This window comes from Balaenoptera musculus, chromosome 17 (assembly GCF_009873245.2).
Source record: "Balaenoptera musculus isolate JJ_BM4_2016_0621 chromosome 17, mBalMus1.pri.v3, whole genome shotgun sequence".
NCBI lineage: Eukaryota > Metazoa > Chordata > Mammalia > Artiodactyla > Balaenopteridae > Balaenoptera > Balaenoptera musculus.
In genome coordinates this window covers 57783454-57855542 of record NC_045801.1, presented here as the reverse complement: position 1 = coordinate 57855542, position 72089 = coordinate 57783454, and the positions used below count along the sequence as shown (strand labels likewise).

Sequence of the window (72089 nt, the reverse complement as noted above, 5' to 3'; positions counted from 1 at the left end):
GGATTAAAGGAATTCTTGTGTAAATGCATAAATGTGTGTAAATGTGTGTAAAGGTATATTCTAAATGTGTTTTTCCTCTCAGTATCTGCAGTGACTGCAGCTGTGGATACGAGTGCCCCCTGCTCACCCAAACCAAAGTGCCCTCAGAAGATGTTCCTTATGGAATACCCTATTATCAAGTACCAGTGCAGAAATAGAGACTTTACCTCTTGTGGTCTCCAAAGCCTCAGGTAGCAGAGCTCAGCCTTGTTCTTCATCCCTCTGCCTTTTGGTTTATTGATCATAACTCATCACAAAGAGTCTGACAAACTCAATATGTCATGGACAACTAGAGCTTTTCTTATTCCATCAGCAGCTGACTCAACTATTAGTCATCTCAGAGATCAAAAATCTATTTTCTCATTCTAGGCTTGTAAACCTGAGCCCAGACCTCTGCAGACATCTTAAAGCCTGCTGTCAATTGATATTTTTTCTTTTATATTCTGTAAATCTAACAATAAATAAATAATAATGTTCAAACATCCACTTTGCATTTGCTTTATTTGTCACATTTTTAGGCACATCTTTTGGTTTTCAAGTAACCTGAATATGCTCAAACATCAAGTAGGTTGCCATGGGAACTGAATGCAGCTGCACAAAGAGATTTACAGGCAGGTAATTTAAAAAGCCCTGGAGCAAAGAATGAGTGCTTGATAGTGTCCTAGAACCCCCCAGGGCATATCAAAATTAAATAAAGCACTAAGTCTTGAAGTAAGGGGTGGTTATTATACAGTAAACAGTAGCTGAAAGAAAAAAGCACTTTACCCTAAATATCTGGTTTTCAGAATATGCATTATGATATTAATTTATTTGAAGGGAAAAATCAGGTCTGGGTTCTCTATATTTACTCACTAGATCAAAAAACATAATAGTTTGAAAATCTTTGAGTATATGCTTTATTGATAATATTAGAGGTCCTCAAAAATGGATCAATAGTGAATATAGAGAGAGAGAACCACAGACTTAGAATTAAAAGAATCCTTAAAGCAACTCACAATTTAGGCTCCAGTGACCTCCTAATTCTGCGGAAGGGCCAAATCATGTATATCGTTAAAAGTCCCAGTTTGGAGACGACTGATATTGTCATTCTCCCTAAACAGCACAAGGCATCCATACCAAATCATGAAAAAGTGCTTTTCTGACCTCTTTATAAACACATCAAATGGCATGAAGTTCATAGCCTCAAAAAGAATAATAGTCGTAAACTGTGACTTTTGTAAGAGACCTAAACATTGAGAGGTTTGATCATCATTGCCATCGCTTCTGCAGATGAACAAAACCGAGGGAAAGGTGAATTTTATCCTCTCAACCTTCCTACCTACTTATTAGCATGGCCATTTTCATAGTATTAGCTTAAAACACCCTCATTGTCAAAGTCAAAATTCTTTATGATGGTGTAGCTTCTCATACTCTATGAAACGTTTCCTATAAGTTGTCCGATTTTCAAACGAAATAGTGTTCAATTTTAAAATGTTCCATTAGAACCCTGGTTCTATGAAAAATTTAATACTTTCTACAAGTAAATCCATAATTACATAGTATCCCAGAAAGAACACAGGATTTAGAGCCCAAAGAACTCACCTTTACTAGTGAGTTTGTTACGTACCAACTGTGTGGTATTGGAAAAGACATTTAACTTCTCTAACTCTAAATTTCTTTCTTTGTAAAGTGATGATGATAATCACGCCGAGCTCCCAGAGTTGTTGGTTAGATTTGAAATGATAATGTGTGTAAAAACATTTTAAAATCATAAAATAATAGACAATTACAATGTTCAATATTTTAAAGCTGAAAATTTGTCACATGTTCCCCCTCTTTCTTCACTAACAATGGACAGTAATCTTGGATAACATAATAGTTAGGCCGAATTATAGAAATAAGGATCGCTATTCAGTGATGAAGGAAGGTTGCACAGGTAACACAGCTCAAATGATAATAATGACTATCATTTATTGAGTGCCAATCAAATGCCAAGAAATCAACATTGTATCATTTATCAACACTATGAGGTAGAACTTAGCTCCGTTTTAGAGATATTAAAACCAGATGTCGTGAGCATATTGTTTTTATTCTCCAGCATCACGTCCTTGCGGGAACAGCTAGTCCCCATTTCATGACGCCTTAGTGAAACTTTCCATCACAGCTTCCTGACTTCCTCTGGCCATAGGAGTGAAAATATGCAAAATTGGACCAATAAGACATCTTTTTGTGGACTTCCACATGAACTTGGGGAAGAAATCCCTTTCTGAGTTGCTAAGAAAACATTAGAGTCTGAAGCTGCTGGTGGTCATCTCGCCTACTCTGCGTGACCAACCTGCGTGCAGAATAAAGTGGAGCAGAGAGGACCAGTACTAGGCGAGATGAAACCCCAGTAACATCAGGAACCTGATCCAATCAAACCCAAGCCTGGATGGACCATTCTCTCACACCCAAGTTATAAGAGCAACGAATTCCTTTTTGATTACACTTATTTGAATTACTGTGAAAGGGTCACAGAAGGAAATAGAATTTCCTGTGACAGAGTAACAGAGTTACTCATGCCTGAAGTTCTGCACAACTGATGAAGCAGCCACTGATCTCTGCTATCTAATACTTTACTGGCCTTTGCGATGTTCTATCATTCTGACTTCATCTTTGAAATGACACCATGCAGCTAATTGCCATAGTGAGTCAGTCTCCTGACAACACTTGATACAAGCGACAATTATATCATTCAATTCCACATTCCTTTGAGAGTGAAATGAAGGACCACTAAGTCCCCAAGTAGCTTGACATCTTTTGGGGACAAAAAGAGGAATGTGTATGCAATGTGGGCTGAAGAAACCTTTAAAGAGCTCATTGAATATCAGAATAAGATGGGAAATACAATTATAAAAGACTCAAACTGAATCCTGTGGCTGTGAAAATATATTTGAGTTTAAGATTGCTGGTGTAGAGCTTTAAAGTAAAGGATGCCTATTTTGAGCTGAAGCATTACAATGTCAACTTACAGGCAGGTGTAGGCTCTGTGGCTTTAGAGAAATCAAGTAGGGTCATAGTCATTCGTTTAATTAATACAACAAATATTTATTGAGCAAACATTATGCGCTAGGCTCTGTTCCAGGCAAATCTCAGACTTCATGAAGCTTACATTCTAGTGCGGAAGTCAGAACATAAACAAGATAAAGGTGCAAACTATATAGTATGTTAGATGCTGATACATGTTAAGGAGAAAATAAAAGCAAGGGAAGAGTTGGGAAAATCACCTCAATTTTAGAAACAATGACCAAGGAAGGTGTCACTAAAATGGTGACATTTAAACGAGATGTAGGTGAGAGAGTAAATTATGTGAATATTAGCAGGGAAAACACTTCAAGCAAAGCAACAATTGCAAACATTCAGAGCCAAGAAAAGACCCCTTCAGGCAACTTTTAGAAAAATCTTATGACTAAGTATATCCACAAAGTAGCAAATAATCTCAAACAATTATATACTGATACACACAGAATTCTGTATGTAATTTATTTGGAGAGGCTAAACAGTATTAATACCACCACCACCACACACACACACACACACACACACACACACACATAAATACTATTTGGAAATTGCACAAATGTATTTGGTTTTCATCCAGTAGGCAAGAAGAGCTCTATACATGTCAAATGGTAAAATTCATGTGTAAAAGGAGACCAAAGATTAATGTAGGACATGTGCTTCTGTCCTCATTATGGCACTTTGCAATTCAAAACAGTATAAACTAAGACACATCTTCTGAGGATTTGTGAGTCTTCATTCAAACCTTGTACAGACATCCACATGGGAATTCCATTTTCAGCAAGATGTCCTAGATGTACAGAGTGACAATAGTATAGAACATCAAAAAATACTGGATAACATGTTTTTTAAAAAAATCTTTAAATCACAGTTGAGCTAGTAGTTGAGAAAATAATTTGGGTTTAGAAAGAGAAAGCAATTCTATAAGTATAAGCTAGTCCTGGAAATGGCATTTGCCCTGGGGACATTGGATAACTCTTGTTGGCCTAGAGCCTGAATTTTAACAAAAAGTTGATGGCAGCAGATGAAGTAACAGCATGGAGGCAGATGTAAGGCCCCACATAAAGTTAAGATTGCTAAAGGGTGGCATGTCAGTGAGTGAATCAGAAAGCCCCATCCCACAGAGACTCACCTGTGGCCTTGATGGTACATGTCTAAGAGCAAGAAAAAGAAAAATGATTCTGTTCTGAAAATCTTTAACTACAATACTACAATCACACTATATATGTGACCCAGAAAACTTCAATCTAAAAACTGCTCAGAAGTGATTCTAGATTTTTGTACTCTTCCAACATGTGTAAAAAGTAAGAAACTTCATCTCTCAAGGAGGAATCTACCTTCAATTGCAAATCTCAAAGAATTCCCACATTATAAAGTTCAAAGTAATATAAGTTTACAATCAAAACTGAGCAAACCCACAAAAAGAACTTGTGAACAAGAGTCTGGAGGAATAGTAAACTGCAGATTCAGACCTGTAAAGACTACAGTTATTGGCCATATCAGATATGGAACCTAAATTAAGCATATTTAATATGTTTACAGAAATAAAAAGGGGAATTGAAAGTTTGATAAGGAAGCAACTATTAAAATTGATCAAGCAATTTGAAAAAGAACCACATAGAACATTTAAAAATGAAAAATACAATAATTGAAATTAAAAGTCCAATGGATCAGTTTAACAGTAGTTTAGAAGCTAAAGGTAGAATTTCTGAACTAGAAAATATTTCTGAAGACATTGCTCAGGATATAGTGCAGAGATACAAAAAGATATAAAATATAACAAGGATTAAAGACAGAAGACAGAGAAGGCCCAATTTATGTCTAATCAGATTTCAAGATGGAAGAGATAGAAAGAATAGTGGAGAGGTAATATTCAAAGAAATCACAGCTGTGAATATTCCAGAAATGATCAAAGAAATCAATCCTATAAGCCTAAAAGACCTAGGAATCATAAACAGTATAAAGGAAAAGTAGTCCACACCTAGACTTTTGTAGTACTAAATACGAAAGACAAGTGAAAGATATTTAGTACAGTCACAGAGAAAAGTTTCCTACAAAGCACCGATAGCTGACTTCTCATCATCAAAAATATGAGCCAGTAGATAATGGTGAAAACATGGTCCAAGAAAAAGAGAAAGTAAAGTAACTATCATCCAGAATTATACAAACAATACCATTTCAATAACAAAGGTAAAATATAGACATATTTAGAAAAACAAAATCTAAGAAATATAAAAGCATAGACCTGTAAAAAAGCAATTTCTAGATCTATAGAATGTTCCTCAAGAAGAAAAATGATGCCAGAAAGGTCTGAAAAGCAAGAAGGAATGGTGAGCAAAGAAAATTATATGCTGTTAGATAAAACCAAATAAATAGCAACACAGAAAGTAAAAATATTTTTCTGTTAGAATGGAAAGAGTGTCTAAAATTTTTTTTTAAATTTAAAATCCTGAATAACAGGAGTACATATGTTGGAATGATGGTGATGGGGTAAAAGTGATCTAAGAGTCTTGGCATTATTCTGAAGGAGGCAAATGTTGATTAACCTTAAGCGATGTCATTGAAATAGCAATGTTAAAACTTCTAGGGAAGTCACTAAAGCATAAGGAAAGAGAGTATATAATTTCAAACTAGTACACAGGCAGGCAGGAGGGAGAAATGAAGCAAAGAAACTCCATCAATTTAAAATAAAGAAGAAATGGAGGAGGAGCTTCAAGATGGCGGAAGAGTAAGACGTGGAGAACACCTTCCTCCCCACAAATACACCAGAAATACATCTACACGTGGAACAACTCCTACAGAACACCTACTGAACGCTGGCAGAAGACCTCAGACCTCCCAAAAGGCAAGAAACTCCCCACGTACTTGGGTAGGGCAAAAGAAAAAAGAAAAAACAGAGACAAAAGAATAGGGACGGGACCTGCACCAGTGGGAAGGAGCTGTGAAGGAGGAAAGGTTTCCACACACTAGGAAGCCCCTTCGTGGGCAGAGACTGCGGGTGGCAGAGGGGGGAGCTTCGGAGCCACGGAGGAGAGTGCAGCCACAGGGGTGCAGAGGGAAAAATGGAGATTCCCGCACAGAGGTTCGGCGCTGACCAGCACTCACCAGCCCGAGAAGCTTGTCTGCTCACCTGCCAGGGCGGGCGGGGCTGGGAGCTGAGGCTCGGGCTTCGGTCAGATCGCAGGGAGAGTACTGGGGTTGGCGGCGTGAACACAGCCTGAAGGGGCTAGTGCGCCACAGCTGGCCGGGAGGGAGTCCGGGAAAAGGTCTGGAGCTGCCTAAGAGGCAAGAGACTTTTTCTTGCCTCTTTGTTTCCTGGTGCGCGAGGAGAGGGGATTCAGAGCGCCGCTTAAAGGAGCTCAAGAGACGGGCGCGAGCCGCGGCTATCAGCGCGGACCCCAGAGACGGGCATGAGACGCTAAGGCTGCTGCTGCCGCCACCAAGAAGCCTGTGTGCGAGCACAGGTCACTCTCCACACCGCCCCTCCTGGGAGCCTGTGCAGCCCGTCACGGCCAGGCTCCCTTGATCCAGGGACAACTTCCCTGGGAGAACGCACGGCGTGCCTCAGGCTGGTGCACCGTCACACCGGCCTCTGCCCCGCATCCGTACCCCTCCCTCCCCCCGGCCTGAGTGAGCCAGAGCCCCCGAAGCAGCTGCTCCTTTAACCCCGTCCTGCATGAGCGAAGAACAGACGTCCTCAGAGGACCTACACACAGAGGCGGGGCCAAATCCAAAGCTGAACCCCAGGAGCTGTGTGAACAAAGAAGAGAAAGGGAAATTTCTCCCAGCAGCCTCAGGAGCAGCGGATTAAATCTCCACAGTCAACTTGATGTACCCTGCATCTGTGGAATACCTGAATAGACAACGAATCATCCCAAATGGAGGAGGTGGACTTTGGGAGCAACAATATATATATATATTTTTTTTTTTTTCCTTTTTTCTCTTTTGGTGAATGTGTATGTGTATGCTTCTGTGTGTGATTTTGTCTGTATAGCTTTGCTTTTACCATTTGTCCTAGGGTTCTCTCTGTCCTTTTTTTTTTTTCTTTTTAGTATAGTTTTTAGTGCCTGTTATCATTGGTGGATTTGTTTTTTAGTTTGGTTGCTCTCTTCTTTCTTTCTTTCTTTTTTTTTATGATTTTTTAAATTTTTTGAATAATTATTTTTTATTTTTTATTTTAATAAGAGTATTTTATTTTATTTTATTTTATCTTCTTTCTTTCTTTCTTTTTCTCCCTTTTACTCTGAGCCGTGTGGATGACAGGGTCTTGGTGCTCCAGCCAGACATCAGAGCTGTGCCTCAGAGGTGGGAGAGCCAAGTTCAGGACATTGGTCCACAAGAGACCTCCCAGCTCCACATAATATCAAACAGTGAAAATCTCCCAGAGATCTTCATCTCAACGCAAAGACCCAGCTCCACTCACCAACCAGCAAGCTACAGTGCTGGACAACCTATGCCAAACTAGCAACACAGGAACACAACCCCACCCATTAGCAGAGAGGCTGCCTAAAATCATAATAAGGCCACAGACACCCCAAACACACCACCAGATGTGGACCTGCCCACAAGAAAGACAAGATCCAGCCTCATCCACCAGAACACAGGCACTAGTCCCCTCCACCAGGAAGCCTACACAACCCACTGAACCAACCTTAGCCACTGGGGGCAGACACCAAAAACAATAGGAACTACGAACCTGTAGCCTGTAAAAGGAGACTCCAAACACAGTAAGTTAAGCAAAATGAGAAGACAGAGAAACTCACAGCAGATGAAGGAGCAAGGCAAAAACCCACCAGACCTAACAAATGAAGAGGAAATAGTCAGTCTACCTGAAAAAGAATTCACAATAATGATAGTAAAGATGATCCAAAATCTTGGAAATAGAATGAGAAAATACAAGAAACGTTTAACAAGGACCTAGAAGAACCAAAGAGCAAACAAACAGTGATGAACAACACAATAAATGAAATTAAAAATACTCTAGAAGGGATCAATAGCAGAATGACTGAGGCAGAAGAATGGATAAGTGACCTGGAAGATAAAATAGTGGAAATAACTACTGCAGAGCAGCATAAAGAAAAAAGAATGAAAAGAACAGAGGACATTCTCAGAGACCTCTGGGACAACATTAAATGCACCAACGTTCGAATTATAGGGGTCCCAGAAGAAGAAGAGAAAAAGAAAGGGACTGAGAAAATATTTGAAGAGATTATAGTTGAAAACTTCCCTAATATGGGAAAGGAAATAGTCAATCAAGGCCAGGAAGCACAGAGAGTGTCATACAGGATAAATCCAAGGAGAAACACTCCAAGACACATACGAGTCAACTATCAAAAATTAAATACAAGAAAAAATATTAAAAGCAGCAAGGGAAAAACAACTAATAACACACAAGGGAATCCCCATAAGGTTAACAGCCGATCTTTCAGCAGAAACTCTGCAAGCCAGAAGGGAGTGGCAGGACATATTTAAAGTGATGAAGGGGAAAAACCTACAACCAAGATTACTCTACCCAGCAAGGATCTCATTCAGATTATTCGATGGAGAAATTAAAACCTTTACAGACAAGCAAAAGCTAAGAGAATTCAGCACCACCAAACCAGCTTTACAACAAATGCTAAAGGAACTTCTCTAGGCAGGAAACACAAGAGAAGGAAAAGACCTACAATAACAAACCCAAAACATATAAGAAAATAGTAATAGGAACATACATATCGATAATAACCTTAAATGTAAATGGATTAAATGCTCCAACCGAAAGACATAGATTGGCTGAATGGATACAAAAACAGGATCTGTATATATGCTGTCTACAACAGACCCACTTCAGACCTAGGGACACATACAGACTGAAAGTGAGGGGATGGAACAAGATATTCCATGCAAATGGAAATGAAAAGAAAGCTGGAGTAGCAATTCTCATATCAGACAAAATGGACTTTAAAACAAAGACTATTACAAGAGACAAAGAAGGACACTACATAATGATCAAGGGATCAATCCAAGAAGAAGATATAACAAGTGTAAATATTTATGCACCCAACATAGGAGCACCTCAGTACATAAGGCAAAAACTAACAGCTATAAAAGGGGAAATCGACAGTAACACAATCACAGTAGGGGACTTTAACACCCCACTTTCACCAATGGATAGATCATCCAAAATGAAAACAATTACGGAAACACAAGCTTTAAATGACACATTAAACAAGATGGACTTAATTGATATTTATAGGACATTCCATCCAAAAACAACAGAATACACTTTCTTCTCAAGTGCTCATGGAACATTCTCCAGGATAGATCATATCTTGGGTCACAAATCAAGCCTTGGTAAATTTAAGAAAATTGAAATCTTATCAAGTATCTTTTCCAACCACAATGCTGTGAGACTAGATATCAATTGGAGGAAAAAATCTGTAAAAAATACAAACACATGGAGGCTAAATAATACACTACTTAATAACCAAGAGATCACTGAAGAAATCAAAGAGGAAATCAAAAATTACCTAGAAACAAATGACAATGAGAACAAGACAACCCATAACCTATGGGATGCAGCAAAAGCAGTTCTAAGAGGGAAGGTTATAGCAATACAATCTTACCTTAAGAAACAAGAAACATCTCAAATAAACAACCTAACCTTACACCTAAAGCAACTAGAGAAAGAAGAACAAAAAACCCCAAAGTTAGCAGAAGGAAAGAAATCATAAAGATCACATCAGAAATAAATGAAAAAGAAATGAAGGAAACAATAGCAAAGATCAATAAAACTAAAAGCTGGTTCTTTGAGAAGGTAAACAAAATTGATAAACCACTAGCCAGACTCGTTAAGAAAAAAAGGGAGAAGACTCAAATCAAGAGAATTAGAAATGAAAAAGGAGAAGTAACAAGTGACACTGCGGAAGTACAAAGGACCATGAGAGATTACTACAAGCAACTATATGCCAATAAAATGGACAACCTGGAAGAAATGAACAAATTCTTAGAAAAGCACAACCTTCTGAGACTGAACAAGGAATAAACAGAAAATATAAACAGACCAATCACGAGCACTGAAATTGAAACTGTGATTAAAAATCTTCCAACAAACAAAAGCCCAGGACCAGATGGCTTCACAGGTGAATTCTATCAAACATTTAAAGAAGAGCTAACACCTATCCTTCTCAAACTCTTCCAAAATATAGCAGAGGGAGGAACACTCCCAAAGTCATTCTACGAGGCCACCATCACCCTGATACCAAAACCAGACATAGATGTCACAAAGAAAGAAAACTACAGGCCAATATCACTGATGAACATAGATGCAAAAATCCTCAACAAAATACTAGCAAACAGAATCCAACAGCACATTAAAAGGATCATACACCATGATCAAGTGGGGTTTATCCCAGGAATGCAAGGATTCTTCAATATATGCAAATCAATCAATGTGATACACCATATTAACAAATTGAAGGAGAAAAACCATATGATCATCTCAATAGATGCAGAGAAAGCTTTTGACAAAATTCAACACCCATTTATGATAAAAACCCTCCAGAAAGTAGGCATAGAGGGAACATAACTCAACTTAATAAAGGCCATATATGACAAGCCCACAGCCAACATCGTTCTCAATGGTGAAAAACTGAAACCATTTCCACTAAGATCAGGAACAAGACAAGGTTGCCCACTCTCACCGCTATTATTCAACATAGTTTTGGAAGTTTTAGCCACAACAATCAGAGAAGAAAAAGAAATAAAAGGAATCCAAATTGGAAAAGAAGTAAAGCTGTCACTGTTTGCAGATGACATGATACTATACATAGAGAATCCTAAAGATGCTACCAGAAAACTGCTAGAGCTAATCAATGAATTTGGTAGAGTAGCAGGATACAAAATAAATGCACAGAAATCTCTTGCATTCCTATACACTAATGATAAGAAATCTGGAAGAGAAATTAAGGAACCACTCCCATTTACCACTGCAAAAAAAAGAATAAAATACCTAGAAGACAAAAGACGTGTATGAAGAAAACTACAAGACACTGATGAAAGTAATTAAAGATGATACAAACAGATGGAGAGATATACCATGTTCTTGGTTTGGAAGAATCAACATTGTGAAAATGACTATACTACCCAAAGCAATCTACAGATTCAGTGCAATCCCTATCAAACGACCACTGGCACTTTTCACAGAACTAGAACAAAAAATTTCACAACTTGTATGGAAACACAAAAGACCCTGAATAGCCAAAGCAATCTTGAGAAAGAAAAACGGAGCTGGAGGAATCAGGGTTCTGGACTTCAGACACAACAAAGCTACAGTAATCAAGACAGTATGATACTGGCACAAAAACAGAAATATATATCAATGGAACAGGATAGAAAGCTCAGAGATAAACCCACGCACATATGGTCACCTTAACTGTGATAAAGGAGGCAAGAATATACAATGGAGAAAAGACAGCCTCTTCAATAAGTGGTGCAGGGAAAACTGGACAGCTACATGTAAAAGAATGAAATTGGAACACTCCCTAACACCATACACAAAAATAAACTCAAAATGGATTAGAGACCTAAATGTAAGACCAGACAGTATAAAACTCTTAGAGGAAAACATAGGAAGAACATTCTTTGACATAAATCACAGCAAGATCTTTTTTGATCCAACTCCTAGAGTAATGGAAATAAAAACAAAAATAAACAAATGAGACCTAATGAAACTTCAAAGCTTTTGAACAGCAAAGGAAACTATAAACAAGACGAAAAGACAACCCTCAGAATGCAAGAAAATATTTTCAAACAAATCGACGGACAAAGGATTAATTTCCAAAATATATAAACAGCTCATGCAGCTCAATATTAAAAAAACAAACAACCCAATCGAAAAATGGGCAGAAGACCTAAGTAGACATTTCTCCAAAGAAGACATACAGATGGCCAAGAGGCACATGAAAAGATGTTCAACATCACTAATTGTTAGAGAAATGCAAATCAAAACTACAACGAGGCATCACCTCACACCAGTCAGAATGGCCATTATCAAAAATTCTACAAACAATAAATGCTGGAGAGGGTGTGGAGAAAAGGGAACCCTCTTGCACTGTTGGTGGGAATGTAAATTGATACAGCCACTATGGAGAACAGTATGGAGGGTCCTTAAAAAACTAAAAATCGAACTACCATATGATCAAGCAATCCCACTACTGGGCATATACCCTGAGAAAACCATAATTCAAAAAGAGTCATGTACCACTATGTTCATTGCAGCTCTATTTACAATAGGCAGAACATGGAATCAACCTAAGTGTCCATCAACAGATGAATGGATAAAGATGTGGCACATATATACAATGGAATATTACTCAGCCATAAAAAGAAATGAAATTGAGTCATTTGTAGTGAGATGGATGGACCTAGAGTCTGTCATACAGAGTGAAGTAAGTAGAAAGAGAAAAACAAATACCGTATGCTAACACATATATATGGAATCTAAAAAACAAACAAAGAAATGGTCTTGAAGAACCTAGGGGCAAGATGAGAATAAAGACGCAGACCTACTAGAGAATGGACTTGAGGATACGGGGAGGGGGAAGGGTAAGCTGGGACAAAGTGAGAGAGTGGCATGGACATATATACACTACCGAATGTAAAATAGATAGCTAGTGGGAAGCAGTTGCATAGCACAGGGAGATCAGCTCGGTGCTTTGTGACCACCTAGAGGGGTGCAATAGGGTGGGTGGGAGGGAGGGAGACGCAAGAGGGAAGAAATATGGGGATATATGTATATGTATAACTGATTCACTTTGTTATAAAGCAGAAACTAACACACCATTGTAAAGCAATTATACTCCAATAAAGATGTTTTAAAAAAAAAAAGAAAAAAAAATGGAGTTTTAAAAATAGGAAATGTGGGACATAAAGTACGTAACATGATTTCTGACATTAATCCAAATATTTCAGGAATTCCATTAAACAAAAATAGATTAAATTTTCTCTTTCTAAAGACTATCAGGGTTTTTAAACACAATCCAGTTATATGCCAATTAGAAGAGATATAGCTAAAACGTAAGAATATAGAAAATTTGAAAGAAAGGGGATAGAAAAAAAATTGAAAATAAAGCTGGTTTAGCTATATAGCTAGTAAAAATGGACTCTTTCAAAAAAGATTAAGAGGCTTAATTCACAGGGAATAAATAAGAATATAAATTTGTAAATTAACATCTAACCCTACAAAGCAAAAACTCAGAGAATGACAAGAAAGGAATAAATCCATCAAAATAGTGAAGATTTTAATCCAGCCCTGCCAGTATTTGATAAACCATACAAACAAATAGCGGCAAAGATAATGAGGTTTAAAAAACTGAAAAAATTGTTCTCATAGACATATATAAGCATACCTCATTTTATTGCACTTTACTTGATTGCACTTTGCAGATAATGCAGTTTTTACAAGTTGAAGGTTTGTGGCAACCCTGTGTCAAGGAATTATATCAGTACAATTTTTTCAACAGCATTACTTTTAATTAAGAGTTGTACATTGTTTTTTTTTAAGTATAATGCTATTCCACACTTAATAGACTACAGTATAGTGTAAACATAACTTTAATATGCACTAGGAATCCAAAGCGTTCATGTGACTAGTTTTATTGCAGTGGTCTGGAACCAAATCCACAATGTATCTGAGGTATGCTTGTAGAAAATAATAGATTGAGTCATAGATTGCATAATATTTATACAACAAAATAATATATAGCCATGAAAAATTAATCATAACAACAATCTAAAGAAGAAAAAAGTATAATACGTAATTTAAAGATAGCAAATTCCAGGAGAATAGACATATTATGATGCAAAGTATATAAAGTGTAAAAATGGACAAACTTATTTAGAGACATAAATACATGTGGTAAAATAGAGAAAATGAATAGCATGTTTAACACAACTTCAGGAGAATGGCTCATTCTGGATGGGACAGACATGCATTCAGAAGGGAAACTGAAGGGCTTCAAAGGAACTGGTAATTTCCTTTTTAAAATAAATGTGTCCAAATATTCATTTTTTATTATTATTGCTGTTGCTGTTTAAACTGTGGTTGCACGTTACATATGTTCTTATGTCTAATATACAGCACATTAAGACATTGAAAAATATGTACATATAGAGTCTAATGGAAAAACTTTACTGAAAAGCATTAAGTGACTTTCTGGAAGCTACAAGCAAGTCTGTAGGACAGTTCTCACATCCAAATCAATGATTTTCTTGACTGTGCACAAATCTGCCTTATCCTACAGAAGATTACTCTTATCATGTCAGCCCTACATAAAATGAGGTCATTTTTGAAAAAGTTTGCCGATAAAATGACAATCCAAAACTCTAACGACTTTAAATGACTTTAAATTATTTCTCAAGTTTGACACAGGACATATTTCATGAATTTTATAAGCAGTTCTTACAACAGGCCATGCTTTGTCCTTATGTGGCAACATGTACCTAGACAAAAAGACTAGAAATGGAAACCCCATTGGAAAACCAGATTATACAAATGTTGGCATCTTCAAGAATTCTAGAAAAGACTTTCTTAAAAAAGATAAATTGGGAGATGTTCAAAGAGCATTAGAACCATGGCTGATCTGAGTAACCAAGGACAGAATCCATGAATAAACTTCAGAGCATAAGCAGGAACTTGGTGGGGGAAGGGAGAGTAGGCAGTAATTATTAAAATACGTAAGACTGTTCCAGTTTAAAAAACATTTTGATCCTCAAGTCTTCGCAAATCAGTATAAATTTAGCCTTATTTTACAGAAGAGAAAATTTGTATTAAAATATATTGAAAAATTCTTAAAGCTGTTCAATAAAATGTTTATCCTCCAATGTTTATCAGTACTAACATGGATAAGAGTCACTGAACTACAAACAGCTAGGTTTCAAGCATTAAACATTTACTATCCTATTTTTATGCACACCATTTTTGCCCTAATTTCTAGGTATAGTTGAGAAATTCATTTTAATTATCTCTGTTCTCCTTTCTGTTGTTCTCAGCCCCATGCTACTCTGTGGTGTGAAACTGATAATGAGCAGAAAGCTGATAAAACATGTGGGAGCAGAAGCTGAAGATGGTGAACTCAAGATGGTGAACTATTTTTGCAAATAAAATAACAATATAAATTTTAGCAAATTTGGGTTTGTGTTAAGATTTTTTAAAAATAAATTTCTGTTCACGTTAGAACCAAAACACAGAACCATATTGAGATAACAATCAAAGCTGAACCAACAAGAGTTGCAGTTCAATGGGAGTCAATAAATATGGCATCTTGCTGCCCCTACCTGGTTACCATGGCAGGTTGTGTCTAAAATTGCCTGGAAAGATGTGCTGTCTTACACAAATTTGAAACAAAATCTTCTAGACAACTTAACCCCCAAATATAAGCATCATCTTTACGTCAAGTTCACGATTTCTCTTGGGCACAGTTTTTTTCAGTTTTTATTTAAGCCCAGACCCTAGAAATTGATGAAACTAAGGGCTGGATTCCATCCCTGAGGCATATGATAAAAAGCTCTCCTGGAAAAGGAGAAAGGTTTAACATGAATTATTCTGGGGGTCCTCCAGAGTCTGCCACAGTAAACAATCCAAATATGTGTGTGGCAGGATCATTTTGTTTTTTAATATTAACATATCTTCCCAAGTATATTTCCCCTACTTGACTTTCAAACTATCCCACACACTCCACACACTTTCAAGCAGTTAGGTTACTTCCGCATGATGGTCTTAATCTGTCCAGGCCACTATAATAGAACACCATAGACTGGGTGGTTTGTAAACAACAATCTGTATTTCACAGCTCTGGAGGCTGAGAAGTTCAAGATCAAGGCACCAGCAGATTTGGTGTCTTGGGAGGGCCTGCTTCCTGGCTTACAGGTGGTCGTCTTCTCACTGTGTGCTCAAAGAGCAGAAGAGACAAGGGAACCCTTGGGGGTCCCTTTAATAAGGGCACTAATCCTATTCGTGAAGCCTCCATCCTCATGAGCTAATCACCTCCTAACAGCCCCACCTCTTAATACCATCACACTGGGGATTAGGGTTTCAACATATGAATTTTGGAGAGAGATAAACATTCAGTCCATTGCAATGATTGTCTCATAAGCAAAGTATGTCAAGGCAAAAAGTCTGAACAAGTCTTCCTGGTTTTGATTTCCAAAAGGAAAATGGAGAGAACTTGGGACTTAGGCCAAACTTTTGAGAAAAATTGAAGATTAGACAGAGTGAAACCTACATTTAAGTCTCCACAATATTTGCCCAGGCTGGGAAGGGAATTGGGGGAAAGCAATAGGGAGAGAGGTAATGGAAATAAATATATTAGAGAGATTGGAGGATGGAGAAATCACTAAAGTAAAGGAGTACTCAGAAAGGCATATTCAAGCAACCAGAAGTTGTGCAAGACAAGTAAGTCATCATATCCATACCTTCAGTTGCTACGTGACTGAGTGTGACTGTAACAGATAACTGACCTTCTCATTGGCCTTCTGATGGGAAGTCCCTCTGGTAACAGCCAGTATTTCACCAGCAGGAGCAACACCATCCATGCCTTGAGAGTCGCCCAGTTTCTATCCAACTTATTCCATATGAACTAAACACTAAATATGTGCTTTGATATAGACCAGGACAGAGTAAATCAGAGAGAAAGAAGGAGGGTGGTGTCCTAGATACATAATGATCTGGTGAAGGGACTGTTATAGAAAATACCATTAGATACTTGTCTGGTAGGAGCAGGGTCTAGAAAGAATAAGCTCCATTCTCCCTAGACTAGGATCCCTGACAACACTACTCCTCTCCAACCATTCCCATCCCCTCTCCCCTCCCTGCCCTTGCTTACCTGTTGTGCAAGAAAAAATGTTATAACAACAAACACTTATTATGCTTTATAGTATACAAAAGGCTCTCTCACACGTAACTTCATTCATCTTCAAACAATTCTGTGAGATTGGCAGGTCAATTCCCATTGTTATCCCCAATTTACTGATGAGTGAAACTGAGGCTCTGAGAGGTTATGTAAGTTACCCAAGAGCACACAGGCACTAGAAGGTGGCAATAGTCCCAGTCTGTTCATTATCTGTGGTTCTATTGTTCCTTCACTACCATTTTGGCCCTGCTCCAAGGTAGAGCAAGCTGTTCCCTACAATTTAAGAGGCCCTGAAGCCCTTCCCTCGTGAAATGTTTCTTCCCAGACCTTCTTAAGTTCCAGGATACCCTGCCTTAGAGACTTTACTCTAAGTTTAGGCAAGGTCTCCAGGAGGCCGTTGGTAAAATGAGACATTCAACCTGGGCTTCCTTAACTGAGACGTCTATGGGCCAGGACTACTGTTTAAGAAACTTAAATGAAAGAACAGACAAAGTGACTATCATGGAGTAAAGGTTCAATAAATAGTGGGTTTCTGTTTTCTGGTTAAAAAAATTTTCGGGAACTTTTTGACCCTCATGACATAATTCCTTTGCTTTCCAAGTAAATAAATAAATAACATAGCCATGAATAATATAACTTCATGTAATTCCAATGGTAAAATAAAATCTCAGAAAGTTTTTTTTTTAAATCTCAACAAATCTTTCTGAAAATAATGAGCCCCCCAAAATCAGCATCCCAAAGGAAAACAGTTTGCTTACCTTAACTGTACTCTGAGTAGTAAAATACTGAAAATTATTTTCACAAAAATTACTGAATTTATCAGTTCCCCTAGCTCTGTGGCATATGAGCATAAAGAATAATACACCCTGGGACGATGTAAAAGCCTAGATTAATATTGAATGAACAGCAAAGGATAAACAGGACTCTCTGCTCTGCTCTCACTGAAGACAGACACAAACAGAAAGCAGAGAATCAGGCATGGATCAAGCCCATGAATGCACGCATTGGTTACTGCAGTACCAACAGGGTTTTTAAAATGTCAAAGGAAAAATATACTTTAATAAAAATACATGAAAACTGTGTTGAAAAATTAATGTAGCACACTGTGTGCAAATAAACCCCTACATGAATAGAGAGTTGAGATTATCTCCATGCATCAGTAAACCTCAGGTGACAAATCACTGGTGACAATTTCTGCCCCCCTCTTTCAAATACGATTAGAGGTCTTTGGGGGATTGTCGATGCATAACTGGGGTCAAAGATTTTAACTCAAACAACCTGGATATGCAGAGAAAATGTTTTGTTGTTGTTGTTTATAGTTTTCCACATGAGCCCCCATCCTCTGGTTAGAGCTAAAATTTTTTAATGAATATCTAACCCAGTTTAGACCTAGACTGATTTGACAACTTAAATGGTCCCTTCAGGCAATAATCTCCCTAGGAGTGGGAAGGGAAGTCGCTCAGATTTCTTCTGCCTCTCTCTACTCATCTCTGAAAGAAGGCAGTTGGGTGTATACGTGGGGAGAGAAGGAGAGGAGTGTGAAATGGGGAGATGAGTGACCTTGAGGGTGGTGTTCTGGTCTTCTAGATGGTGTTGTCTTAGCCATCCGGTTGCTGTCTTGGCATTCATGGCTGGAGTCTGTAACTGATCTCATTCTCCCAATTTGTTCATAACCCAGTTCATTCTCTGGCCAATTCAGTCTCACTTGGGCACCTCCTGGCTCCAAAACCCCGAGGTTCCCTTCCAGCCTCCAAGGCCAACTCTGAGGTCAGCCCCCCATCTCCTCGGGAACTGATGGTGGTTCAGGAAAGCTAACCCAAGGAGGTTCCGGCTCCTTGACAATACTACACAACCAAAGGAATGGAGGTGTGTTCGGTGCTGGAAAAGTTAGAAAAAGTCTCTCTTCACAGAGCCCAAAAAGGGAGTCAGGACCTATAGCCTTCTCCCTTCACCTCCTCACAGCCCACACCCTGAATCTACCTCCACCATCCACCGAGGGGAAGCGGGGGCACACATCCTATCAACGTGCTCCTTCCTTCTCTTCCTCTCTGGCCTCTCCCAATCCTCCTCCTCCAGAGCTGGGAATGAGGTGGGCTTTGCTCTTTCTTCTACATTCTGTATCCATCAGGCACAGGGCTTTGCTGTCATGGATGGAGGGGTACCTTCTCTGCAGGGGATCTTCCCGGTTTAGTACCTGATACGTTAGACGGAAAAATAAAGACATCTGGAAAACGGTCTCTCAAGATCATAGTCTGGGTTATAATGCTTTTATTTCACTTTGTCCCTGTTTTTCATGTCAGAAGCTCTATATTATTCAGTTTTCCTCTTCATCATTCTTTACAATAAATTCTCTTCCCCTATCAGGCAGATGGTTGCTCAGATTGACTTGGGCAAAATCATGGACAAGAAAAGGTAAAGCCACATTAGTAATTTCTAAAATCTTACCACTCACTCCCTTGTGCATATATATATGGTCCACTGTTCCTATACATTATGTGTTTAAATCAATGTAGATGAGTGTGCAAAGCTATCCCTTCCTATAAACATTCTGTTATATGGCACTTATCAAAACACATTTTTTTTGTTATTTGCTTGTTTGTCTCTAACATGTAATATCTACTGGGGATTATTTCGAGGACCATTATTTCTGTGGCATTACCACATAGAAAGAAAAATTCCTAACTTTATGGCAAATGTGATAAATCATGTGTTAACAAACATTTGTTTTACAGATAATTGGAGTAAATAGAAACATTTATCCTGATGTAGCAAATGTTGGGGCTGGAAGAATATATATGAGGGAACAACATAGCTGCTGCCTTCAGATACATAGTGGTTTAGAAGTGGAAACCAAGTCTGATCCACATGACTCCAAGGGGCAAAGTTAAGATTAAGGAAAGAGTTAATGGGAAAAGTAATTTGGTTTAGCTTTCTAATAATCAAAGCTGTCTAAATATGGAGTGGGTTGACACCTCGAGATTCAATGATTATATCCTAACTGGGATTATTCAAGCTGGGCCACGTGACCACTTAATAAGGATGTCATGTCAATTATTTAAAGATGTTAAGCATGCTGAGTTTCTATACTTCTTAAAGTCTTTAAGCTGAAGGTTTCAGAAATTCAAGTACCTGATAAAAGATAGAGAACCATAGTAACATAATAGTGCTGGCAGGAAAATCGTCCATGGCCATTTTTTGATGTTGATCACTGAGCTATTAAATAGGAAAAATTCAAATTACCTATTTGTGATATAATCAGAGTTGAAAGTACAGTTTATGACAAAACTGGTGAAAATAAGGCCGTAGGAGGGAGACCAGAAAGTTTTGGCAAAGGATACTTCAAAGAATTAGAGGGAAATAAAGATCACTCTGGTTTGGTTAAATAAGAGAGAAAAGCATCATTAACAGTGAGTCTATAAATAGGAGAAAAAAGGATATAAGGTATAAGTGCTGAAATGGTGGTGGTGTTGTTGTTAAACTTAAGGTGATGACATTTTTGAAGATACAAATTATTTAGTGAGTCCCAAGCAACCTCAGATTATATCTTTATTGATTCTTTCCTTACCTTCTTTAGCATTTTACCAAGAGTGGTAACAGGAGACGGTATAGCTGGGTACTGATAACTGTTAACAGGCAATTAATAACAGGTATAGGAAAGAAAGGAGGAAGCAGAGGACAATTTGAAGGATGCAGATAGGGGCTGCATCACTGGTCATCCTTGTCATAATGTCATGACCCACAAACCCATATTCATTAAGGAGATGGCAGGGAAAGGGATAGAGTCAAACTAGACAAAAGTGGGTCTGCAGTGCCTGGAAAGTCAGTGCAGGATGAAGCAGACACGTCTGGGAGTGGAAGTCAGAAGAAAGGAGGTATATAGGTATTGAACGTGTACTAGGTGCCAGCCACTGCCATAAGCACTTTGTATCCTGTTAACTCATTCAGTCTTCACTTCTACCCTCATAGGAAAGTATTCATAATCTCTTTTCACATTTAATGAAAATGAAACTGAGACCCAGATAGATTACATATCCCAGGTCACACAGCCAGTTACAGGCTGCTGGGATTTTAAATCCCAAAGCTTATGGTCTTTCCACTACATCACACTAGCAAAATGTGCTCAGGTATGAGCAGATAAAGATAAGTGACAAGTGATGCCAGAGACTGGAGCCAGGTGGCAAAAATAAATCAAGCAGGAATGGATACATCAAGCAGATGGGGGAGGGGTTTGGGGAATGCATGGGGAAAGCTGGGGGTGTCTAAGATTCACAGCCAGACTGTCCTTTTGAATAAGCCAGAAATCCAGGAGCTAGAAAGATATCAAACACAGAAGAGGACAAGGGCATTCTCAAGAAAACACCCCAGACAAAATGCTCCAAAACCTTTGGGTGCTGTTACTACAATCTTGTCTTTTATTCTTCTTTCTTCTTTATTAGGGTTTTCCATCTCCTGAACAGAGGGGAAGAGGGAAATTTTGCCTTCCACATTTCATTCTTCATTCTTACTTCACCAATGCTGTAACCTGTGATTATGAGCCAGCCAAGGTAAAGCTGCATCAAGAGGTAAAGACTGAACTGAAAAGACTCAAGAGAGATTTTAGAAAGAAGTCACCACTCTGTTTCTTGTTGTCAAATTTTTCGGGATTCATTTTTCTGTAGAATCCATGAATCTCCTTTCCTGTGCGATCCACAAGTCATCAGTATCATCAGAACAAGTATAAAGGGAGAAAGAAGACAAGGTGAGCAAGAGGGCCAAGCCTGCCATTTTACAGACTGCAGCTTGCATGGTCAGATTTAGTAATTTTTAATCAACTGAAAGCCCATTTTGCATTTGGACAAAAGCCCTATTTTAGTAATTTTCTAAGTGAAAGCATGAAAAAAAAAATGTCTTGCAACTAAACAAGTGAAAGGATATACTATGTAAGACACTCTCAAAGAATACAGTAATTACCACAAATATAATGTACTATAATTGTGTTCTCAGAAATAGATCTATTCAAAGAAGGCTTTCATATATGTGATTATGCATGACAGCTAAATGAAGCAGACATTAGCAAGGTTTGTTAGTATGCAAATACTATTTCTACCAGAGGTTTATCAAATGGCATTAAACATCTCAAAAGAAACAGACTTCTCTTATTTCCCTAACACATAGCAAACACCTCTCTTTCCATACATGTGAAATAGTCTCTTCATCTATCGTAACACATTGCTCCCAGTAATTAGATTTATGTTCTTTGGATTTTGTTAAAGGTGAAATTTTTCATAGTTACTATATCTTATTATATTCTAGGTAAAACTCATTTAAATGATTTGTGTTACTGAGAGAGTAATATCATCCATTAGAAACTGTTTTACTTGCCCAGGGAGTTGAAATACGATATAGTCTCAGACGTGCAATCAACATGCTCCTTGCCTTTTTAAGGCCATACTAACTCCTGAAATGAACACATCTAGGTAAATGTGTATGTGCAAATACACACATACATCCACACCCACACATTTTCTCTCTCAGGAAATCCAGAGCATCTTTTACTAGGTTTCATTATAACTGAATGGCATATGATTGAAATATAAAGTTACCATTGCAAAGACCTCTCACAGACATCCTTCTAAGCTCCGGGATAAGGGCCCTGTGGCATATTTGTGCAGATTCACTCTGCTGGCTTTTCACAAATGGCTCTGTCAAAGCATAACATGTGACTTCCATAATTGAATGTTATTTACATCAGAATGAAAAGAGACTGCGTAACTATTAGTGTGAGGTTCATGATTTTGGCACTACAGACTGGAGAAATATCTTCTGTTTCGAGGAAAATCGTTTCCTAATTTGTCCTACATTTGGTTAGTAATCTCACTCAGAGGCGGGCAGAGTCAGAGAGCCTTCGCTGCACCCAGGCACACTCAGCACTTAGCAAGCCAGGGAAGAAAAAAGACTGGGGCCTGGGCCTTGGTGACTTCGGCATCCCACTCTCAACACGGAGGGGCAGGGACCGCGCTGAGAGAGCTCGCAAGGTGAGACCCCTGAACAGGGCCAGGAATAGGAGAATAGGATCTTTGAAGTAGCATGGCGTCATATAGTGACTGCTTGTCAACGGGCACAAAAGAAAATTTCATCTGGAGGCCCCCCTCCCAGATTTCCAGACTCAACTTGAGCACACAGGGCCAACACAAGAGGAAAGCACATTTAAAAAAAAAAAAAAGAAAGAAAACCAACCTGAAGAATCTTAAAGGAACAACTCCCTCAAGTTCACAGGGGACCCCAAGATCTTCTAGGGGGAGCTCAAGTTGCCCAGAATTTGGAATATTACTCAAAGACAGGAACTGCAGCTTCTTAGTAGCCATTAGTATGCCGCAGCAAATTGAAAAGTGTGTGTTTGTTTCAGAACCTCACTGAAGCATCTTCCTTTGCATTATCCACTATACCTCTCTCTGTCTGCCTCCCAGTTTAACTCAACAAGTGTTTGTGAAACACCTACTATGTTCATGTCTCTGTGCTTGTTATTACAAGAACATGCCAGATGAAAAAAAAAAAAATCTAGTCTCTGGCTTCGAAGAGTAGGTGGCCTGGTAAGAGAGACAGTCCTGTAAAGAACCTGTCTATCCAGTCTAGTAAAGGAGAGAGATTGTATAACTACTTATAGTAGAATAAGGAGCAGCTTGATTGATAGGCAATAGACAATGGAAATAGACTTCAGATTCTTGGCTCCATCACTGATGTGTTATTAGGGAAAATCACTAATATTTCTGGATTGTTTCTTCTTCTCTAAAATGGGAATGATAACACCTACCTTCCCCTTCCCAGTGTTGCCTTTAGAATCAAATGAAATGTATGGACAGAGCCTTTAGAGACTGGATGGTGATTCATAGGTCTAATAGCTAGTAAGAGCTAATATTAATTAAATAGTCTGTGCCAAGCACTGTGTTAAGTCATTTAAATATTTTCTTTTTTAATCCTCATAACAACCCTGGAAGGTTAGGGGACATGCCTGAGATCACAGACTGACTCCTCACCACACTGTCATACTGTTAATTCTCTGCCACTTACAAGCTCAGTGACTTTGGACAAGTCCTTTAATCCCTTTTGATCCTCAAGGTTTTCATCAGTAAAATTAAGATGGTCTCAATGAAATCTGTTTTAATTGTGGTAACATACAACACGAGATCTATTCCCTTGACACATTTTTAAGTGCAAGATACAGCATTGTTCACTAAAGACACAATGTGGTACAGCAGGTCTCTAGAACTTTTTCATCTGCCCGTTGATTATCAACTCCCCTTTGTCCCCTCTCTGCAGCCCCTGGCCACCACCATTCCACTCTGATTCTATGAATTTGACTATTTTAGAGACCTCATATAAGTGGAATCATGCAGTATTTGTCTTTCTGTGACTGGTTTATTTCACTTAGCATAAGGTTCACTCTTGTTGTGCATAGGGCAGGATTTCCTTTCTTAAGCCTGAATAATATTCCATTGTATATATATATAGCACATTTTCAATGAAATTTCTTGGACCAAACAGTCCAAAATGCTATAACAGAAGTATGAACTCTTTCGAGAGCACAGAGGAGAAGTCATTAATCCCTAGTAGTCAGGAATTTATTGATGGGGAATAAGCCCCAACACATTACCCAGCTTCCGGTGTGCCTGCTTCATCAGGTCATCTTTTTGCATTTTTATTCATACAAACTCTTAGTCCTACTGGCAACTGAGGCTTATTCATTTTTATCATCTTTCTGAGACCCTTACAAATGTTTGTAGAGATGGCTGGATGGATGAGTGGATGGATGGCTCTTATCTGATAACCTGGGCCAATTTGGGTCTTCATTATTTTCCATCTACTGTTCACTCTCTTAAGTCCCCAAACTTCTGGACCAGGTCAAATCTCAATCCTCTGTATCCCCATAACTTCCTCTACATTATTGTGATTGCCTGTGGATGTCTGCCTTCCCCATCAGATTTTAAGTTTACTGCAATGAACACTATTTGTCTTGTTCACCACTGTGGCTCCAATTCCTAGCTCATAGTAGGTGACCATTAAATATTTAAAGAACGGTGAATGACTGAATGAGTTTTCTAAAGCCTCTGTTTGTCAATGACCTAGTTTTGGGCCATCCAAAGATAAATTCTGCTCCTGAGAAACCTTACTGACCTGACATTGCTGCTCTATTTAAGTTAAAACACTCAGTGTATTTGACTCAATATTTGTAAATAACAAAACACTACGTATGTATTATCCTTTTAATATATATTCATAAGATAACAGACAAGCATACACACGCACACACACACAGCCTGATAAAAGGATGGTTTTTAAAAACTGTCTCAAAGTTGCCTCCAAAATAGAAATCATATTTAGTTATTCCATCTATAAATTCTGTTTTAATATCAAGGTCCTAGATACCCTGAGAAATACTACAAGAATCCAAAGCATCAAAAAGAGTAAACAAATTTAGTCTTACTACTGTAGGAGAAGAGAAAGAGATATTTCAGAAAACATTCTAAAGATTTGAGTGTTTTTCTGGTTACCCTTGAGTTAGGCGGAATGAATCTGAACATACTTCAGTATTCATCAAGCTTTATGCTTTGACTAAAGAAACCCAAGTAGCATTAAATATTTGAATCATACAACCAATTTCCCTTTATCTCATTCCCTGCCTGCTCTAGCATTCAAGATTCATCCAGGAAAACAGAAGACAGTACAAAGTACTTCATGGAAAAAATTGGTTATACAGATGTTGATGAGGCAAATACAGAGATTAGCAACATCAGGAAGCTACAAACACCACTGGGCTAGAAGGACAAGAGGAAGAGGAGTGTTACCGGAGCCTACGGGTCCAGGGCACTTGATGGAAACTAGAACTAGGCAGGTGACTCAGCCACCACCAAAGAAGTCATCTAAGGCAGAGATGGATGCGAAAACATACACCACCTTTTTTTCCTTCTGTCCTCAAATCTGAGGAGCACAGATGACAGGAATTAGCTCCCTTGTGATTCAGAGAAAATGAAGGGAAGGCAAGGAACCGATGTGAGGTGTGAGAGTACACAGGCCCAGCATCAGCGTACCTACCTACCAGCCTAGTGATCTGCCTACCCACGTAGCTTCAGGGTCACTGATGCAAGTATCTGACTGTTTTGAAAGAGTCACAGATGTAGAAAACAAACTTATGGTAACCAGGGGGGAAAGGGGAGGGGAGGGATAAATTGGGAGATTGAGATTGACATATGCACACTACTATATATAAAATAGATAACTAATAAGGACCTACTGTATAGCACAGGGAACTCTACTCGATACTCTGTAGTGGCCTATATGGGAAAAGAATCTAAAAAAGAGTAGTTATATGTGTATGTATAACTGATTCACTTTGCTGTACACCTGAAAATAACACAATATTGTAAATCAACTATACTGCAATAAAAATTTTTTTAAAAGTATCTGACTGTTTTGAAAGCTTATTTCTTATTGGATGTTAATAAATTGATGTTCTGATTTAAAATATTTTGTTGTTTTAAAAAACCTCTTCTAAAGTTGTTGTTCTTAGGTTCTACTATTTTATATTCATTTCACATTTAAAGTTTCTGTTTCAAAAGATAACCCTAACCAGTATGTTATTATTATGTAAAAGACATGTTATAAAAAAATAACTACTCAGTGTTAAGGATTATTCAAAATAATAGTTAACAGCCAAGGAATTAGTGTTGCTTGTCATTTTGCTTCTTCAAAGTGGGAAGTGTGGGCAAAACTAAGATCTAAGGGAAGAATAAACAAAGGAGATGCATAATAAGATTCAAATGGTAGAATGCTAAAAAAATTTCTGATAAATCTCTGATGTCAAATAAGAATCCTTTTGGAAAACAATTTTTTTTTCAGCATGCCTAAAATCACTGTTGTCAGAAAAGTCTTACAGGAATGTACATCACTTGATTTTTCAGAAAATATATCTTGGAATATACAACATGCACAGAACCTGCCCAGCTCTCATTAAATATTCATTTTGATTGACCAGCTCAGTCACTCCACTACAAAGCCCTGACTTGCCCATGGCATTATTTCTTTGGTCCGTGACCTCATCAGATGGTGTAGGCCAAATAACCTCCAGGTGTGACCATCATTGTTTGGATGGAGCCTTTTCTACCTGTGGTAAATAATGGCATAGGAATATGATACTACAGTAGGTGTGAGACAAACAGATGTGGTTTTCATGCTTTATCATTCCCCACTACAGCTTCCAATCTCAGGGGTCATTTTCTTTTCAAAACATCAGACAGCCTATGTTGTCATTAAAATCACCAAGAAGCCCTCTTAGGCATGCCTGGTACTGACTCTCTGCTGAGACAAGCCCAGTCTTGTGAGGCATGTGAAATTCAGAGTTCTAACCACTAGTGCTCATTAAGGAGCCTCCAGCAATTTTCATATGATTAGAAACAGCCCAAGTGTAATGGGGAAAATACATTCTTACGGCCTCCACACCCCCTGCAGTTTTAAATGCATTCGATCTCTCCTGCTTTTCCTGCTTTAAAAAGGTAAATTAAGTAGTGCAGTTGGGCACTACTAACCAGCTACTGTGTTCCTTCCCAGGAGGGCAGACTTGAGGGGCAAGAGTCTCATTAATTCAGCACAATCTTTAGACATGAATTGTCCCTAAACTAACCCAACAAACCAAGGAACAATGTTTACCTCCTTAGGAATATTTAACCCACTCTCCAGAAATTTTGAATACATAGATGAGGTCAGGGACAAATCAATTTTTCTCTAAAGTGTCTTATAATGCCCCTCACAGTCTTGCTACTTAGTATATTTTTAAAGAGAAGAAAAGGTGAGAAATAGATACTGTGGGATGGAAAGTACTCAAGTATAATAAAATTTCAACATTGAGACTGGTTTTAAAATGCCAACCCGGCCAGATGAGGAAGAGAAAATAGAATTGGGAGGAAGAATGAAATACTTTATTCTAGAAATAAATGTAGATGTGCCTATCAGACGTCTTTATCTCTACTAGTTTCTGAATAATCCCTAAAATTTTCCACAAAACTGCTCCCATTTTTCTACTTTGGAAAAAATAAGACTTAAAATTTGTACTTACTTCATGGTTACAAATGATATCTCATTTGTGGTATCAAACAACATTAAATTGCCTGCAACTAAGGTAGTTTCAAAAGAGCCAAAACTCAGGGTATAAAATTGAGAAACTCTCAGATCTCATACATTTTTAGTTCTTATGCTACCTGCAATGTCATTGACCAACAATTCTTTGCCCTAAGTTCTCGGTTAGAAATGTCCCAAATTGCATCATCATACATTTTTCTCTATTTTAAGTGTCAATTCTAACATTTCCTGACTTAGCTATATATATTTATAACTATGTCCTTAGACACATAAAGTTTTTTTAAATATTATGTTGATGCCATCCTTTGTATAAACCAAGCCATAGCACAATACAGACTTATGTTTAATTGTTTAAAATCTAAATGTACATTTATTAAAGGTTCCACTTCTCCTTAGGATGTAGAAAGCCACAAGACAGCATCACTCCTGACCTAAAACATAAAAAAGCTGAATAATCTACAAGATTATAACTTTTCCTAAACCCATTAGGTAGTTGAGGTTGAAAGGCAAATATAGTAAATTTATTCAATGGACTACATTAATAATTACAAAGAGGGGGAAAACACTGATATACATAACATGGAAAAATCTGAAAATCATTATGCTGAGTGAAAAAAGTCAAACATAGAAGAATACATGCAGTATTTTTTTTTTTTTACATTTACGTAACCTTTTAGAAAGTTGTGAACTAATCTAGAGAGACAAAAATAGATCAGTGTTTGCCTGGGGTCTGTGTGAAGGGAAAGACACACTGCAAAGGGGCACAGAAATCTAGAGTGATGGAAATGTTCTGTGTCGTAATTGCAACAATTACCTCACGTGTATATACATCTGTAAAAGCTCATCAAATTGTAAATTTGAAATGGATTTATTTTACATAAATTGTACCTCAATAAAATGACTTTTATGAAACCTAATTTTCATGGGAGGCTTAAGTCAATGCAATTAACCCAAAGTCTCCCAAGAAGTTTCTGAGCTTTCATTCTAATCAGATTTATCTTTCCTCAGTAGGGAAGACATCACAGGATCAACACCCCAAAAGCTAATAATCCAACTGCTATTTACATAAAGGATTCACTAACAAAGAGCAATAGCTCTTAATGAAAGCAATAGTCACTTCTGCTGGAGGAGGAGAACAAAAGCAGCAGGAAAGTCTAGCAGCATATCTTCTGACAGTCCTGGCAGGGCAGCAACCCTCAAGAACTCCCAGGAGCACCTGAAATTGTCCCTGAGTCCCTCAGCTCAGCATCGTTATATATTCTTCTTTAGATTCTCTTCCCTTGTAAGGTTATTACAAAATATTGAGTATAGTTCCCTACTGTGCTATACAATAGGTCCTTATTGGTTATCTGTTTTATATATAGTAGTGTGTATATGTTAATCCCAAGCTCCTAATTTATCCCTCCCCTCACTCTTTTTTGATACAGGACCATCTCTCAAACATACAAACAGGCCAGCCTAGAATTGCAGTATACTGCCATCATTTCACTTTGGAATGGTTTACATAGAAGAACCAGGAAAAGTCCAAAATTTGTCTTCTAAAATACCCACCAATTCAAGTCAATTCCTAGATATTTTCTTGGGCCTCACAGATTCACCATACTTATATTCAAATTAACTAATCTCTTTCTAGATGAAAAACCACAAAAGAAAATTTAGTGCAGAGGTATCCTCAAAGTTTTCTCTTTCACTGAAATTAGGACAACATTTTTTTAAAAACTGCTTTTATTTTTTTTTTACTTCTTTTAAAGTCATTTCATGTTTTATTTTTTTAATGAAACTGTTGGATTATATTGAAGTCTGTGTGTGCGTTGGGGGCTGTGGATGTATGTGGAGAGGGTGGTGTTTAAGTACACTGTTGTTTTATGGCTACCCTTTTGTGATATAGTTTGCTGATAGACTACAAAAAAGACCAAAAGAAATTCAACCTCACCTTGAAAAAAGTGCATGCTTCTTTTTCTCTAGAGAGTTTATGTTAGTATTATTTTGCTGTATCTGTTTGTCATTTAAAACATGATATTCATGTAAAGTTTTATTGCTAGTGGCCTACTGTCAGCTTTCACAAAACTGGATGTATTGTGCTATTGCAAGCTTTGTACAGGTGAGAACTTTACAAAAGTAATTAACAAAGCACATTGAGTATAATAATGCTAATAACCGTCATGTAGATAAAATTATTTGCATAAACAAAATATCCTAATCAGTATGAATTCTTTCTTGATGAAGCATGAGAACTATAGACGATAACCTTTTCAATATCTTTAATTCTCTGAAGCACTTCTAGTTCTGGTAATAGTTTCAGAAATGTCATAGCAACTACTTTGGTAGATTAACATCTCTAATGCCTTCTTTGTACTGGTAATATTAAGCTTTCAATAACCATCTTTTGGATGGTTGCCACTTTATACTGAATGTAAATTTTAGTCAATGTCTTTTAGATAGTTAATTCATTCAAAAAATATGAATGCATACTATATGTATCTACACATCAAAGATACAGCAGTTTTCTTTTTTTCTTACTGTGCATAGTTTATTTTTATATATGCATTAGCAATATTTTAAAAACTGCTTTTAAAAGTGAACTGCCCACCTTTGGAGAAGAAACTATGAAATTTGCTTTTTCATCTTCACGGTCTTTACAAAACCAAAACACCCTGATAGGGAATGAAGGAATTAGTTATTCAACTACTGACACAAAACTTCTAGATCTTTTTCCAAATATCCCAAATTCTGTTATCCTAAAAGAGGAAAAATCTTTTAAATGATTTATTTTCACTTTAAGAAAAAAGTGGTTTATTTTCCCTTTAAAAGCAGCTTTAGGATATTGTGGATATCATCATGTAGCAGGTTATTGCCTTAGTGAAATGCTCCATGTTTTAGAGCTTCTTCCTGCAGGATGTAACCTACAGTGTGGTTGGTTTTCCTAATTGCTCTGTCATAGTGATAACTCTCTCCTTCACTGCTTCCAAATGTGGTCACCAGCGTGGCTGAAATAACAATGTGTTTGAAACAGTCTATTGGATGCAGGAGCCCATTTTGAAAATTTCATAATTCGTCTAAATATTAGGTTAAATAAAAATGATTTAAGGGCTTCCCTGGTGGTGCAGTGGTTGAGAATCTGCCTACCAATGCAGAGGACACGGGTTCGAGCCCTGGTCTGGGAAGATCCCACATGCCGCGGAGCAACTAAGCCTGTGCACCACAACTACTGAGCCTGCACTCTAGAGCCCGCGAGCCACAACTACTGAGCCTGTGTGCCACAACTACTGAGCCCGTGTGCCTAGAGCCCGTGCTCCGCAACAAGAGAAGCCACCACAATGAGAAGCCCGCGCACCGCAACAAAGAGTAGCCCCTGCTCACCACAACTAGGGAAAGCTCGCACGCAGCAACAAAGACCCGACGCAGCCAAAAATAAATAAATAAATGAAATTGATTCTTTAAAAAAAAAAAAAGATTTAAACATTGAAATGGTTTTCTTCTTAACTGTTTGAGGCTCAAACTCTAATAGACCATAAAATAATTAAGGGAAAAAATGTTAAAGGAAGCACACATTTTCTAAGAGGGAGGAAGGTGGAGAGATTGGATTGTACACACCAACAGGATCAAGGAAGGATGATAAGTGATGGTGATGAATCTGCGTGCCTTATTCCTGTTTCCAAAGAAATTAAGTGTAAAAGGAAAGGGTTTCAATTAGAAATTCAAGTGATATCACCTAAGGAGACTTAAGACAAGGTATCCTTATCATACCAAAAAAATGGAAAAAAGAATATAAAAGGCTATTAAATGAAAATGATTTGACAGTCAGAGAGCAAGAAATGGTGCTTTTGCAATTCCAGAATGTTTGAATTATTCATCTTCTCCTTGAAAAATGTGTCAATTGTAATAAAGTTTGTCAGAGCTTTCCACACTAAAATAATTTATGGGGCATTACACTGAGAACAAAAAGCAAAATAATATCCTTTATACAAAAGTATTTTTCCTTTAACTTGCTTAAAAAAACCAAAAATTATGCTTTTAAAATCAATAATTCTAACTCCTTTAACAACTTAGGCGCCAACATAGCTAAGAATTATCACTCTATCTGCAGTTTTTTAATAAAACATGGAAGTGAACATGCTAATAACAAACTGATAAGAATCTAAGTGGAAAAGCATCAACTAGACTGCAAACGAATAGCATAAATCTAAACATGTCCCCCTGAAAAATTAGGAAACTGGCAAAACATCTGTTTGGCTCGCTGGCAGTCATCCTAAGTGATGATGCATGCCTTTTACTTCCTGGAGAAATAATTAAGCAGTAAGTTTAACAGTTTCTTCCAGCTCCTTCAAGAATTGGAAGTGCCAAGGACTCAGAAGTTTATTATCAAAAAAATTTTAACCTGGGACCTTGGGTATCCAGGCTGCTCAGGACCAAAGCAAGGCAGAGATGTGGGTGTGGTATAGAGCCCTGCCCAGTGAGTTAGGGCTCCCGTTTTGGTGTTTTGGTTGTCACAAAGCCACCCTGAGTCCTGCACAGTTGACCCAGCATGCCAGGCTTCTCTCCAGCCTCTCAACTTCTCTCCTCCAAAGGGACCCAGATGAAGCAGAGACCTGGATGGACCAGTCCTGACTCTGTGAGGTCCAGTTTCCTCTATGAGTACATGTATTCTTCTATGAATACAAAACATGTATTCAAACTACATGAGCTGAAGAAGTAAGAAGAGAACATTTGTCTCTTTTGCTTAGATTGCCCTAACTGACAAGACAAAGCACACCTAAATAGCTCTAGTTCATGAGGAAGGCAAAGGAAAGGAATGGCACTTTTCTGTGGTACCAAATCAAGTTTTTAGTGGATAAAGAGATAAAGTATCCTATCTCTGCTAGGCACTAATATATTGGGCAGGGGGGCACTCTATTAATGCACAATGTAAAAACAGAATTAAACCTATTAAGTGAAGGATTTATTCTACATTATCATTTAATTACCAACATGTCTCTATATTCAATTATAGTACTACGGTTTCATCAGGCACTTTCACTGAGATTTTCTAATTAAAACCCTCCCAGGTAACTGATGCTCAGTAGATTTGATTAGCATTTTTATCTTTCTTTTTCTCATTGAAAGTAAAATAACCTATCTTTGCACTTACGTAAAAATAGCAGCCTCCTGCCTAGGTCTCCTTTGCACAGACACTAGTCACAATTTCCTGCCAGATGCCTCAGGGGAGAATTTCACCTTGCACAATTCTACTGGAAGATGCTATGGCTTCCTATTGAACAGAATATCGAGTCTCCCTGCACTGATACAGTTTAGGAATTAAAAGGCTTTGGAGTCAGATTAACCTGGTTTCAAACTTCGGCTCCTGTACTAGCTAGTTGCGCCTCTGGCCAATTACTTGACTTCTGTGACTATTTCGCATTCGCAAAACGGGGACTGTTATGAGGCATAAATGACAAAATGAGTGAAGTGTTTAGCACAGCATCTGGCACGTAGTAAGTGGTAACTGTTATGGTCACTATTGTCATTTTTGCTGTTGCTGTTACAGGGTGTGGATAAGGAAAATATTCAGAGATTTTAATTAAGGTATGTGTTCCCAGGCAACTTAGTTACTGGAGGCTGTATCATAAGCACCTTGCTCCAGAGACCGGTTGGCATGCATCACTTAATATTAAGGTTTGAGCACGTTTCTTATTCTGTTTGCTCTCTGATTGTACTGCCCATCCTGTTCTCTGCCCTTCCAAGTTCAGTTTTGTGTCATGACAGACTGTCCCACACAGACTATCATCTGTGCTCTCCTGTTCTCTGGCTTCTGGTTGGACTTAGCCAATGGGAGGCACCACCAGGAAATCTGAGCATGAGAGAAGACAGGTCAGGAATGTCTCCCTCACTACCACCTGCTTTGAGGCCATAATTCTGGCAGTGGTCAGATGTCTCTGCAGCTACCCTGGAAGTCCCTTCACACCTCCAGTTTTCACTGGACTCTGTTAACAAATCTATTTTCTCCCCTCATCCCTTCAGGCCTAGGAGTGGCATTAGCTTCTTTTGCTGGTAGCTAGAGCCTGAACATCCTTCATTGGTGTGCTTATCCATACTTTGTAAATAGTTCCTTCTCTAACTACTCATCAGAATTTCATCTAAGTGCATCTCTGTTTCCCTTTGGGACCATGAGTAATGTACGCCTTCAGATCAATATGTTTCCCTGTAGCCAACTGGGTTAATGTTCATTTTACAATTTTTATTGAGTCCTTACTATGCACTAAACACCGGGCTAAGTGCAAAGTGCAAGGAAAAAATTATATATATATATATATATATATATATATATATATATATATATATATATATATATATATATATATATATATATATATTTAAATACATATACGTGCCCTTCTCTTCAAAGACGTCAGTCTTCCCAAGGAGTTACATCTATAAAACATAAATCATAATCCAGTGTAATAAATGTGCTATGTGTATGTGCAAAGTACACGAAGATTTATAGTCTAACTTATTTGTGGGGATGAAAGGCAGGATGGAAGGGAGGTCAGGAATAATCAGGAACATCTTTCAGTATGACCTCAAATAAGAGGAGAAAATTAAGAGGCAGAATTACAAGGAAGTGGCATTTCAAGCATAGAAGAGAATGTTTAAAAGTCATCATGACCTGAAGATACACAGTATATTTAGTGAACAGCAAAGTCATTCGAGGTAAGGAGAACATAGCGCTAAGATTAGAATGATGATGAGATGGGAGGACGCCATCATGAGGTATCTTTAAGTGGCTGGAGATTGGCCAGGTTTGGAAGGACATTACTGGAACTTGTGTAAAAGGGTTCATGCTGTGGAATGATTTTATACTAACTCAATTTTGACGGGTATTTCTGGCAGCAACAATATTAGGGTGACCAGTTCAATGGATTGCAAGAATACAGAAGAAATAAAAGAATCTAAACCAGAGCAGTGTTATTGGAGTTGAAAGCAGGGGACATACTCAACAAATATTTCACAGAGAATTATCAAGACTTCAAGACTTTTGAATATAGGAGTTGGAGGAGTATTAGCTATGGGTTCAATTTGAGGTGTCTGTTTAGACTACATCATAAATGGTGACTCTATTAACTGAAACAGGAAATAGAGGGAAGAGAGCAGATCGGGTAGGGGTAGATGAATTCCTTTTTGAAAAAAAAATCTGACCTGTTGGTGTTACAATAATTGGTTTAAAAAGAGACCTGATCATCATTTTGAGAAAAGAGGAAATAATTTCACAATTTAAAAAAGTAAAAGTCATGCTAGAACAGCGTCAGATGATTAAAGTTAGTGAGACCCCTTAAATGTAAGAAATTTCAAAAGTAAATGCTTCCGAAGTTTCAAGTTGGACATTCGTATCTACTTTGGTGTCCTCCCCATATCACCAAGCACAGTTAGTGTCTGCCTATACCGCATTTCCACAACATCACCTCCTTATAGTCTTGTTCAATACCTGTCTCTGTCTCCCTAACTTACTTTGACATACATCCATAATGACCTATGCAGTGCTTGGCATGTGATAAGTGTACCTAATAATCAGTTTTTAGTATCATAAAAGTGTGGTGAAATGCCAAAATTATGAGACCACTTCTGTGCTTCAACATTCGATTACAAAATAGTAGGAGATGTGTTACTTTTTTTCTCATCAAACGTTTTACTCATTGTTTTTTTTAACCTGCAATGATGCTTCCTCCCACTCATCACAAAAATAATTATATCTGACAGATACCGTACTCAAGTACAATCAAGCTTTTTTTTTTAACAGCTTTATTGGAGTATAATTGCTTTACAATGGTGTGTTATTTTCTGCTTTACAACAAATTGAATCAGCTATACATATACATATATCCCCATATCTCCTCCCTCTTGCATCTCCCTCCCACCCTCCCTATCCCACCCCTCTAGGTGGTCACAAAGCACCAAGCTGATCTCCCTGTGCTATGCAGCTGCTTCCCACTAGCTATCTATTTTACATTTGGTAGTGTATATATGTTCATGCCACTCTCTCACTTCGTCCCAGCTTACCCTTCCCCCTCCTCGTGTCCTCAAGCCCATTCATTCTCTACATCTGCGTCTTTATTCCTGTCCTGCCCCTAGGTTCTTCAGAACCTTTTTTTTTTTTTTTAGATTCCATATATATGTGTTAGCACGTGGTATTTGTGTTTATCTTTCTGACTTACTTCACTCTGTATGAAAGTCTCTAGGTCCAGCCACATCACTACAAATAACGCAATTTCATTTCTTTTTATGGCTGAGTAATATTCCATTGTATATATGTACCACATCTTCTTTATCCATTCATCTGTCAATGGACACTTAGGTTGCTTCCATGCCCTGGTTATTGTAAATAGTGCTGCAATGAACATTGTGCTACATGACTCTTTTTAAATTATAGTTTTCTCAGGGTATATGCCCAGTAGTGGGATTGCTGGATCGGATGGTAGTTCTATTTTTAGTTTTTTTAGGTACCTTCATACTGTTCTCCATAGTGGCTGTATCAATTTACATTCCCACCAACAGTGCAAGAGGGTTCCCTTTTCTCTTCACCCTCTCCAGCATTTATTGTTTGTAGATTTTTTGATGATGCCCCTTCTGACTGGTGTGAGGTGATACCTCACTGTAGTTTTGATTTGCATTTCTCTAATGATTAGTGATGTTGAGCATCCTTTCATGTGTTTGTTGGCAATCTGTATATCTTCCTTGGAGAAATGTCTATTTAGGTCTTCTGCCCATTTTTGGATTGGGTTCTTTGTTTTTTTTGATATTGAGCTGCATGAGCTGCTTGTATATTGTGGAGATTAATCCTTTGTCAGTTGCTTCGTTTGCAAATATATTCTCCCATTCTGAAGGGTGTATTTTCGTCTTGTTTTTGGTTTCCTTTGTTGTGCAAAAGCATTTAAGTTTCTTTAGGTCCCGTTTGTTTATTTTTGTTTTTATTTCCATTTCTCTAGGAGGTGGGTCAAAAAGGATCTTGCTGTGATTTATGTCACAGAATGTTCTGCCTATGTTTTCCTCTAAGAGTTTTATAGTGTCTGGTCTTACATTTAGGTCTTTAATCCATTTTGAGTTTATTTTTGTGTATGGTTTTAGGGAGTGTTCTAATTTCACTCTTTTACATGTAGGTGTCCAGTTTTCCCAACACTACTTATCGAAGAGGTTGTCTTTTCTTGATTGTATATTCTTGCCTCCTTTATCAAAGATAAGGTGACCATATGTGCGTGGGTTTATCTCTGGGCTTTCTATCCTGTTCCATTGATCTATATTTCTGTTGTTTGGGCCAGTACCATACTGTCTTGATTACTGTGGTGTTGTACTATAGTCTGAAGTCTGGGAGCCTGATTCCTCCAGCTCCGTTTTTTTTTCTCAAGATTGCTTTGGCTATTCAGGGACTTTTGTGTTTCCATAAAAATTGTGAAATTTTTGTTCTAGTTCTCTGAAAAATACCAGTGGTAGTTTGATAGGGATTGCATTGAATCTGTAGATTGCTTTGGGTAGTATAGTCATTTTCACAATGTTGATTCTTCCAAACCAAGAACATGGTATATCTCTCCACCTGTTTGTATCATCTTTAATTACTTTCATCAGTGTCTTGTAGTTTTCTTCATACACGTCTTTTGTCTCCTTAGGTAGGTTTATTCCTAGCTATTTTATTCTTTTTTTTGCAGTGGTAAATGGGAGTGGTTTCTTAATTTCTCTTCCAGATTTCTTATCATTAGTGTATAGGAATGCAAGAGATTTCTGTACATTAATTTTGTATCCTGCTACTTTACCAAATTCATTGATTAGCTCTAGTAGTTTTCTGGTAGTATCTTTAGGATTCTCTATGTATAGTATCATGTCATCTGCAAACAGTGACAGCTTTACTTCTTCTTTTCCAATTTGGATTCCTTTTATTTCTTTTTCTTCTCTGATTGTTGTGTTAAAACTTCCAAAACTACATTGAATAACAATGGTGAGAGTGGACAACCTTGTCTTGTACCTGATCTTAGTGGAAACGGTTTCAGTCTTTCACCGTTGAGAACAATGTTGGCTGTGGGTTTGTCATATATGGCCTTTATTATGTTGAGGTAATTTCCCTCTATGCCTACTTTCTGGAGAGTTTTTATCATAAATAGGTGTTGAATTTTGTCAAAAGCTTTTTCTGCATCTATTGAGATGATCATATGGTTTTTATCCTTCAGTTTGTTAATATGGTGTATCACATTGATTTATTTGTGTATATTGAAGAGTCCTTGCATTCCTGGGATAAACTCCACTGATTATGGTGTATGATCCTTTTAATATGCTGTTGGATTCTGTTTGCTAGTATCTTGTTGAGGATTTTTGCATCTTTGTTCATCAGTGATATTGGCCTATAGTTTTCTTTTTTTGTGACATCTTTGTCTGGTTTTGGTATCAGGGTGATGGTGGCCTCATAGAATGAGTTTTGGAGTGTTCCTCCCTGTGCTATATTTTGGAAGAGTTTGAGAAGGATAGGTGTTAGTTCTTCTCTAAATATTTGATAGCATTCGCTTGTGACCCTTCTGGTCCTAGGCTTTTTATGTTGGAAGATTTTTAATCACAGTTTCAATTTCAGTGCTTGTGATTGGTCTGTTTATATTCTATTTATTCCTTGTTCAGTCTTGAAAGGTTGTGCTTTTCTAAGAATTTGTCCATTTCTTCCAGGTTGTCCTTTTATTGGCATATACTTGCTTGTAGTAATCTCTCATGATCCTTTGTACTTCTGCAGTGTCAGCTGTTACTTCTCCTTTTTCATTTCTAATTCTCTTGATTTGAGTCTTCTCCCTTTTTTTCTTAATGAGTCTGGCTAGTGGTTTATCAATTTTATTTATCTTCTCAAAGAACCAGCTTTTAGTTTTATTGATCTTTGCTTTTGTTTCCTTCATTTCTTTTTCATTTATTTCTGATGTGATCTTTATGATTTCTTTCCTTCTGCTAACTTTGGGGTTTTTTGTTCTTCTTTCTCTAATTGTTTTAGATGTAAGGTTAGGTTGTTTATTTGAGATGTTTCTTGTTTCTTGCGATAGGATTGTATTGCTATAACCTTCCCTCTTAGAACTGCTTTTGCTGCATCCCATAGGTTTTGGATCGTCGTGTTTTCATTTTCATTTTTTTCTAGGTAATTTTTGATTTCCTCTTTGACTTCTTCAGTGATCTCTTGGTTATTAAGTAGTGTATTGTTTCGCCTCCATGTGTTTGTATTTTTTACAGATTTTTTCCTCCAATTGATATCTAGTCTCATAACAATGTAGTCGGAAAAGATACTTGATACGATTTCAATTTTCTTAAATTTACCAAGGCTTGATTTGTGACCCAAGATATGATCTAACCTGGAGAATGTTCCATGAGCACTTGAGAAGAAAGTTTAGTCTGTTGTTTTTGGATGGAATGTTCTATAAATAACAATTAAGTCCATCTTATTTAATGTAGCATTTAAGGCTTGTGTTTCCTTATTTGTTTTCATTTTGGATGATCTATCCATTGGGGAAAGTGGGGTGTTAAAGTCCTCTACTATGATTGTGTTACTGTCAATTTCCCCTTTTATGTCTGTTAGCATTTGCGTTATGAGTTGAGGTGCTCCTATGTTGGGTGCATAAATATTTACAATTATTATAACTTCTTCTTGGATTGATCCCTTGATCATTATGTAGTGTCCTTCTCTGTCTCTTATAATAGTCTATTTTAAAGTCTATTTTGTCTGATATGAGAATTGCTACTCCAGCTTTCTTTTCATTTCCATTTTCATGGAATCTCTTTTTCTATCCCATCACTTTCAGTCTGTATGTGTCCCTAGGTCTGAAGTGGGTCTCTTTTAAACAGCATATATACAGGTCCTGCTTTTGTATCCATTCAGCCAGTCTATGTCTTTTGGTTGGAGCATTTGATCCATTTACATTTAAGGTAGTTATCGATATGTATGTTCCTATAACCATTTTCTTAATTGTTTTGGGTTTGTTATTGTAGGTCTTTTCCTTCTCTTGTGTTTCCTACTTAGAGAAGTTCCTTTAGCATTTGTTGTAAAGCTGGTTTTGTGGTGCTGAATTCTCTTAGCTTTTGCTTGTCTGTAAAGGTTTTAATTTCTCCATCAAATAATCTGAATGAGGTCCTTGCTGGGTAGAGTAATCTTGGTTGTATGTTTTTCCCTTTCATCACTTTAAATATGTCCTGCCACTCCTTTCTGGCTTGCAGAGTTTCTGCTGAAAAATCAGCTGTTAACCTTATGGGGATTCCCTTGTATGTCATTTGTTGTTTTTCCCTTGCTGCTTTTAATATTTTTTCTTTGCATTTAATTTTTGATAGTTTGATTAATATGTGTCTTGGTGTGTTTCTCCTTGGATTTATCCTGTATGGGACTCTCTGTGCTTCCTGGACTTAATTAACTATTTCCTTTCCCATTTTATGGAAGTTTTCAACTATAATCTCTTCAAATATTTTCTCCGTCCTTTTCTTTTTTTCTTCTTCTTCTGGGACCCCTATAATTCGAATGTTGGTGCATTTAATGTTGCCCCAGAGGTCTCTGAGACTGTCCTCGATTCTTTTTATTCTTTTTTCTTTATTGTACTCTGAGGTAGTTGTTTCCACTATTTATCTTCCAAGTCACTTATCCGTTCTTCTGCCTCAGTTATTCTGCTATTGATTCCTTCTAGAGAATTTTTAATTTCATTTATTGTGTTGTTCATCATTGTTTGCTTGCTCTTTAGTTCTTCTAGGTCCTTTTTAAACGTTTCTTGTATTTTCTCCATTCTATTTCCAAGATTATTTTGGATCATCTTTTCTATCATTCTTTTTCAGGTAGACTGTCTATTTCCTCTTCATTTGTTTGGTCTGTTGGGTTTTTACCTTGCTCCTCCATCTGCTGTTTCTTCAGCAGCTTGCAGTTCTGCTTGTTGTGTTTGTCATGCAGGACCAGCTTCTCAAAGTACAAGTAGGCCATGGACACTGTCACAGGCTCCAAAACACACTCTGGGACAAGTTCCACATCTCTCATTATAAACTCCTAATTTTGCTCAGCATCAGCTTGATGTGCGGGAACTTCTCCCAGAAGGTCTCCTTCATGTCCTTCTTGAGGTGGGAGGGCTTCACATACTCTATCACTGTGGTCATGTAGGATGCGAAGATGAGGACATGCTTGTGCTTGCTGCAGGGTCACTGAGGGTCAGCCAGGAGGTTGGGATTGTACTCCAGGGCATCCCCTGCATTGGTCCCTAGTTCCAAGCCAGCTGGCGCTGCCCTGGGCAGGACAGGTTTGCATCTGGACCCCAGCAGAGCACGGGGGACTCTGGGCCGGGGCTGAGGCAGTGGGCTGGCTGGAGCATGACCAGGATGTTGGTGGGGTACAGGATCTTGGTAAGACACAACCTTTCCATCCGCCCCCAGCTCAACGCTTTCCAACTGGAAGATCATCTCAGAACACATGGAAACATCGCCGGACAGATGCCTCTGCCTCTGGCTGTCCACGCTCAGGTCACTGACACGCAGGCCTTCTCCACAGGGCAAGACAGAGAAGGCCGCACACAGGGACCTCTTGGCACAGATGAGCACAATCCTGCTGTTCCTGGTGTCATACTGCCTCATATTATTGATGAAGTGAGTCTTCTTCGGGCCTTTGTGTCTTGGGGATCCAGGTGTATGTTTGGCTCTTTGAAGGGAAGCACATCCCACCATGTCTTCCAGAAACTCGAGGGCCGCCCATCCAGGAAGATGTTGTTGAGGAAGAAGAGCATGGCCTGGCGGCGCGGCAAGTCCCCTCACATCCGCAGCACCTGCGGCACAGCCCAGACAGCGGGGCCAGGGGACTGGCCCGGGGATCCACCCGCCGCGGCCGCGGCCATCCTCCGACTGAGCCCGATGGCCACCCGCCGCCCACAATCAAGCTTTTAAAAACAGCATCACTTATGACAATAATGCTCTACCGGAAAACCCAACATTTTGCTCAAATAGTTCCTTAGTAAAATTCTTTGCAGCTACAACTGTCAGACTTTAGGATCTCCACACATTATAATTATTGTTTTCTCCCCTCAGATTACCATGTTAAGAAATATCTTTGAATTTTTGAGACTGACACCATGAACGTTAAACCTCACTGTATTCTAGTGAATAGCGGTGAAAAATGTGTACACACACACACACACACACACACATACACACACTCGCCAATACATTCCAACATAGCAACCACGTCCCCATGCTTTGGATCTTACACAGATATCCAGGGCTTTACTGCCAGGTGTTAGAAGGGTGTTATCACTAATAAATCTTAATTCTTCTAGTGTTTCCAAATACAATCAGACCTAATCAAGGGATCCACACGATGGAAATTTTGATTGCTAAATCAGGAGAATACATCACTTCTCTAAGGGGATCTATAGAAGACAAAAAAAGCTAAGTGGACTCAGTACGCTTGGTTCTTCTTAGTCTTTTAATTAAAACAAATACCAAAAACAAAATTATTCTTGACCCATTTTCGCCATCAAATTCTTTCACAGGTTTACTTTCCTATTTTCCTATTTAAAAGAGTCTAAACATTCTGTTTTTGTGACATCTTACTGAAGGAAGTAGAATCTAGTGAAAAGACATTGAATTGAATTTGGTGTTCAAAGACCTACATTCACTTGAAAAAGAAGAGCAACAGTGAGGCAAGGGGATTGCTGGCCCAATTAGATATATAAGCATATCCTAAGGCCTCTATAATCAACACAGTGTGGTGTTGGCATATGAGTAGCCAGGCAGGTCAATAAGAAAGAATAGAGAATCCAGAAATATATGCAATTGCTGGTAGTATTCAACAAAGGTGAAGTCACAAATCAAGTGGGAAATATGGGCACTTTAATAAATGGTGCTGGGATAACTGGATAAGTACATGAAAACAATAGAAATTGAATTCATTTCTGACACCAGAAATCAGTGAAAATTCTAAAGGAATTAGAAATTAAAATATAAAAAATGAAATTACACAAATACAAACATTTCTGAATTTCTTTATAACCGAGAGGCAAGGAAAATTCTCTTCCCGCTCAAAATATTGAAGCAGTAGGGAAAATCATTAATAAATTTGACTACATAAATATTAAACGTGCAGGGACTTCCCTGGTGGTCCAGTGGTTAGGACTCCACAATTCCACTGTGGGGGGCATGGGTTTGACCCCTGGTAGAGGAACTAGGATCCCACATGCTGCATGGTGGAACAGCCAAAACGAAAAATGCATGGCAAATACAACTTCATAAGCAAAATTAAAATAACAACAATGCTATTTAAAAAACAGGCTAGACAGGACATGGAAGCAACCTAAGTGTCCATCAACAGATGAATGGATAAGGAAGATGTGGCACATATATACAATGGAATATTACTCAGCCATTAAAAAAATGAAATTGAGTTATTTGTAGTGAGGTGGTTGGACCTAGAGTCTGTCATACAGAGTGAAGTAAGTCAGAAAGAGAAAAACAAATAGCATATGCTAACATGTATATATGGAATCAAAAAAAAAAAAAAGTTTCTGAAGAACCTAGGGGCAGGACAGGAATAAAGAGGCAGATGTAGAGAATGGACTTGAGGACACAGAGAGGAGGAAGGGTAAGCTGGGACGAAGTGAGAGAGTGGCATAGACATATATACACTACCAAATATAAAATAGACAGCTAGTGGGAAGCAGCCGCATAGCACAGGGAGATCAGCTCGGTGCTTTGTGACCACCTAGAGGGGTGGGATAGGGAGGGTGGGAGGGAGATGCAAGAAGGAGGAGATATGGGGATATATGTATGTGTATAGCTGATTCACTTTGTTATAAAGCAGAAACTAACACATGATTGTAAAACAATTATACTCCAATAAAGATGTTTAAAATAAAAAAAGAAAGAAAAACAGGCTAGAGACGTGAGTAGAAAAGGCCAGACAGTCAATGCAGTTTCTCATATGTTTAGGACTCTATATGTCTCATAATTAAAAGAATAGCTCATAATAAGAGAAATACAAATTAATATTACACATATCTTATTTATCATACTGACAAAAAATCAAGAGTGTGATCACATATTTAGTTGGTAAGACTAAGAGGAAACAGACACATATTTGTTTCTAAAAAGTATGCAAAATGTTACGAACCCAATGGAGGGCAATTTGGCATTATTTAATGATTTTACATATGTTTTTATGTTTTCCCCTTTTCTAGGAATCTATCTAAAAGATAAACATGAAAATATGTATACACATGGATATTTACTGCACGATTTAAAAAGGTAAAAACCAGAAACAACCTAAATGCCCATTAACACAGGATGAATTGAATTAACTTTGAGATACTTACTATGGAGCACCATACAACTGGTTAAAAAAAAAAAAAAAAAGAGTGCTTTCTAATATGTGATCTCTAGGATATATTGTTAAATGAAAACAGCAAGTAGTATAAGCAATATGTATACTATATATTGTATTACCATTTATCTGAAAAAGGGAGTCTATGTGTGTGTATGTGTGTGGTATACATGCACATACAATGGGAGATTAAGCTATATTTAAATAAAATTATTACTTATATGTGATGAGAGGTAACATGTAAAGGAGACAGATATAAAAGTCAGGGGCAGGAAATTTACAAGATGAATCTTAGTATTTTGTCATTCCAGAAAGCAAGGAAGTTGTCAAAAATTATTGGAATAGTGTCAAAAGGACTCATGAATGTCTTGAAGTGGCTCCCACTGCACAAAGATGAGTCATCCTCATCACCAATAAGAGTAAAAACATCAGTGGGTTGAAATCAATAAAATATGTTAAAAATCCAGGAATTCCAATGATCATGTTTTAAAAAAAGATCACCTTTGGAGGATGCTAGGAAACCAACTCCTTGTTCTAAAAACTGATAAATAAAGGGAAAGAATCATACAGATTACTTGTTTTTAAAGTAAAAACTGTACCTCAGGGTATTCAAAAGTTGATGAGAAAAAATTCTGTCTATGGAAGTATTCCAACTAACATATAAAGATGTAATTACATAATTGGAATATTACCATTTTGCAAATCCCAAAGTAAACTCTGGATCTGGGAAATGATCCTCAGTGACACCTAATGCCACAGCAGTAGACAACTGGACATTATGCCTCTCTTGATGGAAGTTTAGAACACCATTTATGAAGTAGTCTTGCCAAAAATGTAACCTAAATATGGATCCAGCCTCTTGATCTAACCACCAGTACAGGAAATACACGGGGAACAGAGGAACAGATTTTCTTTAAAAAAATGAGAATACAATCAGCGATATCCAGAAAGCAGGAAAGTTCACAAGACAAATTACTCAATTTTTTCAACAGATCAATTTCAAAAATTTTTTAAATATAAGTTAAGGTAGCCCATGAAATAAAAAAATCCATGAGACGTACCAACAGAATGCAGTGGTGCACCCTGTTGGAATCCCAATTCGAACAAACCAGCAACATAATATCTATAAACAAACAAAAATAAAATAAAACATGTATGAGAAAATACTGACTAGATATTTGATGATGTAAGACATGACTAGGTTTTCTTATGTATGAAAATGGCACCATGACTGGGTTCATTAACAAGAGTTTTTTCTTTCAGAGACACATACTCAAATATTTATGCGTGAAATATTATGTATGGGATTTGCTTCAAAATAATTCGGTAGGCAGAGGCGTAAAGGAAGTTTGATTAAATGCAAGTGTGGCTGTGAGCTAACGAGTGTTGGGGCTGAATAATGGGTACATGCAGATGCACTGTACTTTTCTCTCTACAATAAGTGCTTAAAATTACCCACAATACACTACTGGTGGGAATGTAAAATGATGCAGCTGCTTTGGAAAATAGTATGAAGTTTCCTCAAAAAAATTTAAAAATAGAACTACCGTATGATCCAGCAATCCCATTTCTGGGATTTAACCGAAATAATTAAAATCAAGATCTCAAAGATATATATGCACTCCCATGTTCATTGCAGCATTATTCATAATAGCCAAAATGTGGAAATAACCTAAAGGTCTATCTATGGATAAATGGATAAAGAAAATGTGGCATATACACACATGGAATATTATTCAACCTTAAAGGAGAAGGAAATCCTGCTATATGCAACAATATGGATGAAACTGGAGGACATCGTGCTAATTGAAACGAGCTAGTCACAGAAGGACATGCATGACCCCCCTCATATGAGGTCTCTAAAATTGTCAAATTCCTGGAATCAAAGTGGAATGGTGGTGACCAGGGACTGCAGAGAGGGGGCAGTGGGGAATTGATCATCAACAGGCATAAAATTTCAGTTAAACAAGATACAAAAGTTCTAGAGACCTGCTGTACAACATTGTGCCCATAGTTAACACTACTGTATTATGCACTTAAAACTTTGTCAAGAGGGTAGATTTCATGTTAAGTGTTTATAACACAACCTTTTAAAAAAGAAAAGCAAAAAATATATATATCCATAATAAAAAGGTTAAAAAAGACCCACATACAAATTCTGGATCCACCATTTGTTTGCTTAATACCAAGCAAGTCACTTAACACGTTTTAAGCCCCCATTTTCTCATATGTAAAAGGGATATAATAATAACAGTTTTATAGGTTGTTTTGCCATCTCTATTTTTGGACCCTGATAATGGTTAGTTGAAAAGAGAAAGAGGTTTTGGAATTATTCTTACCAACAGTGTATATGTATAATTATGTATAATTTTAAACACACATGGCAGAGAGAAAAGTACAATGCACCTGTTTGTACTCGTTATTTAGCCTCAACTCCCCTTTAAATATCTGTCATAATTTTATGATACTAAGCAAGTACTTAACTTTTCTAGTTTCATTTTCTTTCATGTAAAATGGGGATCATACCAGCATCATACCATTGTTTTGTGGACTACGTAAAGTTGGAACTTTATAAATAACACTTTCTCTCCTCCGTGAAGCCATTTTGATTCCTAGTTGGAAATAGTCACTCTTCTGATAGATTTACTTTGATTACTATTATACTAATAATCTCCCTTGAATTATGATTTAAATTTTTTTTATGAAAAGACTCTGGGTCCTTTGAAAACAGATTATTCATATCCTCTACCTCATGGAAGGCGTATGGCACATAGTTGGAGATCAATAAATTTTGATGAATTAAATCCCTTGAATAGATTAGATGCTACCTCCAAAACTGATTAATCTTCTGCAACTACTGACACTGAATGCTCTGGCCATATATTACTTAAGTCTTTTAAAATGCACGTGAGATCCCTGGGAAAATGTCAGACTTTCTCCTGGACAAACAGTAAATGAGTTTGTCATATGTCAAGAAATCACCCAGTTCATTGTGTTGATAAACCTGGCCTGCAAATCCGACTCTGCTTTTTACCTATCACATTTACGGTTTGTCCAGGTTTGTTCCTACAAACGTGTCACAGATTCTTCAGTAGGAAATTGTTTCTAGCATAACGTTGCAGCTTTATTCCAAAAAGTGTGTCCCTATGAAGAACCACCTAGCACATATCCATGATGCTCCAAAGATAAGCAGTGATAATGGAAGGGTAGATTTCCATATATTGCCATTCCCCTTAAATCAGGTCAAAAACTAGCAGGAAAAATGAATGGAGTCTCCAGAAGTTAGTGGTTCTGGAAGACTATCTGAAGTGACAAACAAACCAACCTTAAATGTAGTTCAAAATATTTCCACTTGAGATAAAACTCAGTTTCAGCATTCTGAACATGGTGACAGCATAGTTTTTACTTCTGAGTATTGTAAGGCCCTTTTCTCATAAAACCTGGAGAAAGCCAAAAGCAGTTCAATTAAAGTGTCTAAATGTGGTCATCTTTTATCTATAGCTCCGTGGGACAGCTCAGCTAGAGCCTATAGAGTTCAGCTATGCACTCTTCCCAGAATATCCCCTAACGCTTCTCTGAAGCTATTCATTGTACAGGTCACTGTAGTAAAACTCACACCTCAGCACTCTCCCTGGACGCCAACAGGCAAACACTAGAGTGCAGTGCAGAGTAAAGAAAGGGTTTGCTTCTGAGTAAAAGGAAGATCATGATCTGTAATTTCAAAGTCCATCAAACAGAGTCCTATAAGAAAACATATGAGCTATGCATGAAGTTATAGGATCTATATCCAAAAAAAAAAAAGAGACAAAAAAATTAAGTCAAGCTCCTTCCAAAGTAAGACATTTGAAAGGAGATCATTGCAACATCATAAGTTCAACATAAAGTGATGCATTCATATTTTACAAGACAAGAACTGTACTAAAATCTTTAAAGTCTCTACACAATTGTGTTTGTCAAAACATATTTGGTGCCATAACTCACAAGTTTATTGACATTCTTAGTTTACATCAAATATTTTACTTATTGTGATACTGAAATTTTATTTCACTTCTTAGAAAATGTTATGCTTAAAAAGGGAGCAATCATGATATATTCCATAGAGTTTTCTCCAATTTACATCATCATTTTCTGAAGTAAACTGAAATAAGCCAAGGCTTTATGTAACTAAATCTTTCTATTATTTTCACAGCTCAGAATGAGAAGGGGAATGAAGAATAAATCTGTAAGAGAACAAAACGTAAATTCATTGTGCTCACAATGTTGCATTAATCGGGAAAACTCTCTGTAAAATTGATTAAGAGGGAACCTGAACAAATGACTACATGCATTCAGAAGAGGCTGCACTCACTAAAATAAACTAGAGTTTCATTTCTCCTTTAAAAAAAAATCTATTAGAAGTCTAGATCAGATTCTTCATCTGTGAAATAGATATCACAATTAATTCCTACCATATCTATCATAGAAAAATAGTGTGAGGTTAAAAAATGAGCTAATATATGGTGGGGGGGAGCTTTGTAAAAAGCAAAGGAGCTTAAAAATGTGAGTGATAATCAAGATGATCATTATCTGCTTATAGATAAAAATAGATAACATTACACCCAGCATGCAACAAAGCACTTAGCACATACTAAGTGTTTACTATATGTTTTAACTAAAATATTAATAGGTATTAGGCAGTCACATTGTCAAAAGTACTGATTTAAGCAAAATTAAACACAAAATAAGCCTGGAGCATCTTGTAATGCCGGAATGTAAGGAAGTACTGTACTCAGACAAGCAAACGAAGCACAATGATGAGGGAATGTCAAAGGAATAAAGGACCCAAATGAAAGAACTCCCAGGGGCCAAAAATGGAAAAATCTAAGCATTAAGATCAATGAAATAGAATTGGCTTACAACCCACAGTACAGAATAAATAGCTATAAGTCCACAGTGAAATTATTTAATTAATCAATTTAAGAATCAGTGGGGGAGGGACTTCCCTGGTGGCGCAGTGGTTAAGAATCTGCCTGCCAATGCAGGGGACATGGGTTTGAGCCCCGGTCTGGGAAGATCCCACATGCCGCAGAACAACTAAATCCGTGTGCCACAACTACTGAGCCTGTGCTCTAGAGCCCACGAGCTACAACTACTGAGCCCACATGCCACAACCACTGAAGCCCTTGCACCTAGAGCCTGTGCTCCGCAACAAGAGAAGCCACCGCAATGGAGAGTAGCCTCCGCTCACCGCAACTAGAGAAAGCCTGCGCACAGCAACGAAGGCCCAACGCAGCCAAAAAAATAAAAACGAATCAGTAGGGGAGAATAAACAAATTTCCTCTGTAGAAGGATTCCAAATAATTTATGTAGATTTAAATAATTTATGTAGATTCCAAATAATTTATGTAGATTTATGTATTCCAATAATTTATTTATTATTTATTTCATCCTCAAGGAGGATGCTGTGCAAGGCAACTTCATTTCGAGGAGTACAAGCAGGAAAGCAATAGGAGGAACAAGCAGGAACTTTACAGTGGAGAAATCTGACAACAATAACTCAGCCAGGTGATCAAGGTCAACAGCAAAAGCAATAAGTCATGTTGATAGTGTAGATCCTTGATATGATGTGATGAGAATGGCATTTTACCTCTGCAGTTTTCCTCTCCAAAATCCATAACCCCAGTCTAATTATGAGAAAATTATCGGACAAATCCCAATTAAGGGATATAATGCAAAATATCTAAACAGTACTCCACAAAATTGTCAAAGTCATTGGAAACAAAGAAAATATGAGAAGCTATCACAATCAAGAGAAGCCTAAGGAGATATAACAATGAAATGTAATGTGTTATACTGATCCTGAAACAGAAAAAGGACATTAGGTTAATACTAAGGAAATTTGAATAAATGGTGGATGTTAGTTAATAATAATGTATCGAGATTGGTTCATTAACTGTAGCAACTGTACCACACTAATGCAAGTCATTAATAACAAGGAGAACAAGATGTGGGGATGGAGAGGCAGGGAGTATTGGGGAATTCTCTGTTCTATCTGCTCGTGTTTTCTGTAAATCTAAAACTTAAATTGAAAAAGAAAGAGGCTTACCAAATATGCCTTTTCTTTTTTCTTTATAGGTAGTGCAAGGTACAGCAACTTGTCCTCCACCTTAGAGGAGATGTTGCAACACACTCCTGACCATTGGGTTTCTAAAAACTTCACTATGACGGCAGTCTTCCAAAATTTTGTGGGGCTTATCTCCCACCCTCTGGTTCACATAGGTCTTACTCAGACATGAAAAATACCCACTACTCTGTGCATATTATATTCAGTCAACATAATGTCCTCAATGTAGTGGATCATTATAACATTTTGTCAAATATCAGTGCAATCATGGCCTCTGGAGACCCTACTGTGGCAGAGAGAGCAGGAGGGTTGACACAGGCAGGCAACTTGGTGATGGTATATTGTTGTCTCTGCCAGGTAAAAGCAAACAGCTTCTGGTGGTCCTTACGATACAAAGAAAAAAGTCTTGACCAGGTCATAACTGCATATCAAGTGCCAGGAGATATGCTAATTTTCTTCAGTAAAAATACTACATACTGCAGATCTCCACCTGATAAAGTTTACAAGGATCCACAGCCATTCTCCAAAATCCATTCAACCTCTGCAAAAGCCAAGCAAGTTAAGGAATAATATGATATGATACATATCACCATCTCTCATTTTTTAAGTCTTTGATAGTGTCACTAATATCTGAAAATCCCCCTAGAGATGTGGCATTGCTACTGGTTTACTATCTTGGTAAGGGGCAGAAAAATTCAGAAGTTTCCATTTGCCTCTCCCACAATAATGGCTCTTACCCCATGGCCCCAAGGCAAGTGTGGGGATTCTTCCAGGTGCCAAGTATTTCTAATCCAATTATACATTGAGAAACTAGTGAAACAACACAGTGTGCCTATGAACTAACTGGGTACTCTGTGAGTCACATCTGGGTTGTGAGGCACATCCATGTATATCACCTGACCACAGCCACCATGGTATTTTGGGTCATCGGAAGTAGCAACAATCCAGAAGCAGTATTTAATAATTCCCAAAGGTCTGGGTATTTTTCCCTAGTGCACTTTCACTCTGCTAAGTTTATGCGGGCTTGAAGAGAGATTCACAGTATATACTTATGGCAATACTGCAGGGTTCTTCCTCAGGTGAACTTGACCTTTCCTTCAAGGATACCTGACTTTCCCTTTTCCTTCAATAAACCCAGGATACTCTGGGACTATGAACCTGCTTAGGTCTGGAAACCTAGTGAAAGCCCACGACTCTCCTCAAACATTGAATCACCAATCCCAGAGGATTTTCTGTTATAATTCAAGCAGTGTTCTTGCAGACTTCCCATCTATTTTATTCCTAGGGACACTGTGATCAATTAGCTACAGTCAGTGGTCCCTATGGACCAAAGTGTTCTGATTACTCTTATGTCCCTACTGGCCTTTCTAGTAAATGTGCCTACTTTGTCCTTGTCAATTGGCCACTTGGCCTCTGATACTCTGGCATCCAATTATCTCTGTTAAAATCAGGGAACTCATATAAAGAGTGGTGTTAGCCACAGTCATACCTGGCTACAAAGGAGAGCAACCCCAGACCTTTTCAAGGATGCAGGTGGTCCCCTCAATGTATGCATCAATATCTTCCCCAGTGAAGGGATTGAATTCTGGGCCTTTAATTCCTTCTTCCACATCATGCCACACAAGCACTGGATCTCAGTCTCATTAAAATAGGCCACTATTGACTTCAAGGTTTGGTTAACCAACCAAATAACTTGTTAGAGTCACCACCAACTCCATGAGCTAGCACATTAAATCCAGAATGTTCAATAACTGCACCCATATCAATGCATTTGGCCCAGCTTTTCTAGTGTTATTTCTATGCTCCTTGGTCTAAGTCCCTTAGAATCCACTTCCACATACATTCCCCAGGTTATGGATAATATATATCTGCAAATTTTGCAATTCTATTTCCTCTTGAGTCATTCTCCATACCTGATTCCTGAAGCATACTGAGATTTGGCCCTAAGAAGATCAACCGAACTTCAGAGGTATGTGTGTTCATTTCAAAAGGTATGAAACCCAGACCTATGGACTTTCTGGATTCTGTTACTTTTCTCAGAAAAAATAGAATAAAATAAAATAAAAAAATAATAATAATGGTTTGTTGGTTGGTTTATCTGTTTTAGCAGATAGCTTAATTGGACTAAAACCCCCAAATTTGTCTTTCCTTTAAAGGGTGGAAGCTGAAATCTTTGTTTAAGTTTTTAGCCTTAGCTGGGTTGCTTGGCAGCCACATGCATAGTTCAGAGATGAGCCAGAGATCAGAAAAGGGTTCATATGCAGAATGTAGGTCTTTAGGTCTCCAGCTCTCCTCCTTTTGGGGTTGAAATCCCCACTCCATCTGCTGTGGTCAATACAAATCCTACCCTCTGGTTTTTCAAGCCAGTAAGACCACATATTTCTATCAGAGTGTCAGTCATTCTGCATGGTGATAACAGGAGTCTGCGCTCAGGCAAAGGGCCAACCAGTGTCATTCCCTTCTTGAAATGGTTGTTTTTTTTACTTTTAACTATTTAACTTTTATAACTGTTATCTGTAGGAAGGTTGGGGCAATAGGAATTGCTTTGCCATTCCTGGATATAAAACCTTTTCCAAACTGAGATTTTAAAAGGCTCAGCAAAAAATAGTATATGTCAAATCTATTTTTCATATCACTTATGTGGCAGATTGTGTTTTCCTAAGTGACCACAGCAACATCTCCCCCATCCTTTTTGGTTTTTTCCAAAGTGACTTTAGCACTTCTCCACCAAGAGTTGTCATTTATGTTTCTTATCCTCTTGAGTCTAAGTGAGGCTTGTGCCCACTCTGACCAATAAAGTACAGTGGGTGTGATGTCATATGACTTCAAGGCTAGGTCAACAAGAGGATATGCATCCACAAGGCTTCTCTTCTTGGATGATAGCTCTTGGGGACTGAGCCAGCCAAAAACCAGCCCCTACCACCAAACAAGTGGGTGAAAGAGCATTTGGATGATACCAGATTCCAGCCTTCAAGTCTTCCAGCCGAGACCTCATACATCATGCAGCAAAGACAAGCTGGTCTCATTGTGCCTTCTCCAAATTACTGACACATAGAATTTATGGTTGGCGTTTGCTACTGAGTTTTGGGGTAATTTGTTAAACAACAATAAATGGCCACAACAAGTTAGATGTTAGGATTATCCAGCTATGACATCTGTAACAATAATGGTTTCCAGTTTATTTGGGTTGATATGGATGCTTAAAGAGATGCTCCCTTTCTCTCTCACAATTCCCTCCTAAAGTGACAAGTTAAAAAAGGAAGTCAAATTTCCCATATAGAAGAGGACAGTTAAATGTATTCCCTCATTAGGACCTCATGTCCCTTGGAAATTTGAAAAGACTAGACAGTTATTTAAACCTGAATTCTTTGTCTCCAAGAATCAATAATTTAATTTTTATTTGGAGTATTTATGAGTTAATTATATTGCTTCCTGGAATCACATATATGCGAGGTCAACTCTTCACCATACAAGCCAGCATTTCTTGAATTTTAAACAGGAGACTAATGCTCTTAGTACAAATTCAATAAAGGGAGAGTTAAGCAAATTTTGTCCACCTTTTTCAAATAATAAATAAAGCATGTATTAGGTAAACAGTTGCAAATAATAATAAAGGATAAGTGCACAGCTCCATACCCAGGGGTGAGAGTGGGAGGGGGAGGGGGAAGATGAGTTATAGCTATAAGCTTCCTTCTGAAGAAGACAATTTGAGAAGGGATTCAACATCAAGGGAATTACATAGGACATGTTATATAAAGGTGGACTTAAGTATTTAAAGATAAAACTTCCATGCTATATTTCTTTTGAGTTGTTTGTATTTTCTTTAAAAGTCATTGATATACACGAGCTTTCCAAAGACAAATATGGTCTAAAATCTATCACATATGATTACAGAAGAAAACAAGAGAGGTAGATAAGATAATGGCAAATTAATGCTGGTGTAGTTAAGGTCAAACTCATTCATCACTAATGGCAATATAAATTGGTACAACACTTTTGGAGAGCTACTTGGCAATGCCTATCAAGAGAAATAAAAATGTTCATATCCAATCACTCAGTGATCCCACTGTTGGGAATTTTTCCTAAGAATTACATTAAAAGCATAAAACAGCTATAAGTATGAAGGTTTTTATTTCATAAATTTTTTAGACTCACTAAAAAACTGGAAACAATCTAAATGATGAACAATTAGAGAATGGTTTTGAAAAGCTAGTGAACTCTTATGTAGTTATTAAAAATAATAATTTTAAAGGCTATGTAGCACCATGGAAAATATGCTAGTTTTGTGATATAACATTAAATGATAATAGAACAATACAAATAGAAAATGCTACTATACTAAGTAAAAAAATAAATATAAAATGTGGGCAAGTACTGGATGTGAACACAAAAAAATGTGTTGTTTTTAGGAGTTGTGAGCATCTTCAGTTAATTTAACCTTTTTAACTGTTGATATCCTTTAATTTGTAAACAATGCTGATTGTACAATAAATGATAATAGACCCATAATCCTTACAACATTGTTGCTATTTATTTAGATGTCTGTCATCTCTTAGAGCATTAGTAAAAAATTATGCTAGCCATTCTAACAGGTGTGAGGTGATATCTCATTATGGTTTTAATTTCCATTTCCCTGATGATTAGTGATATTGAGCATATTTTCATGTACCTGCTGGCCATTTGTATGTCTTCTTTGGAAAAACATCTATTCAGTTCCTTTGCCCCATTTTTAACTGGATTGTTTGGGGGCAGGACAGGGGTTGTCAATGAGTTGTATGAGTTCTTTATATATTTTGGATATTAACCCATTATCAGATATGATTTGCAAACATTTTCTCCTGTTCTGTAACTTAGCTTCTCATTTTGTTTATTGTTTCCTTTGCTGTGCAGAGGCTTTTTAGTTCCATGTAGTCCCTGTTAGAATAGCTATCATCAAAAAGATAAAGGATAACAAGTGTTGGTGAAGATGTGGAAAATAGGGAACGTTTGTGCACCATCGGTGGGAATGTAAATTAGTAAAGCCACTATGGAAAACAGTATGGAGCTTCCTCAAAAAATTAAAAGTACAACTGCCATATTGTCCAGCAATCCCACCTCGGGGTATATATCCAAAGAATATCGAAAAGATATTTGCATTCCCATGTTTTTTGCAACAATAATCACAATAACTGAGATATGGAAACAAACTAAGCATCTGTCAATGGATAAATGGACAAAGAAGATGTGGTATATATACACAATGGAATATTATTCAGCCATGAGAAAGAAGGAAATCTTGCCATTTGCAACAACGTGGATAGACCTTGAGAGAATTATGCTAAGAATTATGCTGTCTGAAATAAGTCAGACAGAGAAAGACAAATACTGTATGATATCACCTACATGTGGAATCTGAAAAAGCAGAATTCATAAAAATAGAGAGTAGAATGATGGTTACCAGGGGCTGGGGCTGGAGTAGCTGGGGAGATGTTGGTCAAAGGGACAAACTTCCAATTAGAAAATGAATATGTTTTGGGAAACTTGGATATAAAATTTAAATAGATAGGTCTGGCTCTTCTTCCCAAATAGTCCTCATCTGGTCAAAAAAAGGAAAAAAATATATACATAGGGACTCCATAATATTCCTTTTTGTTTAATTTCATTCCTTCATCCCAAATGCAGACACACACATACACATACACGGAAACATTTTAAGAGAGAAAGATATCCAATTGGCTGTTACATTTGCAAATGTCCCCTTAGCCCAGGGACTAGCTCTTGGCAAGCTCTCAATAAATATTAGATACTAATTTCAACACTTTAACTAGATCAACCTAGATTGCAAGTATTTAGGTCCCATGGGACTACTCTGATTTGACTAAACATTAACCATTAGAAAGAACTTCAACCTACAATAAAATATTAGCCAAGTATTAAAACTTCTTTAACAGAACTATAAAATAAGTAGGGGAAATAATGTGAATAAATGTATGAGCCCATGGATGGATGGTGTGGAGGGGAAAAATGTTTCAAATTATTATAGTTTCCAGATTAGAATTCTGGGCTAGACAATTAGGATCTCTATCTGCATGGGGGTTTTGTTTGCTTGTTTTAATCTCCAAAAGCTTTCTGAACCAAAAAGCTTGTAAAGGCATATGTATATTAATTATTTTTAATTCTCCAAACAATTGTCTGATGCTTTGAGTGATTATATAAATTCGACCTTATATAAATCCTTTCTTTATAATTTTCCAGCATCTCAAGATATTAAAATAAAAATTAGAAAGCAATTTAAGAACATAAAACATCCCACTTACAAAGATTCAGATGCTACCTTTAGCAGTAAGTACTAGTAGAGTAATTTATAAATCTGCTTTCTCAACGTACTAGTATCATTCTGAGTGATGGTTGTATAACTATATCCTTTTGAGCCCCAGGGTTCCTTGGGGATAACTCAAGGGCAACAGCAGGGGTGGGGAGAGTGGGCAGGTTTCTGGGTCTCCCATAATGCCTCCCTTTCCCACTCCCATTCAACCACAGTTCCAGTTTTATCGATTTTATGTGTGACGATAATTTTCCTTTAGAGAAAAAATGGTTTTACTCCCACTAAATATTTGAAAGTTCTAAATATTACCATGAAATTAATCTGCAACAGCTAGAATTCAAAAGATGTCATTAAAGTCCTCAACTAAAATAGCAAAAGCATAAATATTTATCATTGTACAGAAGAGTACTAAGAATGAAAAATTAGCTAAAATAAGGTGGTGGAGGAAAGGATAAAAGAAAAGAAATACACTAGCTTTATGATTGTTTATAGCAAGAAAGTAAAAGAAAATGTCCAATGTATGAAATAATTAAGAAAATTATATAACTTAATAGTTCTAAAATAGCCACTGGAACACAAAGGCAAACCTTCTTAAATACCACATTATTTAGGAATTATACAGTAGAAGTAAAGTTAAAAATATGAACTAAATGTGATTTTTGAAAACAGCAAAAACGTAAAGTATAATTAATTTCAAAGAACAAGATTTGGGCTTCCCTGGTGGCGCAGTGGTTGAGAATCTGCCTGCCAATGCAGGGAACACGGGTTCGAGCCCTGGTCTGGGAAGATCCCACATGCCGCGGAGCAACAAAGCCCGTGAGCCACAACTACTGAGCCTGCGCGTCTGGAGCTTGTGCTCCGCAACGGGAAAGGCCGCGACAGTGAGAGGCCCGCGCACCGCGATGAAGAGTGGCCCCCGCTCGCCACAGTTGGAGAAAGCCCTCGCACAGAAACGAAGACCCAACACAGCCCTAAATAAATAAATAAATAAATTTATAAAAAAAAAAAAAAGAACAAGATTCAAATATACCTGTCAGAAAAGTATAAATGGGTTAAACTTATATCTTTAAGAAAGGAAAGAAAGTAAAAGCATGAACAAAGGTATACAAGGCAAATACAGAAAGAGAAGGAAGTCAGGGGAAAGGGGAGGGAGAAAGGAGGAAGGTAAAGAGAGGAGAGAAGAAGGAGAATGAAGGAAGGGAGGGGAAAAGGGAGAAAAGAAGGAAGAAAGAAGAAAGAAGGAAGGAAAAGAACAGGTTGTAATCTGAATATCAGGCCATGTTGAATTCATGTTATAAAACATTAAATGAGACAAAAGGTCACTATATAAAGTTAAAAGTAGATATTCACAGTGAAGATTTTTTTAAAAAGTCAAGATTGGCAATGCACCAAAAGATATAGCATCAATATTCACAAAGCAAAAACTATAGGAATTATAAAGAAAAACACAAAGTAGTAGAATTTTACTCACCTCTATTAGTCTTTGACAGATCAAGAAGGAAAAAAGTAAGAAATAATAAAGAAGACTTAAATGACATAATAAAGTAGTACTAATTAATATAGATCAAGTTCTGTTCCCTGAAATAAAAAACTACAGCTTATTTTTACATAGAACCATCATAAATAATGGCCATTATATTAGGATATAATGAAAATCATAACTAATTCAAAAATATTAAAGGAATACAGGCAACATTATCTGATCACAATGCAATACAACTAGAAATTAATAATAAAACTGAAAATAAAAATACATTTATTGATTGGGTGACTTTGTACAAGTTGTCTATCTTTTTAATTGCATCAACTGCAAAGTTAAAATAATACTTAAATCACAAGGTCATTGTGAAAATTTTATGAACTTTAAAACATTACACAACTGTAAAATACTATCCAAAAAGAATTATCTTCCTCCTCACACATGAGAAGTGATTTAATTTGGCAGCTCCAAAGATTTGAACTTGGTCTCTACTGTTTACATGTGGCTATTTAAATTAACTAAATTAAATTAAAGTAAATTAAAATTTTAGTTCTTCAACACTAGCCTTATTTAAAGTACCCACTAGTTACATGTGGCTAGTGGCCACCATCTTGGACATCAGAATATTTCCATCATTACAAACAGTTCTATTGGATAGTCCTAGCTCTTGTTGGGGAAATCAACCAAATATCTAGAGGTTCATGAGAATTATTTAAGTTTTACTTCAGCAAATTAACAGGGTCCTTTTAGTGAGAGTCTCAGATGATTTTTTTTCCCACTTCACTTCCTAATTATACTAAAAGATCACCCTCTCACTTAATATAATCCAAATACATTAAGGTGCTAATTGAATATGATGAGTAAGCTGTGCATACTAATTGTCACTAATAAGTTTAATGCTGATTGCTTAAGCCTATAATAGCTACTCACCTACAGAATGGTTCAAGTCAACTTGATATCCCTCATTCTTCATTAGGAAAATGTGTTTATTAAGTTGACACCATTATATGTGAGCCCAGAGGATTTTCACCGTGGGTAGTCATTTTAAAGTTGAGAAGTATACCATATGTGAACCCTGAACAAATTGCTCGTGCAGCGGAAGGTGACTCTGACAACCACCCATTTTTCAGTGATGTTTAGAGCGTTCCATTTTGGTAAGCCTGAATCAATAATAAGTACCTCTATGTCTACTACATTTCTTCATTCATTTAGTATATTTTAAAATTCCTAGTCCCACTTACTTGTCTTGTGATCCTGGGCAGTTCACTTATCTTCTCTGGGCTTCAGAGTCTCCTTCCTTAAGTTGGGGAGGGGGAGGGGATGAGAAATGGCAGCCTAATCACAAGTTTATTTCCCCTTTTCCCTCCCAGTTGAGGAAACTCTACTTAAAAAATACTAGAAACTAGATCTAAATTGTCCTCACCACAAAAAGATATAATAATTATATGACATGACAGAAGTGTAAGCTAACACTACAGCAGTAATCATATTGCAATAAATAAATGTATCAAATTAATAGGTACACCTTCAACTTATACAATGTTATATGTCAATTACATCTCAATTAAAAAAAATTAGGGCTTACTTGGGGAACTTGGAGAGGTCACAGATATACCTAAGAACTGATTTTTTTAAATATCAAACCAATTAGCACTGACCAAGACATTTAGTATAAAAATAAGGGGGTAAAACTTTAATTCATGGCTCAAAAATTATAACCAAGGGTAAACAAAGTCAAAATAACCTATATTTTTAAAAATCATAATATTTTATCAAAGGATAGAGTGTAAAACATGAGTAAATAAGGCAAAATAAAAACAAAAATTCTTCCTAAAATAACATATAAATTTAATGCAATTATAAGCAAAATCCCATTAGTTTTTTTAACTAGATGAAATATATCTAATATTTGTATGGAAAAATAAAGGTATGAAGTCTGTCAAGAAATTATCAATAATGAAGATAGTGACTGGGTGTATACATTATTATCAAAACTTACTATGAAGCTCTAGTGTGATAAAAGCACAGGAATAGACAAATACACCAGTAGAACAAATTCAAAAGCCAAGAAACAAATACAAGTGTATGAAAAAACCTCATTTATGATAAAGGTAGCAAGTCAATTCATTGGGAGAAAAATAAATTATTCAACAAACAGTGCTGGAAAAATTGGCTCTCTGACTATTTACAATAGCCAGGACATGGAAGCTACCGAAATGTCCATCAACAGAGGAATGGATAAAGATGTGGTACATACATGCAGTGGAATATTACTCAGTCATAAAAAAAGAACAAAATAATGCCATTTGTAGCAACATGGCTGGACCTAGAGATTGTCATACTGAGTGAAGTAAGTCAGACACAGAAAGACAAATATCATATGATATCACTTACATGTGTAATCTAAATAAAGGGTACAAATAAACTTATTTAAAAAGCAGAAGTTGAGTCACAGATGTAGAAAACAAACATAGTTACCAGGGGATGGGGTGGGGGATGGATAAATTGGGAGATTGGGATTGACATATACACCCTACTACATATAAAATAGATAACTAATAAGAACCTGGTGTATAGCACAGCAATACTCTGTAATGACCTACATGGGAAATGAATCTTAAAAAAAAAGAATGGATATATGTATATGTATAACTGATTCACTTTGCTGTTCACCTGAAACTAACACAACATTGTAAATCAACTATACTCCAATGAAATTTTTTTAAAAATTAGTTATCCATATGGAAGAAAATAATCATATATAACAGCATAAATAATCCTCAACCTCTGTTCAAATATATAAATGTAAAAGTAAAATAAAATATTAGAAGAAAATATTGGAGAATAATTTTATAATATTATGACAAAGATGACCATCCAAAACAACATATGAAATGCATAGGTATAAAAAAAAATTGACAGATTTGATTATACAAATAGTTTTAAAACTTCAGTATTGAAGGGAAAAAACCTGAACAAATCCAAAAGATAACAATTTTAGTTATGATGGGGTAAGATCCTCTATGTTGTTAAGAAAAAAACAATCAACCTAATTTTTAAAAGGATAAATTATATAAATAAGCAATTCACCAAAGAGAAAATATGAAAAACTATGCATTAAAAAAGATGTTCAATGTCACTAAAAATCAGAGAATAGTAGCATACCATTTTCAGCCATCATTTGGCAAAATTTAAAATAACTGATAACACCCAGAATATTAAGAATATAATTTAAAGAATATTTGCTTACATTGTTGATAAAAGTAATCTGGTTAAAGAAATCAATATTTTAATGTATATACCATTTGACCCAACAATCCTACATTTATGAATGTATACTACAGAAATAAAAGCATTAATACATAATGCAACATTGATTTGTAACATCAGCAGCTTAAATATTAGTCATCCAGGTGATGCATTTTATATTATATAATATGTTATATTTTATAAATGTTTATATATGTTTGTATTCAAATACATATAAGATGACATTCTGTATGGCTCATGCATCAATTCCTTTCCCAAGCAGCTCTCGTCTACTTACACCTGTCTCCATCTCCAAAGAAGGGAGAATCAGGAGCAGATCCACCTTTCCACGTTTAGAGCTTATATAATTTGGGAGGCTCCAGTTACAGAAAAAAACAAAACAAAAAACAAAAATTCCAAATACAAATTTAGATATTGATATTACATTGTCGACAAATATACATAGGAGTTTTGTCCCTGGAACACTTGTTTCTTTAGGCCATTTTGCCGAGTGTGGTTTCATCTAGAACTGCCAGACTTCATCTGGAAAAGATACATGAATACACCTAAGACTCAGTCCAATGCATCAGGATGCATGAGACATGCAACTTTATACACTGTGGTCATACAAGTTTGTGCCTTGGAAACAAGAATTCTGGTAAATTCTACTTCACATGATTCCTGTCAAAGAAAGGAGAGAAATAAAAGATACTTTATACAGATGAAATTGCTGACGAGTGGGTTTCCATTTTTCCTAGGCATATCTGAGCACTAAATCCTCCACCTCTAATTGTATACATCTGAGGATCAGAAGACTTTTTTCTAGACTAACTTCTAGCCCCATATATTTCAAACCTTATTTCTCCTCTAAACATCCCATTCCCAGACACAGTAAGGAACGCATCACATATGACAGATCGCAATGCAACTTCCGGTCCCACAATTTCTGATGATCCAGGTGAATTGGCCCAAAAGGTCCTGGGAGTGCTCCTGGAAGTCGCACCGAACCAGAACACTTACTGATAACTGTTACACGTGGAGAAGAATGAAAACCATCAAAATAATCCCACTAAACTCAAATCTATGCCCCACTAAATTTCTTAATAGATCCCCAAAATGCTTTGGCCATTGTACTTCCGCCCATCATAAGGCGAGGTAGGCCTGAAGGGAAGTTTAGTGGAACTGGAGAGCAGCTCTGTTTGTGACTAAAATAGGATGCTTTTGCAAATGAAGGAAGAACATACAATTACATACCACATTGCTAGGGCCCCTCCCAGGATCTTGGAAACAAGTGAGGGTCTTAGAGACTGAGCTTAGTAAGCTTCACAGTGAATCCGACTGTGGGGAGAAGATAATATATTTTCACATTGTCAAATTTGCCCACTCATAAAATCTGCTTATTATCCACTCTTTATCCTTAGATTTATGTCCCATTATTAACAGCTCCAATGCCCAATTACCAACTAGCAGTTGGTTGATATACCAACTAAGAGTTTCATGCTCTCTGAAAGGAAGCCAAAGTCTTTAGAGTCTGATTTCATTTTATTCCACACAGTATTTCTAAGAGGCAAGAGATCATTCAAAATAAAAAACAAGGATCCAGACCTAGACTGAGCTAAGGGCAGGGTCTCCTGGTTTGAGGCTTGTTGGAAGGAGGGAGGACAGTGTCCCCAAGGGGGTCGGCTGAGTGGGGACAAGGACAAAGGGATGGGTGATGGCAACAGGTCACAGTGGGCAGGAAAGGATAAAAGCGGCCACATAAGGTGGTTTAGGCAGAGTTGGAGGTTCCGGAGGGAGATAAGCAGTTTCAGGTTTGCAGTTGGCTGCTCGCCCTGTGAGATCAAAATGCAGAAACAGTAGTGAGCAGGTGTGTGCATCCCCCAGGGGAGGGCAGTCCCCAGCCCACCCAGTCTCACACCCTGGGCACACCACTTCTGGGCCCAGGCAACCAGAGTGTCCCTGGCACAAAAAGCTGTGGTTTGTAATTGGGGTCCCCCAACCTGTCTTTAGTCACTCTGGGTGGCCCCTCCCTCCTGGGGGCTCCTGAGGCAGAAAGAGAACCTGCTGAAAGACCACATTCCACACCTGCGGGCCCAGAGCAATGGAAACGAAATTGAGTTATTTGTAGTGAGGTGGATGGAGTTAGAGTCTGTCATACAGAGTGAAGTAAGTCAGAAAGAGAAAAACAAATACAGTATACTAACACATACATATGGAATCTAAGAGAAAAAAAAAAAGGTCATGAAGAACCTAGTGGCAAGACGGGAATAAAGACACAGACCTACTAGAGAATGGACTTGAGGACACGGGGAGGGGGAAGGGTAAGCTGGGACAAAGTGAGAGAGTGGCATGGACATATATACACTACCAAACGTAAAATAGATAGTTAGTGGGATGCAGCCGCATAGCACAGGGAGATCAGCTCAGTGCTTTGTGACCACCTAGAGGGGTGGGATAGGGAGGGTGGGAGGGAGGGAGACGCAAGAGGGAAGAGATATGGCGACATGTGTATATGTATAACTGATTCACTTTGTTATAAAGCAGAAACTAACACACCATTGTAAAGCAATTATACTCCAATAAAGATGTTAAAAAAAAAAAAAAAGGTGTGGAGGAGCCTCAGGGGTGGTCTTGATAAGAGCCACGAAGAGCACGGGGCATGGTTATCTCCACGGGGAAACCGTGACCACCCTACAAGGGAGAGTATGCTATATTCAAGTAGCACCAAGGTTTGAGAGCAACTTTATCCAGATCAGCGAAAGACAAGCGAGCAATGTGCACCACAGAGTGTGAATGGTGACTGTGGGTGTCACATGCACCTGCCCTGCCTCCCGTTCCCAGAAGTCACGCTACTGGTCCACCAGCTGCGAGCTGGGAAAGAGCACCCAGGGAAAGCCTGCAAGTCTGAGAGGACCCTAGGAAGGCCCAGGCTGCTTCTCTGGAAGTCTGGAAAGACAGCCATTCGTGACCGTGAAAAGCAGCTCCGCCTCAAGCTTGTCACTGGCTGCTCTTTTACCTTCGGCTGTTCATCCCTTTAGAGGCAAGAGATCTTTTCATTTATTGAAAACAAAACTTGTTTACCTCCTGAGCCCAGCAATGGCGGTACGCCAGTACCCAGGCCATCCCATCTGGGGACATAGTGGACATACCTGTGTTTGAGGCAGAGGCACCTAGCAGTTATCACAAAAACTGGGGAGGAGATCATCTAAGACTGGTTCAGGGTCTTCCAAGAGCCCCAGAAGACCCTCAAAGCCCATTTAACCACATTATCCCCAGGTTCTGAAAATAGGAAACTCAGGGGATTGGCTTTTTATTAGAGAACATCAGAGCTGCCATGCTGAATATGAGTCAGAGACGGACATCATGTCTAAGGCTGTGAAAGCAGCATAGAGGTCACATGCAGCCAACAGAGCATGACGAGGGACAGAGATGGCTGGGACCATATAACTGAGACCAAGAAGACAGTAAACTTTGAGGCCCATCAAGAGGAGCCAGAGCATGGGGACCAAGCTATTTCCAGCTCAGCTTTTTTAGTTTGAAATAAATCAAGCCATACAGACTCAGAATGAAATGCTCCCTTTTTTAAATTTACATATTCCATAGCACAGTGGTAACCTCACAGAGGGTTCTGTGATACCACCTGTGTTGCAACCTGACAATCTTCTCCAGGAAAGCAGAGACCCACCTCACACCCATGTTCCACAGAGCTGCCTCAACCACTGTTGGCCTTTGTTTCCCCTAGGCCATGATTGAAAGTCATCTTGTGGGCTAGGAAGCATCACCACTTCCTTCTTCAATTCCTCTTCTTCCCTCTGAATGTGCTTGAACATAAAGTTAAATCCAGTCCATCAATTAAGCAAAAATAGGATTCGTGTCCCCTCTGGATATTCAGGGATGGGAGGAGGGGGCATGGCAGCATTTGTTGGCAATCAGAATGGGAAAGGCTACCGTCTAGATGTAGCAACTTCACTTTTAGGTATATACCCTGGAGGATAAAGTATAGTTTTAGGAAAATATAATACTAACTCTCACACATGCTCTTTAGGAGACAACTATAAGAATGTTTGTAGCCAAATAACTTATAAGAGCAAAACACTGGAAATAACATCAATTGTCCATCAACTGTAAAATTGATAAATTATAACATACAGTGGGGTACCATACAATCATGGCAGCTACACTGGCATGGATGAATCCCACTGTTGAGTATTAAAAGCAAGTCACGTAAGAACACGTGTTATAGTTCCTTTTATAGAATAGTTCAAAAGCAAGAGCAAATTATTTACAGCATATACTTGGCAAAATTAAAGGAACACAATTATCTCTAGAAAGGAGGGAGATGTCGTCAGAGTTGTACACACAAGTGTTTTAATAGTGTTGGGAATTGTTCTCCCTCATAGACAAGGTGGCAGGTATTCAAATATTTTTAAATATTGTCATGTTTTGACATTTCTGAAATCAGGGGGATCTTAAGAGATGTAGTTGTCATTTCATAGAAATCTTAACCAGTTTCTTCTAGCAATACCTTACTTTTTCTGTATTTAACGTATGTCAAAATTAGAAGTCTGAGAAAAATTTGTAATAAATACAAAATAAAAATTCAGAAGGACAAGAAAAGATGTGTCCATAGGTCATGGTGTTAGATTTTCATTTCAACAGAAACGTCTGCATTTATTCCACTGAACATGACACATGTCACATCAAAGGGGGTTACCAAAAGTGTTTCCCTAGTTGTTTATAGCCTTGGATAGAGGCTTGGGGGTAATCTTCAAAGACATTTTTGAGTATTCTTTTGGCATAAGTAGATAAATAAGTAGTTGAAGCATTGCTCTTTGTTCTGTCAGACTTCCTAAAAATCTAAGCTTAATAAAAGAATTCTGAACATAGTGATCAAGTATTCACTAGAAAAATGCAAACCTGGTGACATCCAGCTGAAGATCAGTTTTTTCAGAGCTTCACACACTGCCTATGTGGTATGAGTGAATTTCTGTGTTCCTAAGAACCTTCATTTCCCTGGCCACTATCCCCTATTACAATAAAGTTCTCCTATAAAATGTGACTAAAACTATTTCATCCAAGGATTCTTCTGCACACCAGGGTTAAAGAAAAAGAAAAAAGAGAAGGACTTGTTTTCTTTAGCTCCAATGTGTTACTTAATGTCAACAAGATAAGCTAAAATCCCATTCCATTTAATACCAATTCAAGTATAAAGACTCACTTCCTGGTATATTTAGGTCTGGTTTTATGGGAAAGATCCCTGGAGGAGTGGAAAGTAATTCTTTATACATTATAGTAAAAAAAAAAAAGGATAAAGAGAGGTATAGAATTGGTGAAGAGGGATACAACTGGGAAAGTACAAGTGGGAGAATTAGTTTTGCTTTTTATAAAAGAATTGTTGATTTTCATTCAGAAATAATCTGGACATAAATCTGATACTTTCATTCACATGACCCACATCTCTGCACTCCCTAAATACAGTTATAGCAAGTAAGTATAAAGGTGAGCTGCCAAATTTCAAAACTAACCTGTTTTCAAAGTCATAGGGGGGATAATTGTGGAAAAAAGTGTTAGGCTCTGTTTATAAGAAGTAGAGTACTTACCTGCAGCAAGCAGTAACATCACATGAAAATAAGACAGAAATGCCAGTCACATAGCCAGCCTTATGTTAGCATTGAAAAGTTTGACCACCAGATTTTTTTTCTTTTTTTTTTTTACTGAAGTAAAGTTAATTTACAATGTTGTGTTAGTTTCTGGTGTAGAGCAAAGTGATTCAGTTATACATGTGGATGTCTATATTCTTTTTCAAATTCTTTTCCATTATAGTTTATTATAAGATATTGAATATAGTTCCCTGTGCTATTCAGTAAATCCTTGTTGTTTATCTACTTTATATATGGTAATTTGTATCTGCTAACCCTAAACTCCCAATTTATCCCTCCCCCTCCTTTCTCCTTTGGTAACCATAAGTTTGTTTTCTATGTCTGTGAATCTGTTTCTGTTCTGTAAATAATTTCATTTGTGTCATATTTTAGATTCCACGTATAAGTGATATTGTATGATATTTGTCTTTCTCAGTCTGACTTACTTCACTTAGCATGATAAACTCAAGGTCCATCTATGTTGCTGCAGGTCTGACCACCAGATTTTATACAAAGAACCAGACCCCATTGTAGGAAGTGAACAGTTACTCAGAATCCAACACAGCTTCAGCAAAAGGGTTATCCTACCATGCCTAAGCAGAAAGTATTTATTGATCCTTTTTACCGTAGATCATAGCAGTGAATAAGACTCAACTGCTCTCTCCGTCTCTGTTCTTCCAGCTCCTGCGACTATGCACTTCCTTCCTCTCTCTCTTAGCTGGCTTGCCCTCCTTCACAGTTTCTACTAGGACCTCTCATCTGATCTTGTGCTGTCTCCTTTTCAGACATCAAGCCCAGAGACTTGCAAGCAGTGGTGGAGGGAGCTGGGAATATAAGTGGATTCCAGGACTCTCCCTGAGTTGAGGAGTCAGAGCTGGGAACCCAGGAGGCCAAACCAGCTAGAGTTCACAGAGCAGAGCACCACAGAGAAGACACCTGCACACAGAGAGAGCACTAGAGATCTGTTAATCATCCTTTTTGGGTCTTCAGGTAGCACTAATCAGTACATCTGTATAAGGTCTGTGGAAGGAAGAACCCCTGTGACTCACCCAAGGCTGGGAATGCCATATGCTCTCACCAACTAGGGTAGAAAACTTCATAGTACATGATGCAGCAGGTAGAATAGTCAGAGGCAATTGTCCCAATACTTAAAAAAAAAAAAAAGAAAAAGAAAAAACATAAAATAAAAGCTGCATGGCTTCATCTAAAAAAAATGTAAACGCAAGACTTAAAAGGATCAAACTGTTTCCAAGGAACTTCATTTTGTCCCAGAAAGCTCAAAGGTATTCATGGACTATAAAAACATGCAGCATCGGGCTTCCCTGGTGGAGCAGTGGTTGAGGGTCTGCCTGCCAATGCGGGGCACACGGGTTCGAGTCCTGGTCTGGGAGGGTTCCACCTGCCGCGGAGCGGCTGGGTCCGTGAGCCACAGTTGCTGAGCCTGCTCGTCTGCAGCCTGTGCTCCGCAACGGGAGAGCCTGCGATGGTAACAGGCCCGCGCACCGCGATGAAGAGTGGCCCCCGCTCGCCGCAGCTGGAGAAAGCCCTCGCACGGAAACAAAGACCCAACACAGCCATGGATAAATAAATAAATAAATAAAAAGTGGGGAAAAAAATATGCAGCATCTAACAAGGTAAAATTTACATTCAATGAAAGTCACATTCTGACATTTAATATAAAAATTACAAGGCATGCAAAGCCACACAATATGATTCTTCAATTGCAATAGACCTAGAAATAAAACAGATGATAAAATTAACAGGAAAGGACTTTAAAACAATTATAACTGTATTCCATGCATTCAAAAAACCAGAAGAATGATTAATCATGTTAAATAGGGAAATAGGTGATCTAATAATGACCCATATCAAACTTGTGAAGATGAAAAATATGCCTGAGATAAAAATTACAGTGGATGGATTAACAGCATATTAAAAGATCAGTGAACCTGAAAACACAGCAATAAAAACAATTCAAAATAAAACAAAGAGAGAAAAAAATAAATAAACAAAGCTCCAGAGATGTGGACCACTTCAAATTAAGGGAAACAAATGACATGAGCCCTATGATTACCTCAGCTGACCGAGGTATTTGAAGAAATAATGACAGATGATTTTTTTTTTTGTAATTTGATGAAAAGTATAAACTCACATATCCAAGAATCTAAAGCATGAATAAAACTACAAGGGACATCAACATCAAAACATTTAAAATTATGACAAAGAGAAACATCTTAAAAGCAGCCAGAGGAAAGAAAGACACCATTACCTACAATGAACGAAGGATAATCACAGACTTTTCAGAAACTATGCAAGCCAGCAGATGTGGAGAAAGATTTTTAAAGTACTGAATTCTGAAAATAACATTAAAAGAAAGCAACACTTATAGAGATGGAGAAAAGATTAATGGTTCACAGGGGCTAAGGGCAGGATGGATCAGAGGCCTGTGTGTGGCATGTGTGTGGTGATAAAACTGCATTGAATAATACACTCACACAGGTGCATGCAAAACTAGTGAAAATATTAATAAGGTATCTGGACTGTATCAATGCCAAATTCCTGATTTTAATATTGTACTACAGTTATGCACAATGTTACCTTTAAGTGAACCTGGATGAAGGGTATAAGGAACCTCTTTGTACTATTCTTTGCAACTTTCTGAAGTTTGTAGTTATTTCAAAATAAAAATGTTTAAAAAAATAAGAGAACATACAAAAACTAAAAGAATTCAAACTCAACAGAAATGCACTATCAAGCAAAGAAAATCATTTAACAGAAAGAAAACCATGCTAGATGGAAATCTAGATCTACACAAAGGAATGATGAGCCCCAGAAACAGAATATGTGTGTCAATTTTAGATGTATTTCTTATATTTGCACATCTTTAGATAACTGACTGCCTAAAGGAAAAATAATAACAATCTATTGTGAGATATGTGATGTGAGTTGCATATCAAATGTACATTTAAAAACCCCAAAGACTAGAAAGGTGGAAATAGGAATGTATTGTTTTAAGCTCTATAACACACATGACATAATATAATATTACTTAAAGACAGCTTGTGTTAAATTAAAGAAGTATACTGTAAAATATAAAATATCAATTTTTAAAAAAAGAAAGGTTATTAAAAATATGCCAAAAAGGAAAATAAAAAATGCTTAGCTCAAAATAAGGCAAAAGTAAAGGAAATAGGGAAAAAAGAACAGATGGGAGAAATAAAAGAATGTTAGATTTTAAACCCCAAAATAGTAACATTAATATTAAATGTACATGGGCAAAAACGTCTACAGCTATACTGAAGTTCTAACCCCCAGCAGTGCGGAAGGTGGACTTATCTGGAAATATGATCACTGCCAATGTAATTAGTAGTCAAGATGAGGTCGTACTGAAGTAGATTGAGCCCTTAATCCAACATGACTAATATCCTTATAAGAAGGAGGAAAATGAAGTGAAGATGCAGACACACAAGTAGAAAGTCATGTAAAGACAGTGGCAGAGACTGGAGTTATGCAGGCACAAGCTAAGGAATACCTGGGGTTACCGGAAGCTGGAGGGGGCAAAGAAGGATCCTCCCGCAGAGACAACAGATGGAACACGACCTTGATAATATCTTGATTTTGGACTTGTACTCTCCAGACTGTGAGAGAATAAATTTCTGTGGTTTTAAGCCACCAAGATTGTGCCACATTGTTACGGCATCCCTAGAAAACTAATACAGCATCTCAATTATAAAACAGAGAATGCTAAATTGATAAAAAAGCAAGTTCCAACTACATGTTGCCTACAAGAGACCCACTTTAAATATAAAAATACAAAAAATTAAACATAGAATTAACATTATGACCCAGCAATTCCATTTCTAGCTATATACCCAGAAGTATGCAAAGCAGGGACTCAAATAGATACTTGTACACCAGTGTTCATAGCAGCATTATTCACAATAGCAAAAAGGTGGAAACAACCCAAGTGTCCGTTAACAGATAAATGGACACAAAAAAATTATGCCAATAAAAGGTTTCAATGGACACTTCACCAAAGAAAATACAAGATGACAAATAAGCATGTGAAAGTATACTCAACCTTATTTGTCATTAGGAAAATGTAGATTTAACCATGGTGAGGTACCACTACAAGCTATTAAAATGGCTAAAATAAATTTTTAAATGACAATTTCAAGCGCTGGTGGAAATGCAGAGCAGCTGGAACTCTCGTGCAGTGCTGATGGGAATGTAAAATGGCACTGTTGCTTTAGAAAACACTTGGCATTTCTTAAAAAATTAAACATACACACCAAGGAAGGCTCTCTTCCAGGTCTCTCTCCTAGCTTCTGCTGGTCCCTTGGCTTGTGGAAGCATAACTTAAATCCTCACATTGTGTTCTCTCTTTGTGTGAACCTCTATGTCAAAATTTCCCCTATTTATAAGGATATAACTCATACTAGATTAGGGGCCCATCCTACTTCAATATGACCTCATCTTAATAATTACATCTATAACAACCTTATTTCCAAATAAGGTCACATTCTGAGGTACTTAGGACTTTGGTAGGGAGAAACAATTCAGTCCATAACAGCACTTATTAGGATAGCCAAAATCCTCTGTTCTCCTAGACATCTTGGTTTTTTTTAATTAATAAAGAGTAAAAGGACTTTTCTGACATTTTTGCTTAGAGGACTGGATTAAGAAGTATGCCATTTACATTTGGTACATTTAATTAAATGTTTGGCATGAGTTTATAAGGAACTTTTATTTATTTTAGTCAGTCCAGATTGCAATAGATGATTAAAAATTCCATTAGAGATAACTGTTGACATGATGATTTTAAAAAGTATATCTAATAGTATAAAGCCTCTCTGTTACCAGATTTTCAACTCTTCTTTGATATATCTTTTTAGTTGGTGAATGTTTAAATCTCATCAT

The 72089-nt window shown here is 37.4% G+C and overlaps 1 pseudogene; it reads right to left on the bottom strand.

Annotated features, from left to right (window-relative positions):
• Nucleotides 1-30932: 30932 nt before the first annotated feature.
• On the bottom strand, nt 30933-46998 carry LOC118883360 (annotated as a pseudogene).
• Between the last annotated feature and the right edge of the window lie 25091 nt (nt 46999-72089).